The sequence below is a fragment of the Alligator mississippiensis genome, chromosome 4 (assembly GCF_030867095.1).
Source record: "Alligator mississippiensis isolate rAllMis1 chromosome 4, rAllMis1, whole genome shotgun sequence".
Classification (NCBI taxonomy): domain Eukaryota; kingdom Metazoa; phylum Chordata; order Crocodylia; family Alligatoridae; genus Alligator; species Alligator mississippiensis.
Window position 1 is genome coordinate 60,807,302 of NC_081827.1, and position 72,089 is coordinate 60,879,390.

Here is a 72,089-nt window from a genome sequence, read left to right on the forward strand (position 1 = left end):
GGCTGCTGCCATTGTGGGGGGTGGGACATGGATGTGGGCTGGCTGCTGCAGGCTCAGGGCTCCCCATCCTGCTGCCCTGCCCCCAGGGGCCTCCATGGCCCAGCAGGTAAAACTCAGTGTGGGAGGGAAGAGTGGGGTGGTGGGGCTCAGTGACATCTCTGGGAGCCATAAGCTGCCATGGCAAGGCACTCCCTGACCACCTGGCAGCAGAGGCAGGGACACAATTCTGTACTGCCACCCCTGCTGCTGTAGGGGGCACTTCACCATGGCAGTGTGGGGCTCCCAGTGGTGGCACTGAGCCTCCCTGCCCTGTTGAGCCGGGTTCCACCTGCTGAGCTGTGGAGACCCTGGGAGGAGGGCAGCGGGGTGGGGATCCCCAAGCCCACAGTGGGCAGCTTGCATCTGCCCCCACCTCATGCACAAATTTGGGGACAAGTGCTCCCCTATGCCCACCCTGGGAGTGCATGCAGTCGTGGGCATCCAGCCCCCTGCTGCCCCTGGGATGAGCTGCCCACAGTGCCGTTCCACTCCATGCCTAGGCCCTGTTGCCATGAATTCCTGCTGCAGCCCCAAAGTCCAAGCCCCAGACCCCATGTACCACCCTGGCTGGGCAGTGCTCCCAGATTCAGCCCCAGCCCAGTCTCAGGCCCAACCCTGCCCAACTCCCTCCGTCCTTCACCATGGGGGCTTCAACTCCCCCCACACCCCATTCTGGACTTATCCGCTGGGAGCTGCTCTCCATGCTGCCTTGCTGCCCCATGCATGTGTGCACATACATGCACATGGCAGCCCCTGCCTGATCACCCTCCTCCTGCTCCCCCAAGCCCCTTGCAGGCTTGAACTCTGCCAGCCTACAAGGAGAAACCCACTGTTTCTTGTGGTTTTCTCCTTTGAAGGAAAACAAGAAATAAAAAAAAAAAAAAAAAAAAAAAAAAAAGTGTTTTTCTCTTTAAAATGAGAAAATCTGAATTTTTCCTTGGGAAACAGAAAACTCAGATCCCTTCTGATAAGTATCCATTCATTCTCTTTTTTTTTTTTTTTTTTTATAGAGCATCCATGGTTGTTTCTATGAAGTCTCCTTCACAGGTTTTTGCCTTCCTCTCTAGGGGGTTGGGGGCTTGGTCCTCTTCCTGGGATTTCTTGATGAGGAGACTTGCAAAATTCTGCTACAGCAGGATATTGGATGCTGTGGTCTTCTATTTTACCTATGGCTGGTTAGGGTGTTATGTCTTATGATTGTGTCAGGGTTGACTATTTAGTTTGATTAATAGGTTAGACAATAGATTTACATAAGAGTTTGGATAGCCATGCTAATCTTTCAGGCAGGGGTTGAACTGGATCAGTGGTTCCTAACCACTTTTTGCTGCAACCCTAGATCTGGGTCGTGATCCCCACTCCCGCTGCCAACTCACTCATTCCCAGCAGCACCAGTAGAGCCCGGGCCAGGCCAGGATCGTGGGGGCAGCCGCAGGAGAGCCATGTGAACCATGTGTTCATAGATTTCATAGACATTAGGGCTGGAAGGGATTTCGGAAGATCATCGAGTCCAGTCCCCCGCCCAAAGGGCAGGACGTCAGCTGGGGTCATAGGATCCCAGCAAGATAAGCATCCAGTTTCATCTTGAAGGTGTTCAATGAAGGCGCTTGAACAACCTCCGGCGGCAGGCTGTTCCAGACCTTGGGGGCTCGGACAGTAAAGAAATTCTTCCTTATGTCCAGCCTGAAATGATCTTGTAGTAGTTTGTGACCATTCGTCCTCGTCATCCCTTGGGGCGCTCTGGTGAACAAATGTTCCCCCAGATACTGGTGGTCACCCCTGATAAACTTGTAGGTGGCCATCAGATCACCCCTGAGCCTGCGCTTTTCCAGGCTAAAGAGCCCCAGGGCTCTCAGCCTGTCATCGTAGGGTCTGCTTCCCTGACCCCTGATCATGCGCGTGGCTCTTCTCTGGACTCTCTCAAGCTTCTCCACATCCTTTTTGAATTGTGGAGCCCAAAACTGGACGCAGTACTCCAGCTGCGGCCTCACTAAGGCCGAGTACAGGGGGAGAATGACGTCCCGGGATTTGCTTGAGAAGCATCTATGGATGCAAGCCAGCGTTTTGGTCGCTTTACTAGCCGCAGCATCGCACTGCAGGCTCATGTTCATCTTGTGGTCAATGATGACCCCCAAGTCTCTTTCTTCCATAGTGCTAACCAACATAGCACTGGCGAGCCTATAAGGATGCTGCGGGTTTTTCTTCCCAAGGTGGAGAACCTTGCATTTATCGGCGTTGAACACCATCAGATTTTCATCCGCCCACTTGCTGAGCCTGTCCAGGTCAGCCTGGATCACCCGCCTGTCTTCTGGCGTGGATGCTTTGCCCCAAAGTTTGGTGTCATCGGCGAACTTGGCCAGTCCGCTTCTGACTCCAGTGTCTACATCGTTAATGAAGATGTTGAACAGTATGGGTCCAAGGACAGAGCCCTGGGGGACCCCACTGGTCACAGGACACCACGATGAGTGACTTCCATCAATTACTACCCTCTGGGTCCGACCCCGGAGCCAATTTTCCAGCCAGTGGATCGTGGGGGACCCAAGGCGACAACTGGCCAGTTTCTCCAAGAGACGATCATGGGACACCAGATCGAAGGCTTTTTTGAAGTCAAGATATATGACATCAATCTCATCTCCCTTGTCCAGGTGATAGGTCACCTGGTCGTAGAAGGAAATGAGATTGGTCAAGCAAGATCTACCCGCAACAAACCCGTGCTGGCTATCCCTTAAGATGTTGGCTTTGGCCAGTCCATTAAGGATGGCCTCCTTAATAAACTTTTCTAAGATCTTCCCCGGGATAGAAGTCAGGCTGATGGGCCTATAGTTAGCCGGATCCACTTTCCTCCCTTTCTTGAAGATAGGCACCATGTTGGCCTTCTTCAAGTCTTCGGGCACTACACCAGAGCGCCAAGAGTTTTCAAAGATCCGCGCTAGAGGCTGGGCTATGATGCTCGCCAGCTCCTTGAGTACCCTGGGGTGAAGATTGTCAGGGCCGGCTGACTTGAAGGTATCCAGCTTCTCAAGATGTTCCTTCACAAAGTCAGCATTAATGGAGGGCAGGGGATCACCCTCACCCGGACTTCCCGGCCTTGTAGCAGGCACAGGCGTCCCATGGGGCTGATGAAAGACTGACGCAAAGTACCTATTTAATAGGTTGGCTTTTTCCTGGGCGTCAGTTGTCAGTTGCCCCATCTGGTTCAGCAGGGGTCCAACGTTGCCCCTGCTTTTCCTCCGGCTCCCCACATATCTGAAAAAGGACTTTTTATTGTCCTTGATGCTCAAAGCTAGCTGGAGTTCAGTTGCAGCCTTGGTTTTCCTGGTCTGCTCCCTACAGGACTGGACCAGTGCAGAATAATCCTCCTTGGAGGTGACTCCCATCCTCCATCCTTTGTAGGCCTTTCTTTTTAGCCTCAGGAGGTCTGCTAGGTCCCTGGAGAGCCAGGGGGGCTGCTGTGCCCTCTTGCTGCCTTCCCTCCGAGATGGAATAGACTTGGTTTGTGCATTGAGGATCGCTCCCTTGAGGAGCAACCACTCTTCTTGAACTCCCCTCTCCCTGCGGTCACAGTCCCTTAGGGCCTCACTGACAAGCCTCCTGAGCTTGTCAAAGTCGGCTTTCCTGAAGTCAAGGACTTGCGTGTTGCTGACCGACTTGCCAGCTTTTCGGCAGATGGTGAAGGTGATCAGCTCGTGGTCGCTGTCACCCAGCTTCCCATCGATCACTAGGTCGCCGACTAGGTCCTCCCCAGTAGCCAGCACCAGGTCGAGCAGCGCTTTGCCTCTCGTTGGCCCATAGACTTCTTGAGTCAGGTAGAGGTCATCCACGCACGAGAGGAAGCTCTGCAACCGCTCAGATTTTGCTGAGCGATCCTCCCACGAGAAAGCCCCACAGCTGGGAGGGGTGGAGTGAGGGGCAGACCCTCCCACAACCCTGATTTGGGTCATGTCCTGAGGCTGGGAGCCACTGGACTAGATCAAGAGTGGACAAAATATGGTCCACAGGCTGGATCCAGCTTACCAATTGATTGTATCCAGCCTGTGGCTCCTGTGGTGCTCCACATGAGATGGAGCCCCACCTGCTCCTGGCTAGGGCAGCCCGCACTGTGCTTTCACCTGTACTTGCCCTTTGCTTGCTGACAGCACTGCTCTGGCCCTGGACAATGCACACAGATTCCTAGCAGGGGCCACTCCTACTGCTGCTGCAGCTGCTCAGGTACTGCCCCCCCCCCCCCAATCTCCAGTGGATGCTCTTCCTCCTGTCCCCCCTGCTGCGCTGGTCTGGGCAGCAGGTAGCATAGGGAAGCAACAGCAGCCATGGGGACACTTGCCGGAAACCACATGCCAAGCCAGTCAAGGCAGGGATGAGGGGGGCAGGGGAAGCTGCAGCTGGCTGGCTTTTTCCTCAGTGCATGGGGCTCCCGTTCCAGCTTCCAGCCACATTCCACCCACTCTGCCTGCAGGTGGCTGCTCATTGTGCCAGGAATCTGTGCATGCTGGCTGGGGCTGGTGCTAAGGCAGTGCAGTCAGCGGGTGCGGGGTGGGTATAAGCAGGACCACAGCATGGGCTGCCCTGGGTGACAGTGTGAAGGGCTCTGCCTCATGTGGATCACCACAGAAGCAGCTGTGGGCTGGATGGTGGTGGGGAAGTGGATCACACCTGCAACTGCACCACACTGCCCAGGTGAGCTGTGCTGCACATGGCCCCTTCCCCTCTCTCCCTCCATCCCCCCCCCCCCCCCCCCAGCCAGCTCCCAGGACCTAGCATGTGGGCAGTCCCCGCCCCACAGTATGCCTCCCCCACCAAAGAGACTTTATTTTTAGCTATTATGCAAAAGAAAACAAATACACTACTCAAAAAAAACATAAATCAGGACAAAAATCTTTTAAATAAAACATGTTATAGTAGATGTAGGCAGACAAGGTTCCTTGGGTGAATTTGATATCTTTTATTAGACCAACCCAATAAAAGATATCAAGTTCACCCAAGAAACCTTGTCTATCTATGTCCTTAGACCAACACAGCTACAACCTAAACCCCTGTGAGACAGGGGGCCTCCTGGGGCTGAACTCTGTGGCCCACCCACCTGTCACCATGACAGCAGGCCTACTCAGGGCCGAGCTCTTCGTGGCCTGCCCACCTGTCTCTGGGCAACTGCCCGCTTATCTCGCCCACCATGCCTTTGATGATAATCGATTCATATATCGATGTCAATTAAGAGGGAGGCTGCCCGTTGTAGTGCCCCAATGCCAGGGGGCGCTCTGCGGCTCCGACCTCCCCTAATACCACAGCCCAAGCCTTGCAGATGGCATCAACGTGTTAACACTATCACCAGCCCCACACTGGGCCCCAGAATCATCCTACACAACCCCACTATGATCCCTCCTGATCAGGCAGCCACACCACCTTCATCTGGGCTACCTAGCCCCCCCAAAGCTATGTTCCCCTCTCGGGTGTGGTTCCCCCGGAACCTTCGGCTACCTGGCCCTGGCCCACCTCAAGGCCAGTCGGGACCCCAGGCCCCCGGCTCTTGGACATCCCTCGCGGTGGGCCCCCGGCCCTTTTGACTACCATAGTCCTGGCCCCAGCTTGGGCCAGTCAAGGGTACTCTCCCTTTCAGGCTGGGTCTCTCTAGCCACTCACTCTGTCACTGGGCCTCACCATGCCACTACTCCCCATCCTCTCAGAGGCAACCACAGCACCACACCCACATCACTCCCACTCTTGAGGTCCACCTTCTCTGGGACCCTCACAACACTGGCCATCTAGGCCCTCCAACATACATATGGGTAACCCACCTGGTACTGGTGGGAGCTAGGGGTTAAGGCACCCCAACTCACTTTTCACCAGGGTGATAACTGGCCTGGCATTTCCTGGGGGCTCCCACACCACTGAGAGCCCCACCAGACCACCCACTCCCAGTAGGGTGCAGTTTCAGGTCATGCCCAGGACCAGGAACCTCCTGCCAACCCCTTGCAGCTCCCCCTTACCTCCAAGTCACTCACAGCAACCCGACAACCAGGCAATATTGCTGCCTGCCCTCCTGCAGCCAAACTGCCTGGTTTATATAAGCAGCCTAAACCTCAAAATGGCTGCCCTAATCAGGCACCTGGAGGCTGCCAGCTCCAGGCCCTTAAAGTGGCAGAGACACCCTGTGCTCTGCCACACACCTCCCCTCCTTAACTCATCACCGCCCCCTCCTGGGGCTCACTCATCACCACCCCCTCGCTGGGGCTGGGGTCTCCGTACCCCGCACACAACCCGGGGTCTGTGTCCCCCTTCCGCAACCCACTGGTTGCGCTCCTCACTGCCCCCTCTCTTGGGGCTTCTCTTCTTATTGAGCCTCCGGTCTTCTAGGCCCCACACACCGCTACCCTCTCTTAACTGGGCTCACCGTCCTGCTGTTCCTTCTCCCGAAGCTATTTTCCCCTCTCGGGTGTGGTTCCCCCAGAACCTTTGGCCTCTTGCCCTGGCCCACCTCAAGGCCAGTCAGGACCCCAGGCCCCCGGCTCTTGGGCGTCCCTCGCGGTGGGCCCCTGGCCCTTTTGACCATCCTGGTCCTGGCCCCAGCTTGGGCCAGTCAAGGGTACTCTCCCCTTCGGGCTGACCACCACAGGACCCTGCCCCCTCGAGGCCTATTGTTGTGCTGGCCTTCTACCGGGCTTGATGTACAGCCCCTCTCGGGCTCCTCGTTGCTGGCCCCCTTCACACTAGGGCCTCTCACACTACCGCCTCCTCACACTGGGGCTACGCAACCCACTGGTTGCAAGTGGCAGGCACACACAGTGCACTGCCACACCCTGCTTATAGTAGATGTTTGATTTTTAGTATACAATTTGTGTTTTTATCTGTAATTTGTTAAAACGATATCTTCTGAAAGATTTTGTATGTGCAGCCTTTGACAGCTCACCAAAACTCAGTAAGTGACCCTCCAGCCAAAATAGTTGTCTAGCCCTGAAGTAGATGACCCCTGGAGGTCCCTTTCAGCTTTTCTTTTCTGTGATTCCTCTTTCTTTGATTCATACATTTGTTTTCATAGGCAGACCCAGGATTTTGAAAAGGTCTTTGAAAAGGGCTGCCAGTGTGGCTCCTCCTGCTCCCAGCTTCTGCCTCCAACTGGGGCAGACAGACCATGCTGCAGGAGCAACAGCAAGAGACTTTTTGAAGTTCCTGAACCACTTCCTGTTCTTGGCACCCCCTTCCTTCCCCTCTGTGCTCAGTGGCCCCTCCCCTCCCCTCTCCTGCCCTTTTCTCCCCTCCCATTCCCCCAGTACCCTCTCTACTTACACAGAAAGGGGAGACCTTCCAACTGCTATTGCTCTTGTCCTGCTTCAGCCAGGAGCTCAGGGAGTGGTTATACAGGGAGTTGGGCTTGGCCAAAGACAGCAGCAATGGATAGGTTCCCCCTTCCTGTGCATGATCCTGGGGAACTCACCTGCCACCCCTGCTGCTGCAGTCCCCAGAGGAGCCTGGCTTCCTGCAGACACTTCCTGGGGCTCCCCCCACCCTTAGATCAGCCAGGAACCTTGGATAGGTCTCTCCATCCTGTGTCCAGAGGTGTAAGTAAAGTGTGTGTGTGTGTGTGTGTGTTGGGGGGTATATATATAACTCCCCCCCTTTACTTGCATATAAACATATAAACATTTATATGTTTATATATACATTTTAGGCAATAATCCCTGGACAAGTCCTCAGAATTTCTCCCACTTTTTAAAAATTACCCAGCACCTATTTCATGTTCATCACTCCTCTACCTTTTAAACTTAACATCCTTTTTTGTTAAAGCTCACTCATTCTTTTTGTCATTTAGTTGCCCTCTCCAATCTCAAAGGTAAGTTAAGTAACATATTCACATCTGCTAGGGTGTCATACTTATTACAAGAACATTGCTGCATCTATCACACATTGATTGCCTATGCTTTAAGACCAGATATTTTTATTTCCAAAACAATGACAACCCATTCTTCCCTGTCAAAACCTTTATCTGGATCTAGGAAAATTTAATTTTAATTTCTGGTTTTGTTTCATTAGTAAGTATTCATGAAGATTAGTCTTCACATGAGGTAATTGTCTGCTGGCATTATATGCCATTTAAAAAAAAAGATTCCCACCTTGCATCACTTCATTAACTGTATTATATCATTAAACAGAAAAACTGGGCAAGAAAATATTTAAAAATAAATGTTACAATATTTTGGAAGAGCTGGGAAGATGATGTGGTAGAGAAAACTCTGATTGGTTGGCCTACAGAAAACATGAAAGGTGAAATGAGGAAAGATTTAGGGTGCTTATCTAAGTTACATTTTCACATGATTGGGCCCCTGAAAGTGCTCTACAGCCATGGCATAACACATGTGCATGGCTTCAGAGTGCCTTTAAAATGGCCGATCATGTGAAAAATTAACCCTCCTCAAGTAAGGTAATAAATGAAGGTACTCTAAAGAAGAGTGCCTTTGGGAACTTGTGTTCCTCCAGGGTTAATTTTTCCTGCTTTGCTGGCCTGTCAGTAGGGGAGGGGGGAGGAGGGGGAGGGGGAGGGAGCAGCCAGCATGAAGCTGCTAGCTGCTTTGCCTGGACAGACCTAGTGGGGACAGGGTGAAACTGTGGAGCGGAGCCTGCTCGCCCCATGCCCCCCGCCCCCATTCTTCCCCCCACTATCATGGCTGGGAAGCCAGGCCTGCTGTGGTGAGAGTGGGGGGGTTCCTTCTCCTGCCCCCCAACCCAGGCCTCTTGACAGTGGCAGCACAGAGCTGCCAGCTGCTTTGCCTAGCCAGAGCTGGGGGGGTGGGGGATGGGGGGTGGAACAGAGCCCCCTTGCCACACCCCCCTCCCCTCCTCAGCTACCCCTCCAGACCCAGCAGGCAAACATTTACATAAAGCACTATGGGGCAGGGCATTGAGGGTGCCTGCCACTTTAAGGGCCTAGAGCTGGCAGCCACCACGTGCCTGATAAGGGCAGCCATGTTGAATCTGGGGCTGCCCATATAAGCAGGACAGTTCTGCTGCTGGAGGCTAGGTAACAATGTTGCTTGTCTGGAGGGCTGCTGGTATCATTTAGAGGCAAGGAAGGATATGGTCAGGAGGCTCCTGGTCCTGACCTAAAACTGTACCCTGCTGGGGGTGGGTGGCCTGGTGGGGCTCTCAGTGGTTCAGGAGCCCCCAGGAAATGCCAGGCCAGTTACCACCCTGGTGAAAGGCAGGTTGGGGTGCCTTAACCCCTAGCCCCCACAACCTGGTGGGTGACCCCTTTGGAGGGTGGACCTCCAGAGAAAGAGAGTGAGGCCACAGACTCATGCCTATCTTGACTTCCCCTGACTGGTCAATGCTGGGGCAGGACTGGAAGAGTTGAAGGGCCAGGGGCCTACTGTGAGGAATGCCCAAGAGCTGAGGGCCTGGGGTTCTGACTGGCCTGGAGGTGGGCCAGGGCTAGTAGCCAGAGGTTCTGGGGGGGACCACACCCAAAGGGGAAGCAGTTCAGGGAGCTATGCTGCCCAGGATGAAAGCGGATTAGGCTGCTGGAATGGAGGGGTAATAGAGGGGTTCAACACTAGGATTATGGGGCCCAGTGTGGGGCCAGTGACTGTGTGAGAACATCTGGATGCCATCTGAGGCTTGGGCTGCAGTGTAGGGGAGGAATGGAGCTGTAAATAGTGCTCCCTGGCATTGGGGCAAGAAATGGGCAACCTCCTGCTTTATTAAGATCAATTAAACTATTAACAACAAGGTGTGGTGGGTGAGAAGGTGGGAGGTTAGCCCAGAAATGGTTGGGTGGGCAACTGGGAAGTCAGCCCTGAGAGGCCCCCCTGTTAAACACTAAGTTAAAGCCAAGCCCTGTATGTTTGTAAGCACCCTTAGAGATTGGTTTTAACTTATCCTGAAAGCCCTTAACTCAGGGGCGGGCAATTATTTTGGGCAGAGGGCTGCTTACTGAGTTTTGGCAAGCCATTGAGGGCTGCATGATAGGTAGCCCAGGGGAGATTAATATTAATTTTCTAAATTTTAGGGCCCCGCAGGCTGGGAAGAATGGCTTAGCAGGTCGCATCCGGCCCGCAGGCTGCATTTTTGCCCACCCCTGGCCTAACTGGTGGGACCAAAAGCTGTAATCCCGCTGCCTGGAAACCTTAGATCTCTCTTACTTGTCTGTCTGGGCCTTTTTCCTTACTCACTAGCATCAAAAAAAGCATTTGCATTTCTGCTGCATAAAGTTTCTTATGCCTGGATTGCATCAAAGAAATTCAAGAGAAAATAAAATAATTGATCAAGGTCAAGGAGCATGTTTTCCTGCTAAATTGAAGGCTGAAAGGGTAAATAAAATGGGTATTTTCACTGGAGGAGAATGTACATTGAAGCATGCTGAATGTTACCAATTCAATAATAATAACAAACATCACAAGTCTCCTGCCTTAGATGATTCCCTGTTTCACAGGAATTGAGAGATAAGTGAAGTAGAACTTATAAATGTCATTTTTAAAGATCTTGCTAGGATCCAGGGTGAGGCATGAAACCAAAAGCAGGAAACACTCTTTTAAAAAGCAGTGGTGTTGAATGGCTGCATTTTGCCTACCAATTTAGTTAGGAGTCTGTGGCAGCAAAAGTCTTTGGCAATGTTAGGTGTTTGACTCGGAAAGCTTTTAAAAAGTCTCTGGTCCCAGATGGGACCTAGCTAGGGATGTGAGTTCTATTTTCTTTGCTAGTTCAGAATTGTTTACTGCAAAGTTTGAGACTGTAGTCATGGAAAGGGGAAGGCAGATATGTTTCTGTGAATTTAATATATGCAAAGGTGTGTTCTGCACACTCAGTTCTCTAGAAGTTATATTAATAGAGTATGAGGTGTCAGAACTGAATGTTCAGCCAGCACTGAGACAAGTTAAAAAGTAAAAGCCAGTTTGAGGTGTTAACTGGTGACCACAGTGAGCAAGGACGTAAGGGGGACAATGCTGCAGTAGGAGAGTGGGTAGAGTTCTGGATAACTCAATAGAACAGAGAGAATAAGGAAGTAAGAGATCTGTCACTCTCACAAGAATGGTCACCTCCCCATGTCTTGAGGTAGGTCTACCTTCCTCTGGAGAGGGAGTGGGGTCACAGCATAGATTTCGCTCTTTCACCTCATTTTTGTAACCTGGTCGGTACTTGGAGACATAAATCCCTTCATTTGGAGATGGGGTTTAGTGGGTGCAGGTACACTGGGGGAGGCATAGCTGCTTATGGTGAGGAGCTCCCATCCACATGGGGGTATGTCTCTGAGATTTGGGTCATACTGGTTTATGAAACATCTGTCCCAGACCACTTCCTGGTTTAAGTTAAATCAGAGTTTCCCAGTATGCTTTCTAGCCCTGTGCTGTGCTGTCTGCTCCAGCAGAGAGGGGTTGGGGTGCGGGGGCAGGGTGGGAGAGGCAGGAACTGCCCCCTACCCCAAGCAAATTCAGGCTGGGGTCTGGGGCCAGAGAGGGGGGTTAGACCTCCCTTCCCCTGGGTAACCCCCCACCCCTTTCCCCAAAGTACAGAGCTGCCCTGCCCTGCTAAACTTACTGAAAGTTACTGCTGGCTGTGACTATAGGCTACAAATACCAGCTGCACCTGGAAGCAGGAAGAGGAAGTGATGAGCAGCCCTGTAGGGCATGTCCATATGTGCAAGCATGTGCACTTGCAGCAGCTCAAATAGAAGCAGTGCAAATTTGAGCCGGGGCTTTTTGCCTCGGCGCATGTGCTTGGACATGCACTTTGTTGTGGAGCAAATTGTGCCACTTGGGGCAAAATAACCCTGCCTGGCTCCTCCTGGATCTTCAGCCAGGGGGAGCTAGAGCCTGGGGTCAGCACCTGTCCTGGCCCCAGCAGTATTAAAAAGCTGCCCTGTCCTGGCCCCAGCAGTATAAAAAGCCACCCTGGCAAATAGCTCAAGGTTACTAGCTCTCAAGAGCTTCTGAGGCCCAGCTAATTGGTACTGGGGGACACTACCCCTTGTGCCAGCTGGACTGCTGAAGCAGCCCTGAGAGTTCCCTGCACCCTCTACCCACTGCAGCAGTCTGGCAGTGGGGGCTTCTGCCTGGCTGTGACCTGCTGTGCACCTGCCAGACTCAGATGGGGACTGCAGAGCCAGTAGAGGCATCTGCCCTTCTGGGCCAGCTGCCAGTGTACTGTGGTTGCAGGGCTGGCCTTTATGCGGCACTACTGCCATTTGTGCCCCCTACCTGGCCATTTGGGCAGCTATCACCTGGAAGATGTTCCAGGTGTAGTGGCCTGCTTTGAACTGTCAAAGCATGTCCTCCTGGCCTCATTTGGCCAGGAGGTCAGCCACAGCCGGATGGGTCCAAGGTGCCAGCTCTGAGCAGGCAGGGTCCTGCCACTGGCCTCCCTAGCAGGAATTCTGGTGTTCCCTATTGGAAAACTGAAAAATCCCTGATTAAAAAAAAATCCCAAAGTCACTCTGTAAAATACCCCCAAATGCATGTTCCTCCACAAGTAAAAGAAAAGACCACTAGAGAGAGAGGGAGAGATAGCAATAGCGATCAGTTGGACAATATTTTATTGATTTATATGTACAGTGTTAAAGCAAGTGTCTTATCATAATAATAAAGTGAACCTTAAATACAAGTTTCATGAATACATATTTTGCTGCCCCCCCACAAGGGGTATGGCCCCCCAATGGGGGCTTAATCCTACTACCATCCCCCCTGCAATGCCCACATGTCCTACCCCAGCCCCCTGATTGCTGCCCCACCTGGCCCCAGACTGCCCCTAATGGATTTCCCACCCAGCTCCACCCCCAACTTGCACCCCAGCCCCCCAAGGCTACCCCTACAACCTAGGCACCATCACTTAAAAAACAAACAAACAAAAAAAACCCAGAAAAAGAACGGGGGGGGGGGGAAAAAAAAAAGCCTCTGCTTACCTGAGAAGCAAGGGGGGCTCTGGGGCCTCCTGGCAGAGCCCCTAGGGCAGCACAGGACGGCAGGGGGCAGTAAGGCCTGGGCTGGGGCTGCTGGGGCTGTCAGCCTGCCCTGAACTGTGCAGGCAGGGCCCAAGTCGGACACAATGCAGCCAGACTGCCAGCAAGTGCCAGGGTTTTATTATTTTTTTTGTTTTGTTTTGTTTTGTTTTTTTAAGTATGGGGTGGGGGGGCAGGGATTGGGGGGGTTCAGAGGGATGGGGCTGGACAGGGCAGGGGTCAGAGGGCTCGGGGGAGGGGCTGCCTGCAGCAGGGGTCAGGGGGCTGGTGGGGCCTGGCAGGGGGAGGGGCTGGCCCTGGCAAGAGTCAGGGGGCTGGTGGGGGGGGTCAGCCCTAGCAGGGGTTGGGGGCCTTTGGGGGGGCTGATGGGGGAGGGATCACCCCTGGCATGGATTGGGGGGCTCGGGGGGGCTGGCAGGGGGAGGGGCTGGCTGCAGCAGGGGTTGGGGGCTCAGGCAGGGCTGGCAGGGGGAGGGACTGGCTGCAGCAAGGGTTGGGGGCTCAGGCAGGGCTGGCAGGGGGAGGGGCTGGCCATGGCAGAGGTTGGGGGCTCAGGGGGCTGGCAGGGGGAGGGGCTGGCTGTGGCAGGGGGAGGGGGCTCAGGGGGGCTGGTGGGGGGAGGGGCTAGCCATGGCAGGGGCCAGGGGCCTCAGGGGGACAGGGCTGGGGGGGGGCAGTCTCAGCAGGGGTTGGGGGCCTGGAGGGGGGTTGGCAGGGCTAGGGGAGTTGGCAGGGCTGTTGGGGGTCCCCCCCCAGTCCCTTCCCCCCTCCTCCAGCCTCCCCGACCCTTTACTCACCGGCACCAGAGCCCTGGTGCTGAAACACGCAGGCTGGCTGGCCATGTGTTTCAGCACCAAGGCAAGGGGCAACCATAGAGATGCTCTGGCAGCCAGAGCATCTCTATGGAGGATCCAGCCTCCGGTTGCCTCAGGGCATGGTCCTGTCCTGCTTTTTTATGCTTTGTGTTTTTAGACCCCTGGATATGCAGGGGTCTAATTTTCTCCCCATGCTGCAAGGTTGCAGTGCAGGGAACATTTTTTTGTTCCTGCATGTGCCTGTTGCCCTGCCTCAAGGGGGTTTGAGGTGGGGCAAGAGGCATGTGCATGCTTGTGTGGACACGCCCATAGAGTCCTGTTGCTGTGATTCTGGACTGCAAATCCCAGAGACCTTAGGGGCAGCAGGAAGAAGTGAATGCACAGCCGAAGCTGGCGGTGCTCTAGCGCCCCCAGCTTCTGGCCTGAGCCACTGCAGGCACGTGGCTCCATTTCCTGAATCAAAAGTGAATGTGTATCCAGTTGTTTCTCGATTTCATCTCTGCAGTTTAGACTAACCTACAAAGACTCAATCTATTCAACCTTGGGCTTTTTGACTATCTGTCCTTAGCCACAAGCACAGAGCTAACCAGTTTTTACCCCAAACTATAAATCGCTGCTTAAAAGAAGCATGAATAATTCACTACTGTGTGCTTCCTGGAAGACTAATGGCTTTAACAATGTGATTAGAAGAACATGAATCCTGTTTGTCCTCAGAAACATGAATATCAATATTGCAATATGGCAAGAGGTCATGTCTTAAACTTTTAAGTGATCAGATCTTTGAAGTCCATAAATCCCTTAACTTAGATAGTGTTTCCAGTTTAATAAAATCCTCCCTTATATGGCACACCTCATCAATATGGACCCTAGAGGGAATTGCTAGAGAGTCGGGGAATAAGTTTTAGTATATGTTTTCCTGGGGGGAACCTCCCCCCCCCTCCCAAAAAAACCCCAAAACAAGCAAAAAATACCCAAATCTAACTGAAGTAAAAAATAAAATAGAATTGAGGAGGAGCAGGACAAAGAGGATATAAGGAGAGAATACTAGTTTTTAAATATCTAAACATGAGAAAGCCAGGAAGCGTAAGATTTCAAACAAATCACAAGCATGGACATTAAAGCCAATAGATGTTATTAAGATTGACACATCCCATTCAAGAACCTTATTTTTCATTGCTTATATTCTTTTGTATGGCATCATACATCAGCTCTCAAATTTATGAGCCACTGTCTGGTATTATCACTCAATGTGCAGATTCCATCTACCTGGTCTGGACATATGTAAAGATTACAGCTTCCAATTACGTACTATGCTGCTTATGACACCACGCTTACACAGCGGGCTGCCCAAGATGTTCAGCTTATGAAGTGTCATTTTGAAGTGATAGTGACTACTGTCTCATAGTGCCTCCTGTAAGTAGCTGTAAAGTGAAACTAAAAGTTACTACTAGGGCAATTGGACTTTTGATTTTTCCATTGCTTATAATTTTGCGAAACTGTTTGGGCTGAACTTCTTTTATGGGACACCCACCTCAGACTGAATTTCTGGGTGAAAGGAAGGATAGAGGGAAATGTCAAACACAATTTTCAAGATTTGGCACTTAACAAAAACCACATTGTTTTGCCCATATTACAAAATTCTGACAGCTTTTTTCAATTAAAAAAAAAAAAAAAAAAAAAAAAGCTTCAGTGTTCCAGTCATTGAGAGCACAAGGGGGGGTGTTGCGATATACTTTTTCATGTTTGCTCTCCTAACTGTGGCCATGTTTAAGCTTTTGAAAAGTCACAGTTTGCATATGCTCAGCACAGAGCTTTTAAGAGACCTCAAAGAGTCCATTTGTAGTAGACATGCTCCAGGCCAAGCTAAGCTGAATTTTTTCTACAACTTAGTTTTAGGATGTTCCAGATCATACTAAAACTGGATCGAGGCACCTATGGCAGCATGGAACTGATCTCTATTGTGGCTTTAGTGACCCTTTGCTGCTTCCAGGCAGTGTGGAGAAAGGAGCTGCCTTATTTGAGTGCACAGAAAACAAGAGTCAAGGAGGAAATGGAGAAAGTAGGTTGGGACAGAATCAGGTCATCTACCTTTCCAGAGCTTGGCACCTCTAGTGGCCGGACTGGTCTGTCCATGTTCCCCAACCTCCTACTATTTCTCACCTGCATGACTTGTTAGATATATAAAAGGGCAGGTTGCCTGCAGAAGGCAGGGTGGCCTACTCCTGTTACCTTCTTCTCCTCACCCCGCAGGTGTATGCCTTCTTTAAGAAGGCCTAGGTCACCTTGGGGGCTAGAATCATGTCTTCCAGCTGTACCATACCCATACCTCACAGATAACTCTTAGTGGTCCCTTCATAGCAGACTTCTATGTCCAACTCTATACTGGGTCCCTCAGGCTCTCAGCTGCCTGGCTTCAGCCCTTTTTCTCTGTCTGAGACTCTTCAGCCCAGGTCCACTGCCTCAGACCCTAGCTTCCTAGGTCTCAGCCCCAGTAGCTGAGAATGGCTCTCAAGCGCTCTGCCTGTGGCCTCCTCCACCCCTGCAGCCAAAATGCAGACCTCTAGTGTTAAGCACCGTCAAAACACAAACACAAGCAAACCACTTTCCAAAAAAAGTCAACTTGTTTACCACGTATCCTAAGCTCCCCTTGGCTTTCCCTTTGCACCCCAAAGGAAGTGCTTAGGTATTAGCCAGTCTATCTCCTGTAGTTTTCTTTTTCAGGAGATCTACTCCCTGCTGCCTGTGAAGTCAGACTACCTGGCTAGTTCCCAGGACCTGGTTTTATGTGCCCTAGAACTACACCTCACCTTCCCGTCAGCTGGCTTTCCAGCCACACACAGGGGTTTCCACTCTGATAATCAGCCTATTCCTCCCCACCCTCCCTATTCTGATGTGCTGCAGTTTAGCTCAGCAACCTCTATGGGTGTGTCCAGACAAGCCCGCATGTGCCTCTTGCAGCATCTCAGACTCCTGTGAGATGTTGCAAGAAGCACATATGGGAACGAGAAAATGTTTCCTGAGCTGCATATTTGCAGTGTGAGGGTAATATTAAACCCCTGGATATCCAGGGGTCAAAAAATCCACAGACAAAAAGTGAAGGGCAGGTCATGGTCCCAGAGGCAACAGGAGGCTGGGTTCTCCACACAGACTCTCTGGCTGCCAGACACTCTGGTTGGCCCTCACCCTGGTGCTAGAGCATGCTGCCTGCCAGTGCAGGGCAGGCAGCGTGCCAGCAGCAGGGAGCTGGACCGGGGACCAGTGCCAGTAAGTAAAGGGTCGGGAGGGATTGGAAGGTGGGGGAAGGGACCATGGGGGGGGGGGACCCCCACACAATCCTTTAGACTGGACATTAGGAAGAACTTCTTCACAGTTCGAGTGGCCAAGGTCTGGAATGGGCTCCCAAGGGAGGTGGTGCTCTCCCCTACCCTGGGGGTCTTCAAGAGGAGGTTGGATATGCATCTAGCTGGGGTCATCTAGACCCAGCACTCTTTCCTGCCTATGCAGGGGGTTGGACTTGATAATCTATTGAGGTCCCTTCTGACCCTAACATCTATGAATCTATGATCCCTGCCCTGCCTGGTCCCAACCCCCGCCTGAGCCCTGTTCCACCTGGCCCCATCCCCTGCCTGACAAAAAATGCAGCACTTCCTGGGCATTCCAGCTGCTGTCGGGGGTCACTGGGGCCCTCTCCTGCACAGCGGAGCTGGGTGACAGCCCTAGTGGCCTCAGCCTGGGGCCTCCTGCCCCCCTCTGCCCCAAGCTGCATGGTGGGGGGGGCTCTGCCAGGAAGCCCCGGAGCTCCCCCAGCCCCTGCTTCTGGGGTGAGGAGACTAGGCCAAGAGACTGGCAGACTGATCCTGGGGCAGAAATAGTAAATTGAGGAGGAAAGGGGAGACTGGTATGACAAAGAGCCAGGGTGTGATGAGAGACTGGGACTTGAGCAAGGTGTTGGCAAGGAAGAAGGAGGCTGCAACTGTTTGAGGACCCGGATGAGGAAGAATTCTGAAGGGAGGGAGACAGGGCCTGAAATCCAGTGGGACAAGGAACATGGGTTGAGAGATACTAACCGGGAGGCCAGAGTGGAAGAAAATGACAGATTGGATGAGGAGTTGGGACAGGGGGATTAGGCTAATCAAGGAGACTGGGGACTAAGATGAGAAGCTTGTGGAGTAAAGACAAGGTATGTGAGAAAAATGGGCTTGGGTTGAGGAGCCTGGGATTGGACTGGGACTGGGACAGGTTGAAGAGGACTAGAGCAGGAGGTATTAAGCTTAGTGGGAATAAGCAGATGAGTATGTGCCCACTAAAGCACATTCCTTTCCAGATATTGGAATGGAATTTAAGATCCCCAAGTCTCACGATTCCTCTGTTGTCAATAAATACTTGTGAAACCTACACAGATGGGCAAGTGACCCATTCCTTATTAGCAACAGTCCTCCTAAAAGGTGATCTACTGCTATTGATCACTTTCCTACATCAAGTGACAGAGTCCTTATATGGTAGATCTGACTTTGATGATGGATCATACCCATATTAATATGATGCCACATGATGAAATTGCTGTTCTTCAACTTTTTTTACTCTGTAGGGGATTACTGGTACACACAAAATACATTAAAAGTACATTATTAAGGTTGCAAAGTCAAGCATTCAGAAAGTGCAAAATGACAATTAAGGTTGCCTGTGCAACCCCTGTAGACACTGGAAGGAGCATAGTGAATGGAAGCGGATTTCAGGAACAGAAAGGAGGGGCTCATGAGTATAGAAAGGGAATGCTGCCCTGGAGAAATGGCTTAAACACTGAGACAGAGTTCCTATGTTGTGTCAAGAAACCCATGCCAACCAAACTTACATTTGGTAGGTAATTCCTCATTTCCTGGGTGCCTACCTTGATCTGCTATGATGTGATTTGTACTGAGAAAAATCCAATCCAAAACATTTTATATTAGTGGATACTTTTAAGGTCAAAGAATAGGGGGACCTTAGTTCCTTATCTATATAGTGGGAGTAATATTATCCTGCCATCTCACAATGGTCTTATGAAAATTATTTTTTAAGCACTTAGATACTCTGGTGCTGATCACCATAGCAAAGGAAGAGGGAACTAATAAACGGGTCTTCAGGACATGTTTTGAATAATGTACCATAAATAATGCATAGGGAAACAGTGCACAAGATTAAACAAAATACAGGCAGTCCTCACACTTATGGTGGGTTATGTTATTGGAAAAGGCATTATAAGACAAAATAATGTAAGTCGAATCTGATTTTCCCATAGAAACAATGTTATAATAAGGGGTTCTTGACCAAGGGCCTGATGCCCAACTTTTTATAGAAATGACCATAAACACCATATTTAAATCAACTATTTAATCAACTATAAATGATATACACTGTACAGTACAAAGCTTTCTAAAATGCAATGCAGTAACTAATCACATAATGTTTTATTTAATCAGAAGACCACGGGCCAGACACAATCGTTTGATAGAACTGGAAGGGAGGCACTGGGGCGGCATGGAATTGAAGGCAAGCTCCTCAGTCCTCATGTGGGGCAGGCAGTGGCTCCTCCCTGAGGTGAGGTGAGGTGAGGCGAGGGCAGGGCTAGAGACTGGCATAGGATCCGCTGGCTCCAGGAAACTGCTCCACTCCCCAGCCCTGATGCCACGTGCCTCCTCATTCCCCGAGGTGATGGAGTTCCCCGGAGCTGGCAGAGTCCGTGCCAACCCCCAGCCCCCGTCCCTGCCTTGCTGTGCCTCTGGGAGCAGAGGCACATGGCATCAGGGGTTGGAAGCGGAGCAGTTCCCCAGCGCCAGCCCCAGCCCCAGCTCCAGCCCCCATCCCCATCTTGCCTCCGGGAGTACATGGCCTTGGGGAGGAGCTGCTGCCTGAGCTTACCTCCAATAAGTGTCCTACACCGGGCCCGCTGCCTCCACTGTGCTCCATGCCCAGCTCATTGCCTGCCATAAGCGTGAGGATCTGGCACCATAAATAATGATGGGTGTAAATGGCGAAGTGCTGCAAGTGTGAATCACTGCAAATTGAAATGCTGCAAGTTGAGGACTGCCTGTACTGAATAGCTGTTGATTACCATATTTTCTTGTATGCCCTATATCCCCAAATAAGATGTACTTTGTTTAGGGAAGACAGAATGAAAAAGTTTTTTCCAGTCATGGCTGAATTCTGGCCACAAGGAGCAGGGGCAGAGTCCACGCATCAGCTTTACTCACCCTCCCATTCCTGCTCAGGTAAAAGCTAGAGTTTAACTAAATTGCAAGAGTTTTAAGCTGAACAGTTACATTTAGCAGTGGCGGAGACAAGGGCTATGTACATGCATTCAAATAATATAATTACCCCCGGTTTGTTCTCTTGGTAAAAACACTTACCCACCACAGCATGTACAGACATTCACCTTCCCATGAGGAACTCTACTGGAAGTGATTTAACCCTGGTTTTTCTCAGGTTATTTTTCTTTTGAGTGGCCATTTTTACTCTCGGAGAAAAAATCTGAAATCCATATATTTAGGATTTCTCCTGGGAGAGCAGTAACTCTCCCAGGAAAAACTGAATGTCTGTACAAAGCCAAGGGTAAATAGCTTGGCTGAGCAGCAGACTCCCCCTTCCTGCATGCAGCCCCCTCCTGGAAGACATTCCAGTGCCCCATGCCTCCATTCCTGTAGAACTACCAGCTTCTTCACTTCAAACAGGGGTGTCAAACATATGGCTCATGGGCTATGTCCAGTCTGCCAAGATACTTGTGGGCTATGAAATTTCAAGGTAGGGCCTGCTGCAGAATTTGGGGCCCTAGTAGAAATAGCTGTATGTGGCAGGGGACCAAGTGAAGGCTGTACAATGCAGCCCTGCAGGTGCTTGCATTCCCCTACCATGGCAAGCTTCCACTGGGCCTGCTGCTTGGTACACTGCTGTGGCAGTTGCTGCTGCCATTGCTGCAGTAACTACAGTTGCTGCCCTGTGACCCAGACCAAATCAAGTTTATAAGTGCCTGCAGTCCAGATCTGGCCTCAGACCCAAGGTAAAATTAACACCTCGCTTAAAACTTACACCGCAATTTTGTGCATAAGTATGTGAATACATAATGCATGTGAAGATCATGTGCTAATGCAGGGGTTGTCAACCAGGGGTACACATACCCCTGGGGGTACCCAAGACAGCCCTAGGGAATACATGGGGGCAGGCAGGGACAGAGTACTGCCATGCAGCATCCTGTGCTGCCACTGCCTGCCCAGCTGGATGTGGGGGAAGCTTGCATGGAGTAGCTGCTGCCACTCTGCATCTGGCCACTTGCCCCCTCCACTTCCTGCTTGGCATCCAGCTGTGTGCCACTCCCTTGCTCAGTGGCCAGGGGTACACTGCTCCACATCTGGCTGCCGGGGGGGGGGGGGTGGGTACTATGATGCAAAAAGGTTGAAAACCTGTGTTAATGGATTGATGCCAGCTTCCGGTCTGCTATAAGTCTGTTTGATTGAACCCAGTTTCTAAAATATGTAAAAACTTGTATCCTGGGGGCTTTGCCCAAGCACAAAGATTCTGCTTAATTAGGTCCAATTGCAAGAGTAAAACTGAATTGCAAGCTCTTTAATAGCAGTCTGGGATATCAGCACTTGCCACAATTGTTCTGGTTTAGGCACTTAGTGTACCATCAGAGATATGGTACGATTCTGAGAGAGCACTCTCTTAGTTATATATAACTATATATTGACTTTCCAAAATAGCCAGCTCTGAATTGGACATTAAAGCTAAATATGTATTAAGCACTATAAACTGTTAATTCATTCTTAAAACACATTAAACATTTTAGATAGTATAAACACATCTGCAGAAAAAAAAAAATCATGCAATTTTAACACTGCCAAAAAACTAAGAGCCCCTTAATTAAAGCCCCTACTTTTCTGTAATTTACTATGAATTAAAGCAGCACCTTCTTTCCAGAAAGGACACATACACAACTCCTAAGGATTATCTATTTGTTTATTTTAGTTCAGTTAAAACAAACATACAATGTTTCATTGAAACTGTGTAGCACTCTGCCAACAATTGTAGTTGCATTGTTGTTCTCTAACAATACAGTGGATATATACAATATATACAAACATGTACCATAGGATACCTGCATATGAAGTAGCTAATGCATTTGGGAAATTGTCTTATCTGAGAAGAATCGGAATTATGCATTTTTATGGACCAAAATGACTCGTGTTTATTGCAGCATATACATTCATAATAAATAAAATCTTTGATGCTAGCATACTCTTACACACCTTGTGTAATAACATTTTCCATTTTTAAAGCATGAATCTTCTGTAACCCACCCCCCCAAAAAGCAACAAAAAAACCCAACCAACTTTCCTTTGATAGTTCTTACACAGATGTAAAATGGGAACGGTTTATTGAAGCAATGTGATGATCAGCGATGACAGAGAAATATATACATAAACCCAAAGTCCCAAACCTATTATATACAGTATACTTACAGTATATACATACACATACAATTTATTTACATAGTCTATCATAAATATTGAAAAATAGGTTTAGCTTTAACAGATTAATGCTCTATAAATAACATGTTACAGTTATGACTGAAATATCATGGAAGACAGCAATGAAAAATGAGGTGATGAAACAGTGGTTTAATACTGAAGCTGCTCATTTTAGGTTGTTTGTTGTTAATGAACCTTGAAGCAGACAGATTTACAAAACCAAAAAACAAACAAACAAAGAAACCATATACTGGAGAACAATCTAGCCAAGTGGTACTCAACTGTAATAGCTTGAGAACTATTTAGTCACTGAATAGTTTCAGAGTGATGTACAATGTAATGTCAGACACTTGCTGCATTAGGACTCAAAAGGTATTGATACAACATGATAAGATGCTATCACGAAAACATCTACATCTCATCTCCCCTCTGCTTCTGAGGGGAACCGAGAGATATCTCTCTCTCTTTTACCCTCTTGCTCTTTTATTGTTTCAGAGAAAGAAAAATGTCAATTTTTCACTCCCTTTGATGCTGGATATATAATCTCTTCATCCCCTGCATCCTACAAGTTACATGGAGGGAGGGCATTTTAAATCTTCCTCCATATTTCCATGTTTATAGGGAGCAGGAAGAAAAACATTCTTAGCACCAAGACATTTGCTTAGCACTCCTGCACAGGCATATCAGGCAGCATGTATAATTGATGAGAGTATGATGTCCACTCTAATAGTAGGAGAAGCATTGATGAGGTCTAACATTGCAGGCTGAGAACCACTGGACTAATCATACAAGCAAGATAAGAGAAATGAAGCTTATTATACTTGTATGCTATGGATGTGGTCATTAGTTGTTGTAGTCAAGTATAAATAGACTACAACATTTGCAATTTTTCCATAAAAGGCTGGACAAAGATAAACATCATCTGCCAAACAGTGACTATTACCTAGAATTAATCCCGGTTAATTTTACAAGAATAGCTCTTCAGTGCTGCTAATTCAACTGATTATATGCCATTATTTATTCCCTCTGACAACTCTAAATGGAATTTCAGTGATCATATTTTAAAAACATCATGCCAGATAAAAATAGCTAAACACAGTATCATGACTATCTCTTTAATAAGCTCTGTCTGGGTTTTCAAATCCATCATAATGGTGCTTGAAAACCTGTTGGTAAATCAAGTGTGCTCTTAAATGCAAGTACCATTTCTCTTCAATCTCGGATAAGGAAGAAAGCAAACATGCAAGAGAAACAAAACAGCTAATTACAACCATACAGCACCTATTTCCTTAGCTACCTGATTAGGTTCCAAAAATGTATCTATTTTTGAAGCAAAGTGTATGAGATGACAATCCAGTCCATGAGGAAATTTAATACTACTGGACAGCGTGTTGCATGAGATATCCCAGTTGCCCATGTGAAGAGAATTTGTACTGAGCACCAAGTATTGGTGCAGTTTGTGGATTAGACTTTTAGTATGGACAAAAACTGGAACAAAAATCATCAAGTAATTAAAAATCCAATACTGGATGAATAATTTAAGAAATACTGTACAGTTTGTAAATACTGTACAATTAGTAAACTATAGCAGGACCTCTTTATAATAGTGTATGTCTGGTGGTCAAAGGTTGACCAAAAACAAAAACACTCCACAAAACCCAAAGCACAGCTATAATTGACAATACCATTATTAAGCAGTACTCCTCATTAAACTCAATGAAGAGTTCTGTCTATCAATGACATGATATGACCCAGTATGATTTAGTAAACAGCTATAGCTGAAAAGAAAAAAAAACAAACCCTGTTTTACCCAATTGCACTATTGAGTACCTCAAGAAGGGAAATATCAAGATCTTTACCAAAAAAATTTCTCCATGTTTATTATAGAAAAAAAAGTTTCTAACGCCATCCATTTCCAATAGCCTAATTTAAAAAAAAAAAAAAATAAATAAATAAAAGCCTGAAAATTTGAGTTACATTACCATTTTTTGAAAATATAAATAGTATATTTAAATTTGGTATGCTGACTTAGGACATCAAGAATGACTTGTTTAATTAACTGAATTTCACTGACAACTCTTTCTAGTCAACAATAGCAGACTGACAAAAAAGCTGGGACATTGATTAATTTAACAAGTTATTTCTAATGGCCAAAATAAGCAAAAACCCCAAATCAAAACAAAATAAAAACCTAATTATGCCCCTACAGAAAGGCAAGCTGTATTAAATTTAGAATGCAGACTAAATAGCTTTATATGATTTTGTAAATTTTTGGGATAAAGTTTTATTTTTTTTTTTAAAAATGTTTTCTTAAAGTCAAAATAGTGCTTTGAGGTCCATAAGAATTTTTGGTACAAAAAAATAATAGTGTTCTCTCTCTCTCTCATTGGTTATTTAAAACACTTTGCTGTAAATTAAGAGTTATTTCTCACATCAAATAGTTCCATTAGGCACATTCAAGTAAAATAAAATATCCAAGTAACAATGACAAAAGCCAAACATGGCTTGATAAAAGTCTACAGAGAGTTCTGTCCATTCTGTGGAATGGAATAATATTGTCACTTCCCTCAGCCAGAGACTCATGCGGTTTGGTGTTAAGTTTTCCATCATGCAGAATAGTTTCTTTTAAAGAGTTCACTTATTCTACAGTCAGAAGAACCAGCATTGAAGAATCTGCATTTTAAAGGAAGCAAACTTGCAAACGTAGGTGATTTTCATTCTCAGATATTTGAGTGAACACTGGCATCTGAAGTGGAGTATTTGATATTAAATCAAGACAGTTAATGTCCATCAGATCCAGAATTGTGGGTCCAATCTAGAATAATCAAGGTCATACATCCAGTCATCACAAGTATGCCAGCAAGCAGGAAGAGTATAGCCTGTAAAGAGACAATACAAAAATGTATTTCAGCTTTTTTTCTTAAATTTTTATGGAGCAATAATTATATGTTATAAACTAGTAAATAAAATACTTGCCCCAAGGAGTGTAAGATTTAAAATAGTTAAGGAATGTTACACTATGTAGCGAGATAAACAAATTATTTTCATATGACTTGGTTCCGTTTTAAAGCCAGTCATACTCTCAGTTGATATCAAGTACTAATATGAATGGAACTGTGCAAACAAGCCTGATTCTGGGCCAGAACATCTAAGATCATAGGCAACAAAATCAAAGTGGAGAGGCCCAAATTATCAAGTAGAGGTTAGATCATGCTTCACTCAAATTTTTGTACCACTTTTGAATAAGCATTTGAGGGTAGACATTGAGGCTATAGTTTAAAACACTGAACAGATATTCTGGTGAACACAATTAACTAAATACTGTTTGCAATGAGATGTTTGTATATTTACATTGTTCCTGCCAAGATAGATAAAATGTGCTCCATTGCTACTAATGGGCGCTGACAGACATGAAAAAAACCCAACCAACTAGTGCTTTACCAGAAAAGGCAGCACATTATTTTGACTCAGTTCCACGGCACCTGTATAGATCGGGTGCTTCAGCAGGGCTTTTTGATGCTTCCATCTAAATCTGATTCAATCAGCTATTTAGCTAAAGTGCCAAAAAGCCCTGCTAAAGCATCCAATCTATAGATGTTGGGCAAACTGGGTACAACTAACACAATGTCTCTTTTGGGCATGTGATGTACTCAGTGTGGTGGCACATCAAGTTTAAAGCAAAGCACCTTTTTTTTTTTAAAAACACATCTGTAAGCAGTCAGTGTGGCTGGTCAGTAATGGTGCAACTAAAATAGTTTAAATTGGGTATAGCTCTTGTTCCAAGTTACTGGATATATTAGTATATTATCTAAATTGCAATATCTATACAATATGATAGGTAATATATTATACTAATATACAACAGATAGATAGGTAACGTATACTAGATAGAGGCAAAACACATGGCATTAACTGCCTCTCAGACACTCAGTAGCAGGGGGAGAGAGAAGCAGGGTGGGAAGCGCAGCAGAAAGAGCAGGACTAAAAGGAGCCAGTGCCATGAACTTCTGCTAAGATTTACATAGGTCTCTAATAATTTGTTCTCATCAGCACAGTGACCAAAAATGGAGCATGATCACTCTAAGCAAGAGGGAGAAAAAAAAAAAAAAAAAGGTTGAGAGAGTCACCAGGATACTCTGCAGATAGACTTCCATAGTGGTTCTCTTTTCAATTACAACAGCCTATGAGCCTACAGTTTGTTAATAAAAAAAAAAAAGTGGAAACAACTCTTGACTGCCTATTCAAAAAAAAATTACCAAAAATTCTGAAATCTTTAGATTATATAGAAACAAACTAAAACCCTTGCTCTTAATTAGAGAATGACTAAACTTTAGCATGAATGTACTTTTTGATACATACCCCAATCTTCTGGACTGATTTAATTGGTTCTTTCTTGACAAGTTTAATATAGAATGCAGAAGGAAGTATAAAGATCAGCATGGCAGCAGCTGAGGCACCTGTAGTTTAAAATATTCAAAGTTTACAGAAATGAGTGAATCTTATTTCTTAAGTCATTTAAATAATTTTTCCAATTATTTTGGGGGGGGGGGGGGGGAGGGAGAGAAACTCAGACACAATATAGGTATTCTTACCAATGAATCCAAATATATCTCGAATTGTTGGGACAAAGATGACAAGGACATTGGTAAACACCAAAAGAGATACAGTAATCAAACAGTGACGCATCCAACTGAACTCTTTGCTGGCACATAGCAACTGGGTGATTGAACTGCGGATCTACAATAGTAATAATAAAAAAGAGAGAGACATGATTTGTCACAAAAAAAAGTCCTTAAAATGAAACTTTCAGCTTAATTGCTTGAAAACGTTACCAATTGTTGCCCAACCACCTGAAGATTACTAGAACTAAAAGTTAAGAGAATAATACTGTTTTCCCCACTTTTCTTTATCTATTTGATAGATCTTTATGCATATTTCATTTAAGATTTGTATGTTACTTATTTAGGTTTTAAACACAGCAACACATGGAAGAAAAATACTACATGAACAAACAAAATAGAATGGGGGGGACTATGAGCAGATAAAGTACTCACTTCTTATATAAAACTTTTGAAGTCAATGGTGTAAATTTTGAATAAAAACAGTTAATGTATACCAACCAATAAAAAAAAAAAGTCTGCAATACTTTCAAATGGGTATTTTTCCCACCTCAGTTTCACAATTAAATCAGACTATGTAACGCTGAAAAAGTGTATGGGAAAAATGAGGGATTACCATAGCTGATGCCTACTATCTATGGGTCTTATTCTTTTCAGTTAAATGTATACAAAATTATAAAAACTTGTTACATAAGTCACTTTTAAAGTTAAGATGACAAAAACAACTAAGAAATAAGTGAGGAAAAAAAAATGGCAGTTGCTTTTTTTTTTTTTAAAAAACAATTATTATGTACCTGGAGGAGGAGGAGGGGGAAAGGAGAGCCCATTATTAACTTAAATGAAAGTACAAAATGCATTCTTATTGTAGTAAAAAAAAAAAAAAAATTACTTACTGGGAAGATAACTACAGGAACAGTGAGAGTCACAGCTAAAAGCACAGCTAGACGCACAATAAGAAGAACAACATCTGTACCCAGGACTGCAGAGTAAGTATGAAGCAATTCTGGCTCCACGTTTCCTGCAGAGAAAAAAAAAAAATATAGCATTTTAAATAAACTGTAATGAATACACTCCAGACAAAAAAAATCACTGCATGTAACGGATAGAATTCCTTAGAAATGAAGCAAAACAATCCCCTTCCCTCATCAATCTAAACTGAATTCAAGCTTCAAATGATGTTGCATCAGCTTATCTCTGTGTGGGCTTGTGAAATAGGAAACAACAGAAGAACAAGACCTTCCTTCCCCCACCATTTTACTCACAGGAGTACTCTCCAGCTAGCCCAAATGTTGTTTTGTTACCTACTGACCTTCACTGATTTTGCATGGTTTAAAACAAATCAAGTCCCCAGTTATCAGAATCAGGTAATGTTAAGAAAACTCTTGAAGCCAAATTGTTTTTAGTTATTAATTTCTGGCAGTCTACATTGATATGGTGACATACGTAAATAAGGGCTGAATTAAGGATAAAAAAAAGGAGTACAGGGAAATTAGTAAAAAAGGGAAAATATTGAGAGAAATAAGGAAGTTTTGTGAACAAAATTAGTGGCTAGCGAGACATCAGAAAGCTTATTCTCTTACTGAGACCATATTTCTGCTTGGAATCATAAATTCCCTTTTATAAAATGCATCTCCAATATGAAAAACTCAAAGCCTTTTACATACACATATGAATAATCAACAGGTCTCAGCCACTAAAAGACTTTCTGCATTTTTTTTTTTTTTTTTTTTATATATGGATAAACTTAGGCACAAAAGAGTAAAGGATTTGCCCAAGATAAAGCACGTGTCGACAAGAATTTAATTCTTGAATTCCAGGCTTGTGCTTTAGCCAAAATCTTCGAGTTTATTTTTTATATGTGCACATACATATAACAGGTTCAGTAAAAACCAAATTTGCTTAATTAAAAAACAAACAAACCAACCAAAAGAAACCCCCCCAAAAAACACATTTATTTCTTATTTCTAGAGACATGTTTCATTTAAAAATAAAATAGAGGAGGTAAATGCTCACTATAAAATGTCAGGTATCCAAAAAGAGCAGCCAATAAATACATGAGAAACATGGCAAAGAAGGAAACATTGGATACTTTCATCATTCTTCTTCGGCTTCGGCTAGTAAAAGCAGAAAAATCAAATATTAATACCAGTGAAAACAGTTAAAAGTTACGTACAGTAAATTTCTTTAACCATATGCAATATTTACCCTTTCAGCTCTTCGTAAATAGGAAGAATGGCAGGATGACAGACAAACGAAAAAGTCAAGATTGGTACAGCATAGACAGTCTGAAAAACAAATATACTTTATTAACAGCTTGGTAGAGATGACATTTATCTTCACAATATTTATTAGTAAATTCCTACTTTGTATGTTGTTTGCTCTGTTTATCACAAACTCTGTTTCATCTCAATTTACTGATTAAAACCCCCATCTACTCTAAGACTTTCTTTCATTAACATTAAAACTAAATCTCAGCTTTCACTGTGTTAAGACCCCAATTCTGAGAGGTCTGGAGCATCCTTAAATCCCACTGAAACAGGCTGTAGTTGAGTGTATTCTTCATTTTTCAAGAAGTGCTAAACACCATTCAGGATTAAATATTCAGTCTGTGATCCTGAATACTTTTATTTACAAGAAAATTCTCTCTCAAATGGGTAGTTCTAGTGAAGCTGTGGGAAAATTCATACTACAGTAAAAGCTTTGTTATCTGGCACCCATGGGGAAATCGAGAGGCCTGAACAGGCATCTTTGCCTGTTTGGGCTGCTGCTTCTCCTGCCTTGTTCAGGGCATCACCACCCCTCCTGCAGGCCCGGAAGGACAGGGAGGCAGGTCCCGTGCAGGCTGCTTTGCCCTGGACCGCGGGGGCTCAGTGAAACCGGAAGTGGTGTGGTGGGCACTTTCAGTTTCACTTTACCTTACAAGCTGGCATGCCGGTTGATAGAATGTGCCAGCTTGTAAGGTGCTGGTTAATGGAGCTTTTACTGTATTACAGATTTTGAAGTCAGTGGAGATTTCCCATCAGTGGAGTTTTGTAAGCCTCCTTAGCAAGTGGTATAAGATCAACTTGCTGGGGAGGTTCACAAAAACAGTGCAACTTAATCTGATAAATTTAATCTTTAAATGCTTTCCTGAACAGAGACATGATTGCTTATAGGCCTAATCCTGTTGAGTGCTTTCCTAATTTGAGGCCTTCACCATGAAAGATAGTAGTAACACTCAAGAAAGGCTGGACCCCTCCAGCTCTCTTTGAACTCAACAGGAAATCTGGAAGAAGTTCAGTACCCTGCAGAACAGGGCATATGTCCCCTCAGAACTTGGGGTGGGGGGAGAAATTATCCCATCTCTATTTAAACGTATATGCCTTTAAGAAGAGTGAAATTAATTTGTAGTTACCTGCGAGTTGACGATGAAATATTTTGGTGTACACATGTCATCACTAGTGAAGTTTTGAACAACTGCAGTTGCAACAGTTGCAGCAATTGCTGAATGTGTCACTGTGCCATTCAGTGTTGTGTTCACCAGGTCGTGGTCCATAGGACAAGGGATCTGGAACTTTTTCCAAATTACCTAAAAAGGAAGACCATATTACATTGTATTACATTAATTGATACAATACAATAAAGCTTTCCAGACACCATATGTAATCCTATTTGGAAGTATAGCATTATAAGTGTTGCACAACTGTAGAGAAATTATACTTACAACAATAAGAAAGAAGACCATACACAGTAAGGAAAAGCCACTTGTATATCCTAAATATCCTGTATTCAAGAAAAAGAAAACAACATCTTAATTTTGGTATAAGTATGCATGTTTTTGCAAATACAATGCATTTCAACCCTTGGCCTGCAGACCCATGTAATCTGGCCTATGGGTCTCCCCATGCATAGGGAAATTCAATGGTGGGGGAGTGGTAGTGGCAATTAACACTACCAATGCTCCCCTGCTGCCAAATTTGCAAGCCCCATTGGTTGGATGGGCCCCATTTCTGTGTGGCTTGATCAAGTTGGGGCCCAATGCAGTCACATGGAAGAACAGCCAGGCAGGGCCTAATGTAGCTATATTCGGTCCATGGATCAGATCTGGCCTGTAGATGGACCTGGCACTCCTCATCTGGTTCTCAGGCTGAAGGCGGCCAGGCACCACTGGTCTAAGAACGTTATTAAGACAGACAAAGTTCTCACAAACTTGTTTTGGACTGCCATTTTCCTCAGTTTAAAAACATTTAGATGTAGTAGGGACATAATTCATATTCTCCATTTTCTCAATCCACCTACCAAAATTTTACATTCAAAACAGTGGTCTCTTTCCACTGTTTAAAGACTTTATAATCAATGCCATGAGGGCTCACAATTTTTATAAAAGTAGAAACTTAGCTAACATTAGAAATAGTTATGGGACTGTACTTTATTTCCTTAAGTGCAATTTGTAATGTTTTAGTATTTCTTTCTTTCTTAATATTTGGTTCATGTGCTTACCAACAAAGAGCTGTGTGGTTTACTGTGAGTGAGCATCTCAGTCATAAGCAAAGTTCTAACTTATTTTTATTCATCTAAATATCATGAAAGTCAAATCAACCCACAACCTGCCCTTTACTGAACCATACACACCCACACACTCATCACTGAAATGCAGGCACTTGTGAAAGGCTGTAGATAGCAATACTGTTTAAGACATAGCATGAAAGAGATAATTTCCAATTTAAACTGCTGGCAGAATTTAGCTAACTAAATGGAATTTGCCCACAACACTAGGGCTCCCATCCCCATCTTGCTGGAGTGCCATGTGATTACTGATGGTAACAGAAGGAAACAGAATTCTGCCCCATGTGCCCAAATGGTAGTTACTCAGCTGTGTAATGGACATTTTTTGCAGTATTGCAGTTTGTGATCTTACTCCATGTACTGTGAGAATGCAAGCATCCATATGGCCACATAAGCATGTGGCTCTGCATGCAAAACAATTAAGTGCACAAATTGTGACCTGGCAAACACAAAAGGGATGCAGGCCTATGTTTTAGTTCAACAGCTCAATTGTTAAACACTCATTCAGGAAGTAGGAGGCTAGCATGGCCTACCACCTGGCTTTTTTCCTTGCTTAGCAAGGCCTCTACCCACCAGACTGTTCAGTCAAAACATGGAAGGAACTGCCTCCTCTAGCATCTAACACCCGCTAGTCATGGGTGTTTGCCAGGTGGAATTTCATGACTTCTGCTTGTCCAGAGCATGTGCAGATAGAACTAGATCTGTCCAGTCAGAGTACATCCTACAGCTGCAGGCATCAACACTACATGTGGAGTAGGACTGCCAACTATGCATGTGCCATAAATGGCAGTTATGTGGCTGGGTCACTGACATTTGGGTATGTAAAGTGAAATAAGACTCTGTCCGAGGAGCTTCATTTAATGCACATTATCCTGTTTCCATTGAAGTCAAACGAGAATTTTCCTACTGACTTCAGTTGGAACAAGACTAAGTCTTATAATGTATCTGAAAGATGAGGACTCCAGTTAGTTGCAGTTCCCCATTCCACTGCAATGGAATACTGAGTCAGTACAGGTTCAACAACACGACACCAGCTATTTTTTCAGTACTGACGCATAGGAAGCGTACCACCAACTGAATCTTGAGCAGCACTACATTCGCATTTTCCTCCGTTGCCCTAACAAGTACAATGAGTAGGCCACCTCATGTAAAATTGAGAGACCTGACAAGATCACACTTAAAGGTGGCAGAACTGAAAATCCTGCCTCAAATCCCCATTCACTGTATTCTTTTATATTCTACATGCACTTACTTCTGCAGCCTGAAACTACTTCCTAGTTATTGCTCTTAAGGACTACTCTTCTTAAGTGCAATAAGTGTTCATAGCCCTTGAGGACTATGAACATAAATTGCATACTCTTCTAAACTTCCATGAGTTGAGGAATCAGGACTATGGAGGTAACTATCATAGCAATACCCTGGACTCTCACATGGAAGGTCTAACCAACCATACTTCCATACTTCTCCAAATGTTAACTATGTCAATTATTCTAAAAGTGAATTATTCTCTTACCTAAGTTTTTTAGCAGCGACAAAGGAAGAATGAGCAGTAAAGACACCAGTATAACCAAATAGTCACCATTTAGGTACCATTCACTGTAAGAGAAAATAAAATTACATTTATTAAACTTTGTTATAGTGATGACATGCAAGGGCTAGTCCTCATTTATCTAACATGCTGTTCTATATAAATCAAAGCACCAATATAGATACCCTGCAATGCTACCAAATACAAAGATTGCTTTGTGCTAAAATGTCATACATCAATGCAAACTGAACATTGAAGATACTGCCTTTAAGATATTTGAGAATATTTTAGCTAGTTACAGAAAAAACTGATATTTAAAAGCACCTTTAGGAAAAAAGGTAGTTCTAGCATATACTTTACTATCTGAATTTCACTCATTTCAGTTAAATACTATTTGAGTCAGGTAGGAGCAATATCCTATTTGCTACTACCATGCTTCCCAGTTCTCTTTTCTTCCCCAAAAAGAGCAAAAAAAACACACACACACACACACACAAAAAACCAAACCCTTTATGTTGCCTCATTGCTCTCCAACCATACATACAGAGAAAGCCGATACAGCCTCTGGGGTATCTATCGCCTCACTGAGATAGCTTTGCGAGGTCAGGGAGATCATTTGGTAATTTGGCTCCACTGAGAGTTGCCAGCAGGTTGGGGAGAAGCTGCTGAGGGCCATATCTGAAGTTGAAACCCAAGACCTCTAGCTAGTTTACTTCTTCCACTTCGTTCTGTAATCTTTCACATTCTATTAATGCTGGAAATAGTACTTTTAGATTCATAGAAGGACACACTATTATTATCTACTATTTAGATAAAAGAAAAAAAGATATATTGTTGACTTTGGCTGGATGTTTAAACACCAAAAGCTGTATCTGGCTTTCTTGTAAAATGGGGTAAATAAGGAGTAATTTGAAGTCACCTAGGAGATAACTGAATTTAGCTGAAGCGACGGGGCCAACTTCTCTCACTTCTTTACCTGGGATACCTACACTTAAAAACCATGTGTAAGAAATTCTCAAATTAGTGCAATTCAGATGTGTGTAAGATAAAGCTGAAGTACTAACAACTTGTTTTGTTATTTTTTTTTTTTGGAAAAAGACAACATTCTGATGGATAACTTAAAAATAAACCAGATGACACCAAGTTTTAGCATTGGTCATAAGGATGCATATTGTTGCCAATTATGGACAAGTAGTAACAGACTTTCACATGTTAATGTAGAATACAGATGCATACTTTGAACGTATGCTGCAGAGCATAAAATTAAAGAGCACGCTGGAATAAATGAATTGGTATTTTTTAAAATTGCCACATTTTCTCCTTCAGTGCTGGCATATGATGAAATCTAATAAAAAATTGAGGGAGTGGCACCCAGAACTCTTGTGTCCAGAATGGTTTATGGCTGTGCAGGTGGGAATGCTTTTGTAAAAAAGGTGAGAAATGGGGATTTGCAGCCCTTCAGGTGGGGAGGCATTTGCTCAAGAAGTGGAAGACCCAAGGTTAAGTGGTCTAATCACTAAATTATTATGAGGACTCCCCTTTCCCCTTCCGTAGCATTTTCTGGACTTGCACATCTAAATTCTGCCCAAGTTGGCACCAACTTTTTTTTTTTTTTTTTTTTTTTCAATCTAACCCTAAAGTATTAGAATCTCTAGAAATTAATTTATCCCTCAGGTAATAAATATTTTCCATGATGTTAATGTTTGAAAATCATCTTATCAGTTCAAACTTCTGAAATACATTAGGATATAACAACTGTGACCAAATTTACTTTTCAGGATTAAGTAATATATTAGCTGGCACATCTGGTAACACTTACCAGATAGTCTTACGTAACTTATTCCATAATATGATGCAAGATACATATATAATTTTAAAAACATCTTTCCTAGTGGAGGCTGGATCCAGAGCAAGTGCTTGATATTGTCCTATCCTGAGTGGTTCAAATAAGAAAATCCTTACTGAAGCTCAGCAACGAGCTCTGTACCCGATTCAGAAGCTATACTAAAGTGTTCCAGAGGAGGTTTCTGTATAAAATGTATGCAACATCCATTTTTGTTTCTAATAGTTTGTCTGATGTGGAGTTCTAACACCTACCCTGTGCTTTCTTCAATGTTCATAAATGCCTTGATGACCAATGGTAACTCGTATTTCACTATGAAGAGGTAGCTTGACATAGCTGTAGGTGAAAAACATTACAGATCATTACAAATATAGAATATGATACATGATGCAAGAGCGCCACAAAACATGTTTCTTAGCTTTACTTGAACAAAAGTAGTTAAAGAAAACACGTTATGTGAAACAATAGTCTCTGAGAATAGAAAAAGGAACATTTATCACTGAAATAACAGGTATTTTTAAAAAGCCCTCACCTCCAATGTTCTGCATTGTAATTGATCCAGAAGCTGCAAGTTTTCCAGCTAAACCAAATGCCTTCAGTCCTAATTGTTCATATAATAAAGACCCTACAAAAGACAGTCAATTAGAAATTCTTATGTTACTAAAAAAAAAAAAAAAAAAAAAAAAAAAAAAAAAAAAAAAAAAAATTGTATTAAGTCAGGAATATCTAGCGGTAAAAATATTAAGAATTTACTATACCTCCTTCATTGGCTGTCTTCAAGAGGAGGTGAACTGAATACAAAGAAAACATTGACACAAATATCAAGAGAATCCTGGGGAAAGAGGGAGAAGGAGCAAGTTCCAATAAGTTTTAGACAGTCTCAATTCATTTAATGTAGCCCTATTTAATTAAGGATATTATTCAAATGAAAGAAAATTGAGCTAGAACAACCCCTCACCCCTGCAATGATATCAAATGCCATGCAATCCAATCCAGAAAACTTAAACCAAAAATAAAAGTGCAAGTTCTTATGCTAGCTAAAAGTTCTGAGGAAGGTACAATCAACTACTGTCTGATCTAGAAATATCATACTAAAAATCCATATCTGAATAACTAAAATAGTATAAACCGGGTCTAAACATGGGATTAAGGAATAATGGCATCAGTACAAGGGTCCCTTTTTACTGCAAGTAATGTGTATAGTAGTTTAAACTTAAAATGTGAACCAATTCCATTGTATTACGATTGATCCAAGACATTAAATGCATTAAAAAAAAAAATCCTTCTGTGTATTGTTTTGAGTTGCTCTAAGCAGCTGTTTTACTATTCTCTTATAGATCACCGTGTTCAGCCCCGCAGAAAATCATGAAACGAATAGTATAGCTGACTAGGTACTTAGGTACACAGAATGGCCACTTGGAATGGTGATGAGGTAGTTCAGGCTCAATGCCCATTTGGTTTCTGGCTTGTATGCTGAAGCTGCCAGCAAATATGCCAATGATTACATGAATACCAATTCGCTAAGAACTCAACTGAGACTACATCTTGCACAATCTGTTTAATAGCTATCATATATTAAGAAGTTACAATCACTATTATAACCAGGGCCAGATTTTAACAACTTTGCTATTAAAAGCTATTTGCAGTGTTATTAATCCTCTGAGCTGTGAACTCTTATTATTAGCTTAGTGATTACAAATCTTCTGGTACCATAACTCCTAATTGTACTGTATTTTGTAATAGCATGTGAATTAGTTTAGACTTCTCTCAGCAGTAATCCAAACCTGCTTCAAATAAATAATTTTGAGGGAAAAAAAATAATTACTAAAGAGCTAAATTTCAGGATTTTGTGCCGAATTATTCAAACAACTGACTTTAACTTGCTTCTATCCACCCTTTCTTTTCCTGTCTTCACCAACTCCTACGAGATATCCTAGCATGCATTTTTCTGGTGACCACATAACCACTGCAGAACCTCTCCAGAGCATGAAATTGGCACATAAAAGGGTCAGATAAGTATCTGTTTACTATCTTAATGTATGGCATATTTTTGCCAATTTTTTTTTTTTTAATTCCTGGAGTTTTATGAAGTAATTAAACGTATTGTTTTGCTGAGAACTTTATCATGCCATATGTTAACAACCTCCCTTAAGCCAGCTTCACACACCAGTGGGTTTCTGTGGTAATTGTAATATTAGCAGCTAGTGCATGCTGGGACATCTTCTAATGGAAATCAGTGATCTACAACCTTGAGGAATCTGAGAAGACAAAAAAAGCTAAACTTGAAGTCAGCTAGGTGATGAATATAGCTGACCCCCTTGTTTTTTTTAGGGCTTTGTGTGACACTATTTATTTAGGGTAAATACTTCTCTTAACAGAGACCTACAACTATTTTTAAGACTAGTGTTCAATCACTTGATGACACATCGTATTAGACCGTACCAAAGCCAATATTAAAAAAAAAAAAATCTTCTTTAAAGTACTCTAACTAATTTCACCATACCATATGCAATTGTGCTACTGTACAAAGGCTGTGTCTACATTTGGTAGAGATATAAAAAAAAAACTGGGAGAGGTACCCTGCCAACACCCTCTAGTGGAGAGACTAGCAATAGGCTCCTTTGCTACTATAGCTTAAACCAGTTTCCAAACAGAGGAAGTGAAAAATGACACTTTTGCTGATGCAACTGCGTCTGTGCTAGGGCTTTTACTGGCACAACTATGTTAGCTCAGGAAGGATCACATACTGACTGGCTTAACTATAATCAGCAAAACTTTTCTGAGTACAGACCAGGACTAATGTGCAGGAAACCCCCCTCAAAACTATTCTTAGCTATTCTGCTCTATTAGCTGAACTAAACTTTGAGTCTATAACCTTTAGCAGGAGTTCAAGTTATCAGGAGAAATCCTGGCCCAGTATTAAATTGACAGCAAAATTCACATTCATTTCCAGGATTCTTTCTAATAATCGTTGAATGAAAAAGAATGTGGAATTGGGTCCTTAAAGTACATCTCCCTCCTTCATTAAAAATCATTGTAATGATTAACACCAGGCCATAGCTTATCAAATAAAAAGGAAAATCGACTTTACCGATAGAACAATACAACTCATGTTTATGGATCTGTTAAAAGCTTAAGTCTGCAAGTTTCAGAATAGGCCAAAACTGCTACCGCGCTAATTGCTAAAGCAGCCAGTAAGTCCTCAAATGAATCCTTACATAACTGAATTTAGTGTCAGTTTTGCTGTCTACCTCCCTGAGGTAAGGATCTCAGCACTGCTGCTTGTCTAATAATAATTATTGGGCAAATTAACACTTTTAATTTATCAAATGATACTTACACAAAGAGAGCAATTCCAGTGTTAGCCATGGCATAAGAAAGTCCAAGAATGCCACTACCCACAATTGCATTGCTCAGATTAAATACTGACATTCCAAAGGAAGTAGTACCCGGATGCTGTGGAAGAGGAGGCAACTATTAACAGAGAACCAGTTATTTTCCTTTTGATTTAAGTGAAAATGACTATGTATCCACCAAATTGTTAGTATGCTAACTATAAAACACTATTAACACATACTTACATATTCCGTTTCATATTTCTTCTTTCCAAGATTGGATTCAAGTAAAAAATTTTGATTTTCTGGATCCATATCTACGTAATGGCTGTAAAAACCAAACAACAAAAATCTATCTTTAATCATCATCACTAATGTCTTTTATTTTCACTGCTTTTAAAATTTATCAATGCTTTTTATTCCTTTTCGAGGGAAATCCAAATCAATCAAAATTATATATTAAATAAATATATACCATTGTATATTCAAATTTTTGTATTTGTAAGACATGCAAGATACGTAAACATTCACTGTCTTAAGCTCCAACGGACATTTTATGGTGCTGTACAAAATGTTACAGGTGGAAACAAAAAAACAACAGATGCAAACAAACAAACAAAAAGACCCAAACCCTCTGACCTCTTCATAGCAGTTGGTTTGGTTGGGTATGAATAGCTGAAGTCATTGCTATTGGAGCTATAGCTGCTGCTGTCCTCATCTGGAGAGATGTTAAACTTGCCCATTTCTGCTTTGGTCATGGCGGAGATATTCAATACGCTTCCCTCAGTTACCAAATGAAATAAGGAATCTTGAGGCCGATGCCCCTTCTGCGGTGGCAGCCGAGGTCCGCTCCCTCTTTTGTCCTTGGCTGCTGGACTTGCCTTGTCTGTGAAGGTAAAAAGGAAACGTCAATACTGCAGTGGTCTCTCGAGCTAGGTCACGTGGAGAGCTTCTGCTGCTGCTTGTCGGGGCTGATTCATCCCCAGCCAGGCGAGTGGAAAAGTACTAGCCGAGAAGGGAGGGGAGAGGAAAGGGGGGGGGAGAGAGAAGAGGGGGACGAGAAGGAAAAGTACAAGACACTGGCTGAGGCATAGAACAAAGATAATCTCCAACTACAACACACAAGCACACGCCAGGAGATGTGATCTGAATATGCAAGGCTCTGCCTTTGTGCGCTTGTATGTGGGGTTATCCCAGATGTGCCCTCTGGTTCACACAACAGCTCAGGGGGAAAGAAAAAAAAAAAAATCAAACATACAAATCCAATGCTTGGAAGGCATTTGCCTCCAAAAGCAAATCCACCTTTGCGTGAGGCCAGTGAGGCTGCAGGGCGAACACTGCAATATTCAGCAGATTTTATGACAAAAATGAAGGTACACCCAGGTAACATGCTTTTTTTTTTTTTGCTACAGCATTAAGACACGAGGGAAAGAGAGACGCCTAGAAGGGCAGCACCTCCACCCGGGGCCCCTCCTATACAGACCAGGAACGAAAAACTGATGCAACATTGATGTGAGATTATCACATCGCCGGCTTCCGTGCTGCTCTCGTCTGTTTACCTCCCACTCCTCCCTCCCGAGACATGGGATCCCCGCATTTTAAATGGGAAAAAAAATGCAGATCAGTCACAAGACTGCACCAGCAGCGTCCGGCCCCGCATTTTCCCTCTCCTTTTGCACGGAAACTAACAGCGGCGGGACCCGGCACCCGCCTTCCCCGAGCAGCCCTGCAGCCTCCCCGCGGGGCTCAGCAGCGGCTCCCGAGCAAAAGCAGGAGCAGGGCACAGCCAGTGGCGTCGCCCAGCCCAACCCAGCCCTCCCGCACCGCACCTCACCTCACCTCGGCCGGCGATGCCGTCCCGCGCGGGGCTTCCCTGGTCGCTGCGGCGCGGGGACACGAGCTCACGAGGCGTTTTTCAAGAAGGGCAGGGAAAACAAAAATCCTTGATGGCTGAGTGGGGGGGGGGTTGGAAAAAAAAAAAAAAGAAGAAAACAAAGGCAGCAGGGACGGGCGCGCCACGGGAGGGGCGAGGCGGGAGCTGTGGCAATAGCTGCGCGCACTGTCAGAGACGCCGCTCGATCTGTGACTGCAGCTGCAGCCACCGGGACTTTTTAGACTGGAATGCGGATACGTCACCGGAGGGGCGGGGCCCGGCAATGTGCTGCCGCCTCGCCTTTGTGTACCAACACCGCGCCGCGCCCCGCCCCCCAGCCGCGCGCGCTGCACGAAGGCGGGGAGGGGGGCGCGCTTCGTGTCCGCGTTGCCCCCGGCAGCAACAATTACAACTACAATGATAACACCACTGCAGGGATCCCAAGCGGGCCGCCCGGGTGATGCTGGCGGTGGGGAAGCGCTTCCTTCTGCCGGTTCCCTGAAGCCAGTGGGACGCTCGCGCTCTGCTTGGGGCCTCCCTGCGTTCAATGAGCGCCCGCTCCCCCCGGCCCCGCGCTGCCCTACGTCACGTTTCATACGAACAGTCCCCGAGAGCCGCCAGGCCGCGGGGGTGCTGGACCGGTGAGGCGGCTCGCGCCCCCGGGAGGGGATTGCGGGAAGGGCCGTCACTGCGGGGCGGTACCCCTCCCCCCAACCCAGAGCAGCCGCGGGGATTCCCACCCCCCTCCCGGGAGAGCGGGGTGCTCGAGCCCCTCCTGCGCCGGCGCAGAAGGTTCTAGAGCGGCGCAGCGCGGGGCGGGGGGCGGTTGCGCGCGCACAGCGCCCGGCTCTGAAAATTTTCCACAGCTGCAGCGGCCGCGCGATCCCCGCCCGTGGCCCCCCCGTCGCGTGACGCGGTAGTCAGCGCCCTCCTCCCCCCACCGGGGCGGGGCTCGGTTCCCATGGGAGCGGGGCGCGGGCCGTTGGGGGAGGGCATTAGGCGTGTCTGAGCAGGTCTGCCGAGCCTGCTGCCACTGCACGTGCCCGCCTGGTCAAGGGGCCCCGCCAGGACATGGAAGCGGGGGCATCCAGCCGCCCTCCTTCACCGGCCAGGTTCCCTGGTGACACCAGGGAGCAGCCACAGCGGGTGCGTCGAAACCCAGCCCCCCACAGAAGGGGAGCAGGATACGCCCCCAGCACCCTACCGACGCTCCTGGCGGCCCAGGCAAACTTTTAGTATCGGCCCCCCTTTGTGATAATAATACAAAATTACCATTACCATTTGGGTCCCCTTTCTGTCTGGCCCCAGCCTTGCCATTGGGTTGCCCCCCACCTCTTCAGCAGCTGCAGTGACAGCTGGGGCCAAATGGCACCGCGGAGGGCCTGCCCGCTGGCGAGGCTGGCACCAACCCCCAGCCACGAGTGGAGGCTGGGGAGCGGCAATATTGTTTTTCAGGGCAGACCACAAGACAATTGACCCAATTGTACAAAACCCGTCCACAACCGAACTTTAAAATCAGGTGTGAGTTCGGTGCTTAAACTCTTTCATCTTAAAGCGAGGCGGGAAAGTTTGGAGCAATTGGGCAAGTGCCTGTTTTGTGCCCATCACAGATCAGCCGACCAGGCCAGCCCGGCGCCTATGTGGATTACTTGCCAAGGCAGCCTAGGGCAGGGTTTGTTCCCATATGTTCAACTTAAAAAAAATAAATCAGTTATGTAAATGCTAGAATGATGTATCTTTAAATTACATCCAGAGCATCTACAGTATGCAAGGTGCTCTTTATCAGCTTGTATATGAAATCCAGCTAAATATGGCAAAATAGTGGTAAAACTACTTGCAAATCCAGCCAAAAAAGCCAAATTGGAGCAAGCCTGCATTTTGCAACTTGTGTTACTGGGGGAAAAATAAGAAATGCAATAATGCAGGTGAAGGGAACGTGTCAGTTTAATTTTGGAGAAGAAATACGTACCTTTTGACCTGCATATACAAATGCAGTATAATACAGCTTTTGTGTCAAAGGCATCCCTATGACCACTTATAAGGCAATTAAATTTTAAATGAGACGGGTTAAGTTCACCTGTTCATTTCAACTTGGCAGCTTTTAGTGCCACTTCTATGTGCGTGGGTATGTTTGTGCATGGGTAGGGGGGTGTGCAAAAGTGGCCACTGGCTGATCACATAGCTGCAATCACTATGGTGGGGTAGGTGCTGCCCTGTGCCTTGGTACTGCCCTGCTATGCCTCTGGGTCCTGTTCATGATACTCACCTAGTTTTGGCAGGTTGCAATAATGATTGTTTTCCCCCTTTTAATATTATTTTACATAATTTGGTTTATTTGTTTCACCTGTCCTTTACCTGGCTTGCAGTGGCTTCTGATAACTTCTCTGCTCCACAAGTTTATTGATCTCTTGCCTTTCTTTAAATGATCTTCATTTACATAATGGAGTTAGACAAAAGCTATTGTTTTTACCTGGTATTTAGTTTAGGCTGTATCTGTTTCTTTCCCAGGCCTGAAGAAGGTTGATAAATAATATTAATCTAGAAAGAAAATATTATATTAGAGCAGAGCATAGAGCCCTCAGGGGAAGGCTTCACTGTACAAACATGTTGCAAATAAATGTTCCTGCCTTGAAAAATTTACAATTTCTGCAATCCTTCTTTTGTCATATAGCTTTTTGATTCAATAAAATATATCACATTTTTACCTTGTTCTTTTTCTTTTCTCCAGGATTGATACAGCTGCAAATAATTCCTGGCAGTTTGAATTTTAAAATTTTGTATTTAATTTTTTTTTGTAACTGCAAACACATCAAATATATTTGTTGCTCTTCTGATTATTGAAATATATTTTGAGACAGAATAATAAATTTAATTAGTCGTCAGTTCTTTCCTACAATTACTCTACCATATTATTTTTCTTTTGCTTCTCATTTAGCCTTGTTCTTTTTTCTACTTGCTTCAACCTCCTCCTTCCTCCTTTTCCTCCTCTTGTCTCTAGGCTTTTCCTTTCATTCCCTTTATCCCCTACCCTCCCTCATCTCTGTATCTTAAACTTTGTTCTGTACCTGCCTTTTCTACCTTTCACTTTGTTCCTTGTGTGTAGTCTTCACTTGCTTCACACTTTCTTAGAGCTTTGTTGTTAAAGGGGAACTAAATTTTCTGTCTGAAGATTCTGTATCTACTAGGCCAGGGGTATAAAACTCATCCAGCCACGTGGGCTGGATGAGGGGTGTGGGGCTGGTCTGCAGTCTGAATGGAGTATGCAGACTGGCCACACATACCAAATCCAGCCCATAGGGCTGCTCTGGCAAGAGCACTGCATGCAGCATGCACCCAGGACCAGCTGCATGTGTTGCTTGCAGTCAGTGCTGGTTCCAGCCCTGTGTGGCACTATGCAGCATGCAGTGTATGGGACTGGGAGTGCTCCAGGGCATGCTCTACACAGTGCAGGGAGCCAGTGTGGGGCATGTGGCACCCTTGCCAGACCGGCCCTACACACAGGGTCTGGCACATGGGACTGGTCTGAGGGCCTGATCCAGGCCAGCCCTGGATCCAGTGCACAGGGCTGGTCTGGTGTGAGTGCCACATGCAGTGTGCGTGTCAGACTTCCCCCTCCCCCCCAATGTTACATGCAACAAGCACTGATTTTAGTTTGGTGCGGCAGGAAGAACACAGGGCTGGGCTGGGCTGGGCTGGGGCATGTGCCCTGTGCCCCTGTGCTATACTGGTCCTGCATGCTGGATCCAGCACAGGCAGCCTTTCTGTGAGTCCAGTCTGGATTGGCTCTGGATCCATTGTACAGGGCTTGTCTGGCATAAGTGCTGCATGTAGCATGCAATCCAGACCAGCCCTGCACTGTGTGCAGCCTGAACCAGATAGGTTCCTCATGCCAGATGGAACATGTGGGGCTGGGGAATGCAGAATGTGTTGCATGTGGCGGGCAGCACTACACGCTGGATGATACAGCTCCACTGGCTGGATTCAGCTCGTAGGCTCTATGATAGCCCTGGACTAGGCTATTTATTTATCTTTAAGACTGTTGGCAATGAAAGAAACTTTTTTCTTGTTTTCTTTTTTGTGCATTTCACAGTTCTGTAGTTTCACTATTGCCTATGACAGTTAATTTGCTAGTTAATTTTATCTTGGTGAAAAGGCCCTGTAAACGTCAGTGGCCTGAACCCTTACACCATTTGGGAACAAACAAACAAAATCCAGGACATTTAAAAAGTCTTCTGGCCGTGGGTTGGAATAACCAAAGTTAGGTCGGAGTGGGTGCTAGGATCTTTCTGCATCTGATGCTTTTCCCTGCAACAGAACAATGTAAGCACTGCATCTGAAACCCCCCACCAGTGAGTGCTACTGAAGCCCTATGTCCGTGGGCTGTATCCAGTGGCTCTGTGAGCCAGATCCAGCCCATTGGCTTTAGGTTGCTGACCCCTGCTTTAAAATATTCTATAATAGAAGCCTCATATGCTAGTAGTGTTATTGTAGCCTGCAACGAACTCTGCACATGTATTTCCTATTATGATTATAGTCTCACATTCCAGACCGCTATAGTTTAAGGGTCCATCAACTTTGCACTCTTGGATCTCTGTTTTCAGGTCTATATTTTTTGGCTGTGAAAATTCACCCCCTGCTGTAATTTGCTCTACAAGTTCTCAGCCTGAGAACAATTTATTTTGAAATTGGACTAGTGGGTTTTAAGCTAGGTAGGAATAGTATTTATCGTGTTCCTGTGATAAATTAGCCTTGATTTTTAAAATATATACCATACAGAAGTTTCTCACTTCATATTAATTCTTCATATCTTTTTTTCACTTCATATTAATTCTTAAGATACATTTTGTTTAAAAAAAAATTGGACTATTATCTGTACCACATGTGGACTACAGTAGCTTATTTTATAACTTTGTTACCTACATTGTAAGTTATATGCATCGTAACATTGTAAAAGTCGAATCTAACCACTGGATTTTGGAATGATACTTCATAAATTGCCCAAAGGTGCATAATTAAGTAATGTAATATATTATTTCAAAACAAATAATTTTTACAGTTTCATATTATTAATTATGGCTGTGCTTAGTAAGAGTATGAAACACTTTAAACTTACAATGTATATAAGGTAAAATATAATGCATTGCTGAGGGGTTGTGGAAGGCACATAATACAAATTAATGGCAGTATGCTAAGAAGCCACAGAACTCCGTGCAGAAAACAGTGGCACCTTACATATGATTGTACTAACCTACATAGCTAGTCCATGGTATTATAAAGGAAGGATGAGATACCTGAGAATATGTAAGGTGTCATACTTCATGGGTTTATGTGTGTGTAGATCCACCTGTTCACAAAATTTAAATAGGGCAGAGGTTTCTGGACTTTTCCAAAGTTCTGATTGCTGCTTTTAGCACACCTGTACAGCTAGTGGTATTCTGTTCTGGTCTCTGATCATGTATTCTTTTCTCATACAGAATTTCTACTGAAGCTAAGAGAAATTGTGGCCGTATACGGAGTACAGGATTTTTATGCTGCCCATTGAGACTCATGATAAGTTGTGTATGAGGAATATCCTTCAAATGTTATTTCATTCAATATACATAAAAGTCTTAGTCTTTATTTGCGCTCTGGTTGGCTGACTGAAGCAACCAATCAGAGAGCTCCAAGAGCTTTTGGACAGGAGATGGTGTTGCAGAGTGCCGCCATGACGGTGTGGGGGCCAGGCCAGCTGTGCTGGCCTGCCCCCACTCCCAGCCCTGCTCCCTGTATGCAGCATCAACGGAACAGGGGCGGGGGAAGAAGGGGAACAGGCCTGTTCCCCCCTTCCCTGACCAGATGAGAAGAGGGGAAGGGGCTGGACATGGTAGGATGCGAAGCTGCCAGGCCCCAACAAAAGCGGGCAGGGAGGGGGAGGGGGGCATGGTGATGGCACGCTGCTGCTGGACCCTGCCAACAATAGGGAGGGGAGTGGGGAGGGAAGGCAGGCAGACATGGACCTTAGCGCGGGGTTGGGGGTGTAGCCCTGGACCCAGAGGACAGTTTATATAAAAGGCTTAATCTGTCCATCTGTAACACTTTATTTGCACTTTGATTGGTTGTCTGAAAACCAATCAGATTGCTCCAAGAGCATTCTTGACAGGAGGCAGTGGTGGTGGCACACCGCCATGACAGCAGGGACTCAGGGAACAGAGTGCTTGTCCTCCTGGCCCTGCTCCCTGCAGGTGGCGGTGAAGGAGTGGACAGAATGAGGGCAAGGCCAGCGGTGCTGGCCTTTCTCTCTCCTTTGTTCCCTGCTGCTGCCAGGCTGCAACAATAGCCACTAGGGAGGGGGAAGCGGGAGCGGGAAGGGGAGGGGGGGTTCATAGTGGTGGCGCGCTGCCACTGTTGGGCCCTGCCAGCAGCCAGAAGGGAGGGGGAGCTGAGAGGGGAGGCAGGTGGATGCAGGCCCAGAGCAGGGGGGTTGTGGGGAGTGGTGCTGGACCTGAAGTGGGGGGAAGGGGGGGAATGGGCCCAGACTAGAAGCAGTGGGGGGAGTGGCCCTAGACTCGAAGCGGGGTGGGGTAGGGGGGAATGGGCCCAGATTGGAAGCAGTGGAAGGGGATGAGGGGACTGGTTCTGGGCCTGAAGTGGTGGGGGGAAGGGGTGAACGGGCATGGACTGGAGGCAGTAGCAGGGGAAGCAGGCCTGGACTGGAAGTGGCAGGGGGAAGCAGGGAAGCAGGGCCAGACCCAAAGTGCAGGGGTGGTACAGGGACAGGAGCTGGACATGGGCCTCTGTTCCCACCTCCCACATCATTCTTGACAGGCAATTTGCTAGTCCTGAAATATTTTTCTTGTGTTTATTCTAGCCTAGCAGCACTTCTAAAAACCATATTTATTATACCTTAACATTCAGAGTTATACAAAAGTCAGGGAGAAATCTTGACCTTCTGTTTGTAAGTTAACCAGTTGTGTAATTGTGTTGCAGTAGACTCAGGACAGGAAGTGCTGCATGTAATAAACAGAAGAATACCTACCTACAAAAATGAATTTAGTCTTAAAGGGGCTCTACTAGATGCTATAAACATACTTTATGTTTCCCACTCTATGGGCACGTATATAAATGTTATTACGGTGCATGAATAAACTCCAGAGTTTATTTAGGTGGTTTTTGCTCCTTGGCATGCTGTTTGAATGGAGCAATAAGCTCTGGAGTTTATTCATGGATATCACATTGAGCCAGGGTAGAGCAGCCCTGGCTGGCAGGAGGTCCCAGGGGTCAGCCTGCCTGCCTGAGGTAGCTCCCCTTGGCTCAGCGTCTGCACAGAGGTTGGCGGGGGCATGAGGGTGCTTCAGCACAGGGCTTGCCAGCTGGCAATCCCTGCATGGAAGCACCCTTATGCCCAGCCAGCTGAGGTAGTGTCTACATGTGCGCTGCTGTGATCTTTTTTATTCTACAGCAGGATAGCATTTGTATTTACAAGTACTGTCCTGCTGCACAATAAATTAGTTTACTTCAGCCTAATAGATGTGCACATGTAACTGATCAGATATTTACTCAGCAGCTAAAAAGTCAACTGCACAGTAAATGTCTCATGTAGATGCACCCTATAACATTTTCTTAAGAGGTTTAAATATAGCACTCTCTCCCCATTCATTCCGATTGTTTCCACTTAGAACACTTTTTTTCCTGAGAGATTTTTATGTGTGTGTGTGTGTGTGTGTACATATATAGTTACATGTATGTGTATGTATATTCATACTTCTGAGAATAGTATTTGTTAACCTGAAACACCTCACTCTCAAAACCTAAATATTTTTGTCTATATACTACAGCTATTATTGTACTCATTATGAACAATACCTTTGGAAATATATATTTAGAGGAGCCTAGAGATATGCATTTACATGGTACTAATATAGTTTGAAAGCAGTATGCCTTTCTGCAAATCACGATATGTCACAAAGCACAGGCAGACTCACCCAGAATCACTGTGGGCACAAACACTTTGTTCATGTTCTTACTGTTTAGTGGTAGCAAAATACCTGCCTGTGCACTCTTGACAAGCCTAGAATTCTTGAATACCTCATTATCATATGCTTTTCTGGTTCATCTAAAGTATGTATTTATGAATCTTCCAAATAATCTAGCAAGGTCTGCATTGCAAAGCAGCAACAGTCCTCTTTACTCTTTTTTTCCTTGGTAAAGGATGGAGATGTGGCAGTTTACAAGCTGATTGGAGCCATCTGTGCCTCTGGCACAATTGTGGAAAACCTAAATCTCAAAGTCTTCAGTCAGCTCAGGGTATTGACTGTCTTTTCTATGTATACATGTAGCATAGCAGTTACCGCTTCACAAACTTTTATTACCACAGCATCCACAATAGACCTGCCAATCCCAATGGTTCCCTGTGTCAATGTTTATGTTCCAGGGGTAGCTGTGATATCTCCCGGTGGCCCCACAACCCTTGCCCTGCTCTGGCTCTAAGGAACCTTTTCCTCCTTCTTGTCTGCCACACCTTGATGTTAGAAAGGGAGGCTGTCTAAGTGTCCTAGAGCAAGACTTCAGTTCTTCTGACAGCCAGCACCTGGACCGCACTGGTCTTAGTCCTGCTTTGCTCTTGATAAGCCCTCTTGGCCTGCTTGTGCCCCTCAGGTACTTTCAGCTTTAAGGGCTATTCATGGCCTCCGATCTCCCTTACATCTGTGCCTAGGCCTCGCAGGTGTTGCTGGACAGTCACTCCCTTGTTGGGGTCTCTGCCTTCTTGGCCTCTGCCCTTTTTCTCTAGCTGGGCCCTCTAGCCCAGGCCCACTGTACTGGACCTGGCTTCTGGGCACTAGCTCTTATCTTGATTACTTAAGTCCTGGGCCCCCTGGCCCTGTTTCAGGCCTGCTCTAGGTCCCCTGACCCTGTATCTCCCGTGTCATGACCCAATGATTGTGTGTGTGCTTCGGCACTGCAGAATTATTTCCCGCCACATGGAGCTTTCTTTGCACGGTGCAATTCTCAGCTACAGAGAGAAAACCCCGGTGCAAAGGAGTTTCCGCCACCCGTATGTAAATTTGTTTCCCACTATTGGCTGTTTCTAAATTATTTCCATGTGGCGGCTAGCGATTGGCTTGCTAGTCGTATAAGAGGTTTGAGCAGTTTCCACCCAAGTTGTAGAGGACTCCACAACCATCTCGTGGGGACTCTGAGCACGCGGCAGAGTAATAGAAACTTTGCGTGCGTCTCAGAGGACTTCGGCGGCCTGATCAACCTCTTCCCGTCTCATTCGTTAAATTCTTAAGACATATCTACAGTTTTGTGTGCTCGTCAAGGGTATCCAGAGCTCTGTCGTGTTTGTTTTTGCGGAGCCTAGCAAACTCCATGCGTGTATCTTCGGTGGAGCCTAGCAAACTCCACTTGTGTTTGTAACTGCCACTCAAGAAAGTTTTTCCTGCCTGCACCGCGACCACCTACGGTGTAAGTAAAACAATCTTCAATTAACCGCTATGAGTCCGTGCCTAATTCTAGTCTGTCGTGCAAAAGTACCCGCCCTACTGTTGCGGGCTCCCGGCTACAGCCCGCCGCGCGCCACCGAAAGCCTCGGACCGCTCCCGGCCCGCACACCCTGCTGTGGGCAATGAGCCTGTTTTGGGCCTGTCTTTACTCTGCTCTGGGCACTGAGCTAGCTTTAGCTCTTTCTGGGCCCGTGGTCCATTCTCTACTCTGCTCTGGACATTGAGCCTGCTTTGGATCTGTCTGTACCCCCTGGCCTATCTTATCTGTACCCCCCCATCCCGCCCTGCCCCCCAGCCCTATCTGTCTTGAGTTGCACTTGGCTGCAATCCTTTCCTAGGCTGCCACCCTATAAGGCTCTAGCCTGGTCTGTGTCTTGAGCCTATAGCACCTGGCAGGGCTCCTAACACACTTGTACCTTCAGGCACAGCTGGGACCTTCCTGCCACCACTACTAATCTCAGTCCCAAACTACCAGCAAACTATAACAAAGGAATGAGCTCTCTGACCATAATACCAAGTAACCGGCTCTGGGTCCAACTGTAAGAAATGGCTATCTGTCTGTACAACAAGGCTTCCCCTTATTCTAGGTCATTCCTCTGCAAGGCAGCAGCATTCTGTTTGCTTCATCCAGGGTAGCACTGGTGCCATCTAAAAGCTCTCCGGGCTTCTCCTGCTCTGAAGCTCCTTTCTCTGGATCCTCCAGGGCCAGACTGACCATATAGACTCAGTCTTGAGCTTATACACACATTAAGCCCTTCCTGGTTCCGGTCAGGTGACTTAGCAGCCATCACAGGAGCGTTCATTCTGACCCTAAATGCCTGCCTGCCTGACTTAGTGGCTGCTTAGCTACTGTTTGCAGCTCTTAGCCCTCAAGCAGCCTGGCTCTCTGTCCCTTGTTGCTGTTACATCCAGCTTTTGGCCACAACTCAGCTAGCAGGTAGGTAGCTAGTTCCTTAGCAGCTAGCTTCCCCTGAGTCAGCTTCCCCTGTTGCAGTTTCTTCTTAAATAACAGGAGCCTTCTGGCTCCATGTTACATTCCCATAAAACCTGTAATAGGAGTTGCCAGTTTCCACAGGCACTGGACATATGTTTCTGGATTGCTTTTTTATAGATTTCATAGACATTAGGGCTGGAACGGACCTCAGAAGATCACCGAGTCCAGCCCCCTGCCCCAGGGGCAGGAAGTCAGCTGGGGTCACAGGATCCCAGCAAGATAAACATCCAAATGTCTCTTAAAGGAGTCCAGAGTAGGTGCTTGCACCACCTCTGGAGGCAGTCTGTTCCAGGCCTTGGGGGCTCAGACAATAAAGAAGTTCTTCCTTATGTCCAGCCTGAAATGGTCTTGGAGGAGTTTGTAACTGTTTGACCTTGTCATCCCTTGGGGCACTCTGGTGAACAGGCATTCCCCCAGATCCTGATGTACACCCCTTATATACTTATAGGCAGCCACCAAGTTGCCCCTGAGCCTGTGCTTTTCTAGGCTGAAGAGTCCCATAGCTCTCAGTCTCTCATCATAAACCTTTCTAATCTAATAATTGCTATCACCTTTCTAATCCTAATTCTGCTATTCCGGGAATGGGATGAACTCCTCAGCCAGTTGTAGAAATACAGCCTTATTATCCCGAGGTTCTAGGTCAAATGATAATTATTTGTATCTCATTAACAAAGATGGATTGGAACAAGATCCATCACTGAAATGAGTTCTCTTCATACACCATGAGAAACAGCATCCATTTCCTTGCTCATAAAAGAGAGTTTCCACCTCTAGTTCTACCTGCAGTTGGTGAGCTCTTAGCAAATCCTCATGCCATAGTATTGGCAAAGGGAAAACTCATAGAATTTCTAAGGCTGGGATATCTGCTCACAAATTTCTCAGTGAAGAGGGGTAGGCAAGTTCTTTCAGAGTACAAAGTGTGATCACATCCAGAACACTGCAGCTTGTAGCTGTACTGGGAGCCATGACATGGATGTCCAGAAATTACTCTGTCCAACACACTTGAGGACAATATTAGTATAAAAGGAGGAGTGTACAAGTAACTTCACTGTACTAGTATGAGTACATGTTTGGATGCACTGTCTTCTTTTGGCTAGCATCAAGATAAGTTGATTGATATAGGGTGTGTCTACACGTGCATGAATGCACCTTTTCTAATGCACATTAAATTTAGTACCTCCAATATGAGGTACTAAATTAATGTACATTAGGCTGTGCTAATGCGCAGTAGTGCATTTGCATGCTTTTTTAGTGTTGCTTAATGCACAGTAGATTATTTTACTGTGCATTAGCATAATGTCACTGTTTTGTATATGATGCACAATAAAATAGTTTACTGCACGTTAAAGGGTATGTGTAGATGTGCCCATAGACTCTTAAAACTGAAGTGATGTAGTCTGTAGCATAGATAGATGCTCTATGTACTTCAGTGATCATATACTGGAAAGACATCTGTGCAGCTGCATTGTAGTCTTGTATTTTATCTACAGGATGTGGCTTTATTCTGGAGTCACAAGGTATTCATGAGAATTTCACTTCCTCAGCGCAGTCATCTGTAACTCTCATATAGCCTATTTGCATATGCTTTCCTTTGGTTAAATGTATTCCACTGATGGTGAATACACATTATTCTGATTACTTGTTGGATGTATAAAGACAGAGGTATGGAACAATAGAAAAAATGTTTGTAAATTCACTTGTAACTTTCAGACTAGGCACAGATGTTACACTTAATGTGCTTTAAGCACGCAAAAAGCGCTTTACAGCCATAACAGAACAGATGTTCAAGGCACATAAAGCACTTTTAAAAATGGCAGATCCCGCTCTAAATTAATCAAGGATGGATGTAACTTAAAATGCTTTCTGTTAGAGTGCTTTATCAAATGTCTGTGCCAGATCTGTTTCATTTTGGAAACAGAGAACAGATTTGAGAACAGAGATCTTGTGGAATGTGCATCTTTTTGAGCGCTGTATTTACATTTTAGTAAAGGATATAAATAATCTAAGGTGCAAATTAGAAGAAGGTTTTTAAATGCCAGAGGAGTGAGATTCTGAAACAGTTTTTTTTTCCACTACTCCAATTGAAAGGCTAACTGGTTTTAAGATGAAGCTTTATAAATTTGTGAACAGGATTTTGTGATATGGTTTCCTGTAACAGCAAAACACTAGACTTTACCCAGGAAGGTTCTTCCAGTTGTATAGTCTTGATTTTACTTAGAATTTAGCAGGAAAATATTATGGCTTTAAATATAGCAGGCAAATTATGAAGCAGACAAATGTTTGGTCTTAAATATAGTTATGGTGTCTTTTTTACATGGAATTCTCCAGCTATTCATCAATTTTAATTTAAATATTTTTTCTATCTTTTTTTTGTTTATTCCTTTTCATATCATTAATGTAACTATTTCTATAGAAGTGTTGTTTGTAAATTCCCTTGCATTACCTATATTTTGGAGCTTCAAGTATTTAAAGCACTATAACCAGAAGATTGTATTTCTATGATTAATTTTAAAATGATGACTCAAAACTTTAACTCGTTTGATATTTGTAAGCCTGTTTTTGGCAGACTTTACCTGAATACTAATGGCTTTATGAATGTGGTGAAGAAGTGCAAGATCAGTCCTTAATTTTGTATTTCCTGCAAAAATATATCTCAATAGAGACAGCACAGATAAATAAGCTAATAATAAGGTCCCAATTCCACTAACATTTCTGCATATAATTAACTTAAGGCAGATGAATTGTTCTGTCTGTGTAACCTCCAAAATTTCCTATGTTGAACATACAACTGCATTTTCATTTATAGGTTGTTACTTAGGCCCCCTCTACATATTACATGTATTATGCAATTAACTGGTTAATTGCACAATTAATTTAGACCAGCTACAGGTGCAAAGCAACTATCACACCATAAAAAGGTTCAACCAGCTATAAAATTAGAGCTTGGAAATGTGGAATAACATTATTGCTAGTTGCTATTCAGGTTTAATTTGTACCTGTAGCTGGGGCTGGGAGTCCTGCAGCTGAAGGAACACAGCCCCGGCAGCACCCCATGACTACAAGGACAAAAAGTCCCACAGCTGACGTGACTGTCTCAGCAGTGCCCCGCAGGGGACTGACAGCTTATGTCCAGCTTGTGATGGGACTCGCAGCTGTGGGAGCTTTTTACTTGCTAGTGCAGGGGGAGCTCTGGATGGCAAACCCAGGTTACCCCTGTACCAGCAACAAGGCATGATAGGACCTGACGCTGGATCCCACAATCATGCCTCCTGCCATGCACATGTGGCATGACGGGAGGCATCATTGTGTGGATCCAGCATCAATCCTATCATGCCTTTACCTGAACGTCTAGAGGGGGCCCTTATAATATTAAGTCTACTTTTAGAGGGTAATTTTTATTTTATTCTTTTAAGAACTAAGGTCTATTTTAAGGTCTTATATATAAATGTAGTAAATGGACCTGTCCTTTTCTTCTAATGATGTTTGTTATTTTCTCCATTCATTGTTATGTGTAGCTATGCATGCAGCATACTCTAGATTCACCAGAAGACTGTTTTCTGAAGCCTGTTTGACAGCACAGTTTGGTGCTGAGTAACAAGTATTGGATCAGGCTTTTACTACAGATCTGGGCTTTTAAAATTCTTTAATGGCTAAAACACTATTAACTTTTAGTTATAATTTTGAAAGTTTCAGGCTCGGGAGTGGCGAGAGGCGCGCAGGTGAAAGCCCGCTGCGCCCCCGCTCCCCCGAACCCCCCCAGAAACCTTCAGCAGCTGTGGAGCACCCCGCCAACCCCCAGCACAGCTGGAGGTAAGCGGGGTCTGTCGAGAGAGGGGCTAACCCCCTTAGTGAGTGGGAGGAGGCAGCTGAGTGGAGCCGGGCCAGGTCAAGCCCGCCCAGGCCCCTACTTCGCCCAGCCCCGCAGGGAGCCGTGTGAACAGGTTGCACAAACAGGCGCGCTTCTCTGCTGGCGTGTGAGTTAGCCTGGAGTTCACGCGGGAGGGTGCACGGGAGGGCCTGCCTGCGCACCCCCCAGGGTAGACAGTCCCAGCTGTAGCCAGCCTACCAGAGGCATACCACGGATGGGCACGCGCCGCACCCCTCGGGTCCCCTCGGGCTCTGCGGCCCCCCGCCGGCACCTCAGAGACGGCCACCCAGACGGAGCCCCTGGTTCTGGCCTCCACGCAGACGAAGCCCCTGGCTTTCGGCTGCGGGGGCTGCCTGTCCCTTTTTCAGGCTCTGGGGCCTGGGAGCATGGTTACCTCCCTTTGTGGGGTCTGCTCCCTTTTGGGGTCTCTGGCGCACCAGCTGGAGGAGCTCCAGGCCACAGTCCAGAAACTGCGTGCCATCAGGGACTGCGAGCAGGAGATAGACTCCTACTGCCAGGCCCTTCTCCCCCGGGAGGCAGAGGGTAGACCACAGTCCGGGACCTCCTGCTGTGTCCAGCCAGGGGCATGGACCACGGTGGTCAAGGGCCCTAAGACCAGCCGCACCAAGGCCCCTGCCCCGCCAGAGCTGAGCAACAGGTACGCACCTCTTGCTGCTCCAGCGGAGCCTGCTGAGTTGCCGGCTCCCACAGGCAACATGAGCCCAACTGCAGCTACCGCCCCTGCTCTCCCCAAGACAAAACGTAAGGTGTTTGTTGTGGGAGACTCCCTCCTGAGGGGGACTGAGGGGGCAATCTGCCACCCCCACCCCTTAGCCCGGGAAGTCTGCTGCTTCCTGGGGGCCCGCATCCGGGACATTGCGGAGAGGATCGCAAAGCTCCTCCAACCCACAGACCACTATCCCATGCTCCTTATTCATGTGGGCACCAATGACACGGCTCGGAGTGCTCCCAGCCGGGTCATGAGGCGCTACAGGGATTTGGAAGCGGGGCTAAAGAGTCTGGGGGCACAGGTGGTGTTCTTGTCGATCCTCCCAGTCTCAGGCTATGGGCTGAGGAGGGAGAGGAGAATCCAACCAAAGACTGGAGGGTCAACCAAAGACTGCAGCGCTGGTGTCGTCGGGAAGGCTTTGGCTTTCATGACCACAGCCCGCTCTTTGGCGAGAGAGGCAGCGAGCTGCTGGGAAGAGATGGCCTTCACCTCTCTCCCCTAGGGAGGAGGCTCTTCTCAGCCAGACTGGCTGGCCTGCTCCACCGGGCTTTAAACTAAGCCTGCTGGGGGACGGGGGGGACTACCGCCACTGCTGGCCCGCTGAGCAATCCTTGCAAAGCCAGCAGTTCAAGGCACTTAAGGGAGCCCACCCCTGCCCCAGCCCTGGTAAAATCTGTGGGCAAGGAAGGAGCCCCCCAGGGGACACTTGCCTGCCTCTACACAAATGACAGGAGCTTGGGGAATAAGCAGGAGGAGCTCATCCTCCTGCTGAATGCAAATAATTATGATGTCATAGGGATAACGGAGACCTGGTGGGACTCCACCCATGACTGGACCATGGGTATAGATGGCTATACCCTGTACAGGAGGGATCATGTAGATAAAAGGGGCAGGGGTGTAGCTCTCTATGTTAAGGAAAGCTACACATCCCTGCAAGCCGATATTGGCGACCAGGGTGGACGACTGGAGACCCTCTGGGTTAAAATCCGTGGGGAACGCGGCACAGGGGACACAATAGTGGGAGTCTACTACAGATCTCCCACCCAAAGTCCTGAGCTTGACCAGGAGTTTGCCCGGGAACTGGCTGAGGCCGCATGCTCCAGGACCATGGTTGTCATGGGCGACTTCAATTACCCGGACATCTCGTGGGAGGATCGCTCAGCAAAATCTGAGTGGTCGCAAAACTTCCTCTCGTGCGTGGATGACCTCTACCTGACTCAAGAAGTCTATGGGCCAATGAGAGGCAAAGCGCTGCTCGACCTGGTACTGGCTGCTGGGGATGACCTAGTCGGCAACCTAGTGATCAATGGGAAGCTGGGTGACAGCAACCACGAGCTGATCACCTTCACCATCCTCCGAAAAGCTGGCAAGTCAGTCAGCAACACGGAAGTCCTTGACTTCAGGAAAGCCAACTTTGACAAGCTCAGGAGGCTTGTCAGTGAGGCCCTAAGGGACCATGACCACGGGGAGAGGGGAGTTCAAGAAGAGTGGTTGCTCCTCAAGGGAGCGATCCTCAATGCACAAACTAAGTCTATTCCATCTCGGAGGAAAGGCAGCAAGAGGGCACAGCAGCCCCCCTGGCTCTCCAGGGACCTAGCAGACCTCCTGAGGCTAAAAAGAAAGGCCTACAAAGGATGGAGGATGGGAGTCACCTCCAAGGAGGATTATTCTGCACTGGTCCGGTCCTGTAGGGAGCATACCAGGAAAGCCAAGGCTGCAACTGAACTCCAACTAGCTTTGAGCATCAAGGACAATAAAAAGTCCTTTTTCAGATATGTGGGGAGCTGGAGGAAAAGCAGGGGCAATATTGGACCCCTGCTGAACTAGATGGGGCAACTGACAACTGACGCCCAGGAAAAAGCCAACCTATTAAATAGGTACTTTGCGTCGGTCTTTCATCAGTCCCATGGGACGCCCATGCCCACTACGGGACAGGGAACTCCGGGTGAGGGTGATCCCTTGCTCTCCATTAATGCTGACTTCGTGAAGGAACATCTTGAGAAGCTGGATACCTTCAAGCCAGCTGGCCCTGACAATCTTCACCCCAGGGCACTCAAGGAGCTGGCGAGCATCATAGCCCAGCCTCTAGCATGGCTCTTTAAAAACTCTTGGCGCTCTGGTGTAGTGCCCGAAGACTGGAAGAAGGCCAATGTTGTGCCTATCTTCAAGAAAGGGAGGAAAGTGTATCCGGCTAACTATAGGCCCATTAGCCTGACTTCTATCCCAGGGAAGATCTTAGAAAAGTTTATTAAAGAGGCCATCCTCTTAATGGACTGGCCGACGCCAACATCTTAAGGGATAGCCAGCACGGGTTTGTTGCGGGTAGGTCTTGCTTGACCAATCTCATTTCCTTCTACGACCAGGTGACCTATCACCTGGACAAGGGAGAAGAGATTGATGTCGTATATCTTGACTTCAAAAAAGCCTTCGATCTGGTTTCCCATGATCACCTCTTGAAGAAACTGGCCAATTGTCGCCTTGGATCCTCCACGATCCACTGGCTGGAAAATTGGCTCTGTGGTCGGACCCAGAGCGTAGTAATTGATGGAAGTCACTCATCATGGTGTCCTGTGACCAGTGGGGTCCCCCAAGGCTCTGTCCTTGGACCCATACTGTTCAACATCTTCATTAATGATGTGGACACTGGAGTCAGAAGCGGACTGGCCAAGTTCGCCGATGACACCAAACTTTGGGGCAAAGCATCCACACCAGAAGACAGGCGGGTGATCTAGGCTGACCTGGACAGGCTCAGCAAGTGGGCGGACGAGAATCTGATGGTGTTCAACGCCGATAAATGCAAGGTTCTCCACCTTGGGAAGAAAAACCCGCAGGATCCTTATAGGCTCAGCGTGCTATGTTGGCTAGCACTATGGAAGAAACAGACTTGGGGGTCATCATTGACCACAAGATGAACATGAGCCTGCAGTGCGATGCTGCGGCTAGTAAAGCGACCAAAACGCTGGCTTGCATCCATAGATGCTTCTCAAGCAAATCCCGGGACGTCATTCTCCCCTTGTACTCGGCCTTAGTGAGGCCGCAGCTGGAGTACTGCGTCCAGTTTTGGGCTCCACAATTCAAAAAGGACATGGAGAAGCTTGAGAGAGTCCAGAGAAGAGCCACGCGCATGATCAGAGGTCAGGGAAGCAGACCCTACGATGACAGGCTGAGAGCTCTGGGGCTCTTTAGCCTGGAAAAGTGCAGGCTCAGGGGTGATCTGATGGCCACCTATAAGTTTATCAGGGGTGACCACCAGTATCTGGGGGAACGTTTGTTCACCAGAGCACCCCAAGGGATGACGACTAGGTCAAATGGTCATAAACTACTACAAGACCGTTTCAGGCTGGACATAAGGAAGAATTTCTTTACTGTCCGAGCCACCGAGGTCTGGAACAGCCTGCCACCGGAGGTGGTTCAAGCACCTACATTGAACACCTTCAAGAGCAAACTGGATGCTTATCTTGCTGGGATCCTATGACCCCAGCTGACTTCCTGCCCTTTGGGCAGGGGGCTGGACTCGATGATCTTCCTAGGTCCCTTCCAGCCGTAATATCTATGAAATCTAATGTCTATGAAAGTATGCAGTTGACAATGCCAATTTTTAATTTAAAGCATTATTTGCAAGCACAATTAAATACTTTGTATACGGTGGGAAGTACTTTTTATCCAGTGAGTTTTCAGGGCCTTTACATGTGAATGCCAACACCAGTATAATATAGGGCATGTGTAGATGAAACAAAATATTGGTTTCATATGCTGATATAAGTTATATCCATAGTAGGCAGTAGGCATTAGTACAGAGGGGGCAGAAGAGCTGGTAATAGCTTTTTGGCATTGATTAAATGGCTACCCTAGAATAGATGAATAGTTGTTCTAATACAAGATATTACACCTGCCATGAGTTTTGATTCCTTTTATCCTAGAATAGAAGCAGACACATAGTACCTTCAGTTCTGTAATTTGTACCAGTGTAGATTTTTTTCCAAGGCAAACCCACATCAGATTCTGGTCAAGTTATACTAGTATAGGATTGTATGTTGGGTGCTTGCTTCTTAAAGGTAAGCTAGTATTAATATGTTCCGTGCCCTGGTTCTCAGGTGGTTTAGTTGGATAAAACAAGAGTATTCATTTATTTATATTTGTTTAAAGTGCTAGCTCCCCGATAGAAAATACCAATAGTTCTAAAACTAAGTTGTCACAAATACAAAGCAAAACAATTTTACAATATAAACATGAATTCAGCACAATGGAAAATATATTCTATTTGTTTATTCTGTTTGGTTTATTTAAATACTACATTAAAAACAGCATTTATTGAAATCTAGTGTCAATAAACACTGACTACTTAAACGGCTACTTTTGCTATCTATGTTTATGTGCAGTAGTTACTGAATTTATCTGAAATGGCTGAGTCATGCTTTTGCAATGATCCAGGGCATTTTTACTTGGAATCAGTGGACTGCCTGCTATCAAGAAGGCAGTCCTGTCCTCCTGTCACAAGCAACAGAAGCATGACTCGTCAGTTACGGAAAATAGGAAAATTACTATAAACGAAGGAACACAACTAACCGTGTGTGTTTATGTTGGCATGTAAAATAAATCCAAACCATCTATGGTAAATCATTTCCTGACATCAATAACTGTTCAATATTTAAATAAAAATAATGAAATTATTTTCTTCCCATTGCGATGAACGAGTAGTACTATCATACAGCTATTCAGTGGGAGTTTTGTCTGACTATGTGTAGGATGAGGACCCAGAAGAGGTGTGTAACTCTCTTTGGTTAGGGTTTCTAAAGAGAGACACAAGTCTGTGCACGCATCTGTGAATGTACATGTGTACACATACACACAACACACACACATACACAATTGGAATGGTGAGACCTCAGCCTATATATAGATTATGATACAAGTCTGTAAACTGTACTGAGTAGTTTGTGATGCTATAAAACTAGCTTTCTTTTTCACAGAATGTAAAAGGTTTTATTGTGAAACCATAAATTCATCCATCCAGTACATTTATTTTTCTTTTACAGAACTTTTAAAATTCCTCACTTGAATTCTTAGACAAATATTCAGTTGTGACAAACAGCATCTAGTTTCAATTAACATAAATATTTAGTATTTTTTCTGTTTCTAAAATATTTAAAAATGTTACTTAATGCAAATAGTAGAGGCATAATTCTCTAAAATATATATTATCTTCATACATCTTTTTTCATATAGTAGGGGTGGAATTCTGTTTCTCTTTGTGCACCTCAATGTTAGTTTTCTAGCTGTCAACCTGGCCATTTTTACCATTGCTTTTACATTTTGGCTGCATAAGCCTGTGTGTCAGCTGAGCATGCACAGCAGGGCTATATACTGGCTGGAACATGTCACTATATATGTATTTATAGCCTCAGTATATGCACATCTAGAAAAAAATAACAGAAGCCAAGGAGGAAGGTGCCCTGCTTAAGATTTTAGTCCCAGGCACTAGGTGGTTAGGGCACGTACCCAGGGAAAAGTCCTAGGTTCTATGCTTCACCTTGCCCAGAGGGGATTTGAACCTCTGTGGGTGCATCTACACATGCTATTAAGGCTCAGCAATAAATTCTGATGCAATCTATGCTGGAGTCAGCTGCTGCCAAGAGCAGTGTCTACATATGTGCCTAGGACCACAGCACTTTGAGTTGGACTGGAGCAGCCCTAGGCTGGCAGCAGGCTTGGGGGGATGGGGGCAGCCCCAGGCTCTGGGTGGTGGAATTGGGTGGTGTCAGGAATGGCTGGGGCACGAGGGTGCTGAAGTGCAGGGCTAGGTGACAGGTAGCCCTCGTGTCCCAGCCAGCCCTTGTCACTATCTACACATGCGTCTCGGCGGGGTAAGTAACCATGTCATAAGGCAGTACTGTCCCTGATAGTACTATCTTACAATGGAGTTAATTTACTGTACCCTAATACTGGTGCACATGTAGACAGTGACACTTTACTGCAGCACTAATTAGTCAACTCCACATTAAAGCCCATGTGTAGATGTACCCTGTATCTCAAACTTCCTAGCAGAGTGCTGTAATAACTACACTAAAAGTTAAATGTTAACCAAAGACTTTCCAGTGTTCTATTGGAAGTTGAGCCACTTCCCCTTACATTTAATAGTCATTGTATAAAATGGATTCAGCTCAGTGCAGAGGGGAAACTTGCTCCAGCAGAAGCAAGAGCCTAGACCTGCTCCCTTCTGGAAGAACGGCCATCTCACTGAGACATGTACTCTTTAGATTGCACTAGAATGAAATCTGACATATCCCCTGGCCTCCCATATCTCCTTTTCTGGGCTGCCCAGGAGGTCAACTTTAAAAGGAGTGCTGGGTATTCAGGTTAGATCATGCCTGACCTCTCGTATGGTGGTAAGAGCACTGTGTTGCAAAGTCAGGCTCAATTTTCATATCAATTTTCACTGACTACCTGTCTTATATGCATACCAGCCCAGCTGCTGGCTTCTTTACTTTTCATTCCATCCAGGAAGAGCACATACCAACTGCTGAAACTTCCTTAGCCTGATGAAGGGTTTTTGAACCCGAAAGCTTGCTTAAAAATTATTTTCCAACTATTTGGGTTGGTCTAATAAAAGATATCAGATTCACCCAAGGAACCTTGTCTGCCTATGTCCTTAGACCAACATGGCTACAACCTACACCCCTGTATATGACTGGGGCATGCTGAGAGTTCCTCCAGGCAGCAAACTTCAGCAAGGTGAAAGACTGAATTTTACAGAGAGATGCTAGGGGAAAGGGGGAAAAGCCTGGCTGAAAAGGCCCCAAGGCAGCAACCTGCTACAGGAGACTTCCGAGGCTTTGGTGACAGGAGCTTCCCCTGTGCTGTGTTGTGGGGGGTGGTTGGGAACTTCACCCTTGCTGTGCAATGGCTGGGCAGCAGGGAGAAGTGATGGTTGTGGTAGCTGGGTCCTTATGCTGCCCTGTCTTTGACCCAAGCTCGGTCACTCCAGGATGCTACTGGAAAATGTTGAAATCCCTAACCTATAAGCATTAAGAATTTCATATTTTTATTTGCCGAGTTTTTGGTTATAGCCATGTTGGCCTATGGACATAGGCAGGCAAGGTGCTTTGGGTGATATCTTTTATTAGACCAATTAGTTTATTAGTTGGTCTAATAAAAGATATCACATCTCCCTAAAGAACCTTGCCTGTCCATATTTTTATTTAGAATTTATTCACTTATTATTGAAGCCTGTGAGAAGTCAATGGTAGCAGGATTGGGCCATTTGTGGTGTGCAGTTCTTGTGAGATTCTTGTTTGGATTTGTAGTAATTTTGATATAGGCTCCAGGGATTTTAGATTTCTTATGCAATTTACCCAGCCAGCCTGAAATGAGCCTGGGGAGTACACAACTAACCATGTGTGTAATGACACATCCGTTTTCCCCCTCAAAACTTCAAAAGTATTACTCACATGCATACCTTTAGCCATGTGCTAAACTTTTTGCAGGACTGGACACTAAGGAGTCTCATCTAACATTTTATTCAAAGAATATAATGGGGATAGACTACTGTTCGCTTTCCATGGTACTAATACAACTTAATTATACCAGTGAATAATGCAAATGCTACAGATTTTTAATAGCAAACATTTCTAGAAAGTGTGTATAGAATACATAGTGTTTAATAAAATTATTGTTTGATCAGCATTCAATTGGGACTAATATAATTCACTTGTGGTTTTGCTAATTTTGCTAATGCAGCAATTTCTAAAGCATTTATAAACATTTCTAAAACATGTATACCACAACACATTATCTTGTATTTTACATCTCCCCCCCACACAAGTTTAATTAAAACTATACACTTACCCATGATTAGCTGATGATAGGTTAAACAAAATTTGTTTCTGTCTATTCTGATTACAAAAATTATATTTATCACCAAGTTAGCTGACAGGATGTTTCAGGTCATAGAATCATAGAAATTAAGGGCTGGAAGGGACCTCAAAAGATCATTGAGTCCAACCCCCCCGCTCTGAGCAGGAATACTGCTGAAATTAAATGATCCCAGCAAGGTGTCTGTCTGGTCTCCTCATGTCATGTTTTAATGTGACCCAATTTTCCAGTAAAGACAAGTTCCAAATAGGAAAGGGACACAGACCATGATGAGCAAGTCCTGTTGAGTGCGCATGTGTGGTTGGTAGTACTGCAAACCCATTTGAGGCACCGCAAACTGCATGTGGTCTACATGCTCCCATTCACTGTGCAGCTGATCTGCAGTGCAGTGGGGGGTTTTTTGACACTGGGAGATCCCAGTCATGTCATATCTCATGGAAGAGTATCATGTAGTAGTAATTACTACTCTGGACTAAAATATACAACACTGATTAATACAAATATTGACTGTGCCCATAGTTTTCTGTATTGGTGCTGTTTCACTTTAAAAGTTAACATTACTTTTCTGTTCATATCTTTCAAGTGTCCACGTTGTACAGAGACAAGACAACTTTTGTCTTTGTTTTTAAAGCTGTTCCCTTAGCCATTTACTTGGTTTCATGCTAGTTTTCTTGTGTTATGGCTGATGCCCTTAATCCTCAAGTCAGGCTGGCCAGCTCTTACAACTTCAGTGACAAGCAGCATAATTTTTTGCAGTGCTTGATCATGTGCAAAGTGTTAGGAGGAACCAAGATTAAAACTTTATTAAAAATAAAGAAAATGGAGCCAGAGGAGCAAGGTGAACTAAGGAAAAGAGGGCAGAAAGATGAAGGATAAAGGGCTGATGAGGTACAAGTCTTTTTTTCTTTTGCATTTAATTGGGTACATCTGAATTTGTCTTGGCTTAGCTTTCTCTCTACACCTTATCACATCCACTTTTTCCTGTTTCACCATTCCTAGTGAGGGTATAAAATTTGTTCACATTGCTGTGTACCTTGCAAAATTCTCTTCACAAGGGGCCATATTTTGTCCTACATTTGGGGAGCTTTGTTGTCACTCCACTATCAAAAATAGTCCTACCCCATCTTGGCCAGCCACAGGTAGGTCTCGTTAGTGTAGCGGAATCCTTCTGCCTCAGTGACCCTTGGTTGTTGTAGCTATGAGTAGATCCAAGGGATGGCTTGTATATGTTAGCACTGAGACTGGCCTTGAGCAGGGCAACATTGTACTTTGGTGGGTTGCTTTGCATAGCATCATCTCTATTGGTATACAGTAGATTTTTCCTCCTCAATACGACAGATTTTTGTGTTTTCATTTTGGTTGCAGTTGGAAATTCTGCTTATAAACTATGATGAAGATAAGAATATGTTGGATTATGATGATCTATTTTTTAATGTAAATTTATAGTTAATCTGTACCTGAGAACACACAAATGTTGCATTCAGGGTCAGCTTCCTATTTTTAAACATAGCTTTTCTGCTAAGCGTAAATCCAGCATCTAAAAATGTGGAACAATAAGATTTTGTATTAGTTTACACTGAGTAAAATGTGCCGGTTCATTTATTATTTATTAGAGGATCTGGGCTCAAGTTTTAACATAGATTATTAAATGTTTCTCCAAGCAAAATAATACTTCTATAAATTAAAATGCACTATGAAAAACAGGCTTATTTAATTTTGGGTTCAATAAAATATAGTATCGCATGGCAGTGTGTTTTCTTCTTCCATACAGAATATAGGGTTCAAGTCCTTTAAACCTTTTACTCATGTGAGTAATCTGATTAAGATCACTTGCTACTTGTCACTTGTTTCTCGCAAATAGATCCACTATTGTAAAGTGCTGTGCCAATGTGACTTCTATGAAGCCAATGAAATTTTATGACATATGTTGGCAGGCCTGGGACAAGGATAGTAAGGCATACATTACTGATGTCCAGTAAATGTATAGAAGGTGTCAATGTTACTGAAAAGTGAGTGACTTGAGACTCCAAGAAACACTTTCAACAAGAGGAAATAGTTTTGATTTAAGAGTAAGAGGTAGGTTACAGCAAGCATTTACCTAAGCATACAGGATTGAACAACCAGAAAGGAGTACCTTCCCCACTTGTGCAACTCGTGTGGAAAGGCACAGTGGATATGAAAGCCTTATCAGAGAGGAGTAAAAGTAATAAATATATTCCAATACTTTTGTAGCCTGGGTACACTCAGGGGAGTGTGCCCTTTCTTCTAATGACAGTGGTGGTGGTCAGGCAGGGTGCTGAGGAAGGAGTCAGCTACTAGAGCAGCTTTCTCCTCCGCTCTATAGGGCTAGGCCGAAAGGACTTAACTATGTACAATTTATTACAAGAATAAATACAGACACTTTAATATAAAACATAGAATATTTACAAGCCTTAACATATACTACTATATATAATAGTCCACAATTCATATATAATACCACATATGAACCAAATAACTTACAACCTATACAACACAATTAACACATAGGGATATTAACCTATATAACCCAAGTAAATTAACAATAATATTTTTTTAAACCTTCACAAATAACAATACCAATATACACGTTGAGGCATTAAAACACATAAACCATATAAACCCCTTTAAAGAATACCCCTAGGTATATAGCCCTTAACACAATGACAACCTCAAAATAGGGAGTGCGCTCAGCACCTCCCTGAAGGATTTCCCTGAAGCCCCTCCCTTTTAGGGCCCTGGGACGTGGGCATGTCCCTCCTGTAATGGAGGGTGGAGGCGGCAGACCCTCCTCACCCATGTCAGCCTCCCCTGCAGGGCCTGCTTCCCCAGTAATTCATGCTTCTTCTCTGGAGAAGTTAAGGCTTATCCCCTGGTGACTGATCCTGCAAGAGCCTTTCCCCAAGGGCACCTTTGGCTCTCCTTGATGGCCTGGCGCCCCTCACTGGGTACCCAGGGCTCTCTCTCTCTCATGGGAGCCAAGCCCTTAAAGGCTCCAACTCCCCGATCTCACACCGGGTTCTCCCCTTTCCTGGGCCCTGCTCTGGGCACCAGGGCTCTTTTAGTTAAAGGTGGACCCGCACTGTGGGGCTCTGGTCACTCAGCCTAGGGCTGGGGCTAATATGAGCAGCCGTGAGCTGCTTACAAGGAGGATCTCCGTGTGCTGACCTGCGCACTGTGTGGGGCCTCAAGCTGCTGTCAGGGCCAGCTCTCCGTGTGCCAATCTGTACACTGACAGCTGAGCCGCATGCTGGGTTTGCAAGCTCAAGCCGCTTCGAGTGGCTCCTAGAGCCTGATCCCCATGTGCCGATTCATGCACTGTTGAAGCTCAAGCAAGGTCCTGAGGATGGCTGTCTCCAGAGCTCCTTTTTCCTTGCTGTCCCTCATCGTGTCTCCCCAGTGTGCCGAGCACGCTTCCCTTTTATACTCTTCAGGGTCTCCACCCCTGAAGTTCTCCGGACCTGGCTGGCGCAGTTCTGATTCAGGTCCAGCTGCTCCTTGCCCCCTCCCTTTGGAAAAGGGCAGAGCATTGCTTCCCTTGTGCTGCCTCCGGATTGGTGGGTTGGTTCCACCAATCAAACAGCAGACCCTTGATCCTGGGACTCAACCTAACCCTCAAAAAGGTAAGCCTGCTACACTTTACTTTCCCATGGCTATTTTTGATAGAGTTATCATTTACATACCTCCAATCTATACATCATGCTGTTAAACATAAGACCAATTTGACTTTCTAGCCTGACAGCTTGACTTTTCATGAATACTTCCAACACAATTTTTCCTAGTAGTTCCTTAACTAACCTACCTCTTAAAATGTGTAATAATGGGAGCATGGCTGCCTTTAATAGTTTATTCCATCCAGTTGCATAGCAAATACAGGCAAAATGAAGTGATTCCATTTTCTTGTGCCATTTGCTTGGTGCAGAGAGACTAATCTTTTCCTGCCTCTGCTTCAGTGCAGAATAGTTTCCTGGGTTTTATGTTGAGAAAAGTCAGAGGAAAGTAATTTTACTTAATGTATACATTATCTTGAATTGGGAGCTGTGCTTGACTGCAACAGTACTACATCTTCAAAGACTGTAACTAGTGAGAAGTGAAATCCTGCTATGTGCCCACATAGATTTATGCGACCAACTACATTATCAGTCAAGTGTACTGTGCTAGGAAGTCAGAGTCAGTTTAAGCTTTTTCTGTGTATGGGAGGCCTAGAACCTGGATTTAATACTTCCTGAGCAAAGGCCCTGACTACTGGACTAAATTATGGAAAGATTATTTTCCTCCTCACCTTTGGGAACCACAGTTTCGCACAAAACTTCGTACCAGCTCAGCCACAGTGCAGCCTTCCATGAACTCTCAGTAGCTACGTAGACAATTGCATATCCAGGCTGCATGTGGACATGAACTGCGTAAGTGCCAAAGATCACAGTTACATGGCTGGGAGACTACCATTTGGACACATAGGTGTCTTTACATGTACTCCGGGGTAGGAGGGTGGGAAAGATGCTTTAATTAGAGTAGATCTTGGGAGCTGGTCTAATTAAAGCACTCACAGCATCTTGTGTATTCAGCATCCCACACTTCAAAATGCTTCAGCAGACTCAAGTCTGTTCCAAAGCATGCTAATTAGCATGTATCAGAGCAGATGTTAGGCATGTATGTGGGGCTAAGTACAGACAGTCAAAATGCCTGAGGCTGAATCAATTCAGTCTTTGCAGGTTAGTTTAAGCTGCAGAAATCGAACTGATTTGTAAGTGAATAGACATTCACTTTTGATTCAGGAAATGCAGGCACATGCCTTCAGTGGCTCAGGCCAGAAGCTGGAGGCACTAGAGCACACCTTCCAGCCTGCCAGCTCCAAGGCTTTTCCCCACCTCCCTGCTCAAGTAGAGGGGGACTGGCCAAGCCCCAGCCCGGAGCTAGCTGGAGGGTCTGCTTGGGTCGGGTTGGGACCAGCACCTGCCAGGCTGAGGGGGTGGGTGGGGAAAAAGGTAGTGGCATTGAACTCATAAAAGCTTGAACAAGAATAGTCTTTCTTCTGAAGCAAGCATGTTTTAAATAGAAGGGAGTCCTGCTGGCTGTGATCATAGACTACAAATCCCAGAGGCACCTGGAAGCAGGAAGAGGAAGTAATGAGCAGCACTGCAGAGTCAATGCTGCAGAGTACAAATCCCAGAGACCTCAGGGGTGGCAGGAAGAGGAAGTGAACACACAGCCTGTGATGGGATGCTGGGGGACTATGATTTAACTTGAACCGTGAAGGGGTCTGGGACAGAAGTTTCATAAACCAGTTTGACCTAAATTAGTTAAGTCTGATACTACATTCAACCAGTTTTATCTTAAAACAGTTTCAGCCACTATGAAACTGGTTTACATGCACTGAGCTTCTGTTGTGTTACAGGTTTAAATGAGTTTCTGAAGACTTAAACCGGTTTATGTGTAACTTCTGTCCCTAGCCTAGGTGTCCATAAATAGGATTCTGTCCAAACTGTTGTTACACACACAAGACACTTGTATACATGGAACTGACTCATAGATATATACATGACACACCTACAGTATGTGTGTGTGCATATGTACACCCACACAGAAGTGGATTGGAGGGAGGGTGCAGTGGTACAGTTGCACTCCCCTTTGATTTCTGCTCCATCCAAAGTTTAACTGCCTGGCAGTTGCAGCACCATTTTTATTCAGCCAGAATTTAGGGAGCTGATTGACTTCATGCCTCATAATCAACCTGACTGCTTCTAAACTATTTGCTCCATGGATGCTAGTTACACTCTCTATTCTTTTTAATGGTCTCTCTGGTTCTAGTAATCAAGCTAGCCTTTCTTCTATAATTCTGCTGTTTGTTAGCCACTTCTGATACTGTAGCTCCTGTTTCACAGCTCTGTAGTCTGTTTTTGACTGTTGCTAGAAATATTAACTTGGTGTAGATATAACTTTCAGTGGAGCACTGGAAGCACTATAAAGATGCTCAAGAAGGCTAGATTTTTGTTTTATGAATCTGAAAAAGGATGTACATTTGATTCTAATGACTAATGAGCAAACAACAGCTTATGATTATTTTGTCTAGTATGTTGTGGAATATGTGTTAAATACACATTCCAATGTTTTTTCTTTTGCTTCAGTCTTAAACTTAAAAGTATAGGCCTGGACTTCTAGCATATTAGTAATGCTTCTAGTATTGTGTATGTGTGTATTTTTAACTGGAGAAAAATCTGTTGTGTTCATATGTGATGATGCACCACATTATCTAGACTGTTCTCGGTGGTGGCAGATCACTGAACCAAGGAGCAACTGTCTCAAGTTGCAGCAAGGGGAAGTTTAGATATTAGGAAAAACTCTCTCATTAGGGAGCTAGTAAACACTAGAACAGGTTACCCAGGGAGGTTGTGGAATCTCCATCCCTGGAGGTTTTTAAGACCTGGTTAGACAAAGCCTTGGCTGGGATAATATAGCTGGGGGTGGTCCTTTTCTGAGCAGGGGGTTGGATTAGATCACCTCCTGAGGTCCCTTCCAATCCTAAATTTCTATGATTATATGTTCTGCACCCCACCAAATCCTACATCTGGCATACGCACACACCCACACCCACATATGTGGGCAGAGTAAATAGGATGGTGTGAAATTGTATGAAATATTTATTGGCCTAAGCTCTCATTTGTAGTGGCATATATAAATTTCAACCCTGACAAAATCAGCGGCATCAAAGGATTCGAGCCATCTCAGGGCAAAAATAGTAAGATTCAATTGTTTTGTATAACTCTTACTACATGGTATCCCCTGTATAAATAATTAAATAAAAATGACTACAGTATTTTTGAGTAGTAAAGCTGTAAGAGTAAAGCAGGTTATTCAAAGTGAATGCTAATAAAAACTATCCTACATCAAACCATTATATGAGATGCATGCTATGTAATTTAGAGAAAGTTATTTACAAAATTAAAACCTTTAAAAAATGTGTGTTGTTATCATTTTTTATTTTCTTTCATTTATAAAACTAGGTCCCTTTAGTACCATGTGTCCATACTTGGAAGTCTAATTTTATTTTTAGAATGATAAGTGTCCTAAATATATATCACACACAGATACACACACACACAAAATACACACATGAATAGTTTTAATGATTTTGAAGTGTGATATTGCAGCATCTGTAAGGGCTAGAAACAAAGAGTTCCATGACTGGTAAATGTTATTCTTGACTTTCTATTTATAAAAAGCTTCTATTTTTCAACCCAGATAGAAAACAAAATAACTTGGACGTCTCTGTGATGTAAAATTGAATATTTCCTCTTCTGGGCACTAGCACAGTATAATTTTAGGGAAGAAATACCACATTTGGAAGAAAAGATTAATTTTTTTTCTGGCTGTTTTTAATATTTGCTGTTTAAAGCCACACAGGGGTTTGAATGCTTTAAGATTTCAGCAGGAATGGATTAGTTAGCATAATGCAGGTGAAATGATCAAAGATACAACAAACAATGTTTTTCTGGATAGCTGCTGTAATCACATGATTCTCATTACTACACGTGGTTATGCTATATAACAAATGTTCAACTAATTTAACCAGATGGCAACATTCCTAAATTAAGTTTTTATACCCCGCTCACACACTCTATATACACAAACTTTGGCTCAATTCTGACTTGTATAACTGTACTCTACTTACAGTTCTTCTCTAATTTGAGTTAGGTATAATGATTTTCCTTTTAACTTTTTTGTAATGCTGCTTTTTGCTGTTAAAGAGATGTCCCGTTTCAGTGCCAGCATGGCTGCCATTGAATATTGGGTGAAATGATTGCTGTATGTTATTTATCCTGCCTATAGGTACAAAAAGCCAGATTCTTTAGTTTAAATTGGCATAACTCTCAATGACATCTGTGACAGATGGATACTTCTGTCCACACAGGATAAATTTGACCTGAAATATCATGCTCTTTTCTCTTACCACCATAGACCATATGATCCTTAAACTACAAATGTGCTCATTGGTCTTGGGTTATGGAAAATTTGGTGTGCAGTGTAAAGGTAATTCCAAGTGTACTCAGTGCTTCTCTACACAGGAAAACTGATCTGAAGAGTTATATCAGAATAACCATTTCAGTATCTCTTTATGGATGTACCTCCCCCCTTGGAACTACTATGCTGAGATAAAATTGACTATTTTTGAAAAAAAAAAAATTTTGTTTTTGAATGGTGTATCTTCATGAGGGACATACAAGAAGCAAGGGATTTTTGTTTGGTGATGCCTTTGATTAGACAAGCTGTATAGATAAGCTTTCAGGTACAAAGTGCCCTTCATTCTGTGGGTGCATCTACACACGTGCTTTAATGTGTAGTAGCCTATTTTACTGTGCATTAAAGCATTACATCAAAAACAATGCCAATGTGCTGATGCACAGTAGAAATAGGCTACTGTGCATTAAGCATCACTAAAAAGGTGTGCATTTTTGATACTGCGCATTAGGGAAGCTTAATGTGCATTTATGAAGTAGGGCTGTGCGAAGCTTTGGTTGCTGATTCGATTCGACAGAGTTTTGGCCCGATCTGGTGGCCGAATCTCCAACTCTGAATCAAATCAGGAGACCCTTTAATCTCTTCAAATTGAATCGGAACCCTCCAAATCGATTCGGAGAGATTCAGAAAGATTTGGTGATTCAGACATAGACACAGTTTTAAATGTTTTTTCTACATACCTCAAAGTAGCAGGTGGCTCGTGAATGCTGTGATGCTGGGGTGGATGGAGCATCCCACAGGAGCATGGGGGGTCCCTAGCGTGCTCAGCAACAGACCCGGAAGTGGACCAGAAGCACTTCCGGTCCACTTCTGGGTCCGCTGGGGAGAGTACCGGGAGCCCACCTGCACCCCCCTGGCTCAGCGACTGGTGCCTTCTGTGTCTGGGGGGGCACCCGGGGTCCCCCTGCAGCTGATTGCTAAGCTGGGGGGCACAGGGGGGCCCCCCAGTGTGCTCCCTGGTGGACCTGGAAGTAGACTGGAAGTACTTCTGAGTTTGCCACCGAGCATGCAGGGGACCCCTCACACTCCTGTGGGATGCTCCATCTGCCCCAGCATTGCAGCATTCATGAGCCA

At 45.1% G+C, this 72,089-nt stretch overlaps 1 protein-coding gene across 2 annotated transcripts; it reads right to left on the reverse strand.

Annotated features, from left to right (window-relative positions):
- Window positions 1-21,762: 21,762 nt before the first annotated feature.
- On the reverse strand, window positions 21,763-40,682 carry SLC38A2 (solute carrier family 38 member 2). 2 transcript variants are annotated; one of them, XM_006260847.4, is made up of 16 exons: window positions 40,002-40,682; window positions 38,802-39,048; window positions 38,409-38,490; window positions 38,168-38,283; window positions 35,586-35,659; window positions 35,360-35,452; window positions 35,082-35,163; window positions 32,970-33,052; window positions 30,615-30,673; window positions 30,306-30,479; window positions 29,117-29,196; window positions 28,925-29,025; window positions 27,805-27,929; window positions 26,885-27,029; window positions 26,652-26,749; window positions 21,763-25,171 (listed from the first exon to the last, which is right to left on the reverse strand). In XM_006260847.4, the coding sequence occupies exons 2-16, from the start codon at window positions 38,918-38,920 to the stop codon at window positions 25,073-25,075; spliced, it is 1,530 nt and encodes a 509-aa protein (XP_006260909.1). In that variant the 5' UTR covers window positions 38,921-39,048; window positions 40,002-40,682; the 3' UTR covers window positions 21,763-25,072. The 2 variants fall into 2 exon arrangements, with proteins under 2 accessions (XP_006260909.1, XP_019348391.1); XM_019492846.2 differs by having other exon boundaries at window positions 39,997-40,682.
- Between the last annotated feature and the right edge of the window lie 31,407 nt (window positions 40,683-72,089).

Bases quoted from the DNA above. Each gene is read 5' to 3' on its own strand.
- SLC38A2 (XM_006260847.4), bottom strand. From the start codon at position 38,920: ATGACCAAAGCAGAAATGGGCAAGTTTAACATCTCTCCAGATGAGGAC. The intron at 38,491-38,801 runs GTCAGAGGGTTT...TGGTTTTTACAG, and splicing joins AAACCAACTGCTATGAAGAG to CCATTACGTAGATATGGATC. The intron at 27,030-27,804 runs GTAAGTAATTTT...TTACTATTGTAG, and splicing joins TTCCTGTAGTTATCTTCCCA to ATCCGCAGTTCAATCACCCA.